Raw genomic sequence first — 72,089 nt, forward strand, 5'->3', positions numbered from 1 at the left:
TTGGCCAATTGTTCCATTATGTTAAATTTCAGGTTATCCTCTTCTCTGTGCTGGATGTTGTAGAGTCTGTACAGTAAGGGGCAAGAAAATTCATTGTAATAAGCAGCCCTGTTGTGGGGTATATTCCAAATTCACGGCTGGCTGGATCAGTTTTCTTCTTTGGAACAAGTTTCTTGTGCATGTGCATGCCTGGCTCTTAGCCTTTCACTAATGGGCCTCCATCACTTCTGGATCATCTGCTCTTATGGCCAAGCTCCGGCGGAATGCTTATATTGGTGCATACGAATCGCTCATGATTTTGTATTACCTCAGTTTTTTGGCCGATTGTTTCATTATGTTAAATTTCGGGTTATCCTCTTCTCTGTGCTGGATGTTGTAGAGTCTGTACAGTAAGGGGCAAGAAAATTCATTGTAATAAGCAGCCCTATTGTGGGGTATATTCCAAATTCATGGCTGGCTGGATCAGTTTTCTTCTTTGGAACAAGTTTCTTGTGCATGTGCATGCCTAGCTCTTAGCCTTTCACTAATGGGCCTCCATCACTTCTGGATCGTCTGCTCTTATGGCCAAGCTCCGGGGGGAATGCTTATATTGGTGCATACGAATCGCTCATGATTTTGTATTACCTCAGTTTTTTGGCCGATTGTTCCATTATGTTAAATTTCTGGTTATCCTCTTCTCTGTGCTGGACGTTGTAGAGTCTGTACAGTAAGGGGCAAGAAAATTCATTGTAATAAGCAGCCCTGTTGTGGGGTATATTCCAAATTCACGGCTGGCTGGATCAATTTTCTTCTTTGGAACAAGTTTCTTGTGCATGTGCATGCCTGGATCTTAGCCTTTCATTATTGATTATTATTGATTGTATATGCATCTGTAATTTTAATATTTATTTCATTTATTGGGTTGTATTTCAGATATTGCCCAAATGTTTATTCCCATCATGGAGCTTGGTTGTCCCGAGTTGTCTTTTGATATATGAGAATATGAACTTTTAAATCCCAATCATAATCTGTAGGACTGCAAAGAACCTTCAGGTATAGTCCTTATATTCTGTTCATAACTGGATTTTTAAACAAAATTCTTACTAACAAGTTATTCATACCTTAACATATCAATACAATTGATGCATGTAATTTTTTCAAACAAACAATCAAGTAAGAAATTTTGTTCCATTTATATTTTCAAAAAATAATAATGTGTTTATTGCATATAATTTGGTAATACAGAACAAAATGCTTTGAAAACTATACCATTTTCCATAACATATTGCATTTGGTGCTTAATACCAACTTATTTCAGAGGAAGCAAATTTAAAGTGTTTCTCCATGTGCCAAGCAGTAACTTCTGAAATTATCGTTCAGTGACAAGCTATGTTGACCTGCAAATAATGGAAGAGCCTCGCCATCTGCATCTTCCATTCTTGTTTGAATAATTAACTATTTTTTAAATTGATGGAATGGGTCTGCATAGAATGAAGGTTCATTTGTTAATAAATTCTGTAGCAATCTTGCTTCAATGGACTATAAGTAATGAGTTTGTAGGGCCCCCAAAAAACCAACAACAACAAACTTTTAAGTTTCAACTTCCCAAAAAAAAGAGAAATGTTATATATCTCTTGACCTGCATTATATTTGCATCTTGATTAGATTCTTATTTTTGTTTATGCAGTGGGAAATCGTGTACCAAATACACACGTACAGGGAGATGCAGTTGCTGCTTATATGCATGAAGTGGAGACCCAAACTAATGCACTGTTATCACCTTATCGGCGTTTGGGCAATGCACAAAAGGTCCTCGTGATATTACTTCTTCATTTGTAGAACAGAAATAATCCATATTAGGTTGAATTGTTGGTACTTAGTAGTTGTGCAATGCGAAAACAACCATTCTAACGTTACTTGCTTTGTAGATAGAAATAATCTTGATTAGCTTATATTATTAGTACTCAGCTGTTGAGCTCTGTATATTATTAGTGCTCAGTTGTTGAGCTCTGGAAATACAGGTCAACACGGTGCTTGAGGTTGTTCGACATCTCAAGTTATGAATCCATAAACTCGGTTATAGGACCATCTTCCAGCAATGGCATTATAAGATAACATCTTTTAAGATAGGAAGGTTTCCCATCTCAATGGAAGCTTTCTGGCACTTCTACAAATTCACATTCTTCCCAATGATAGCCTTTTCATTTGAAGACCTTGTTTGGCTCTCTTTCTCTGGAAGAGTGAGCAGGTTAGCAAGGCAATTTTGGTTTTAAAGAAAGGCAATTTCTTGTACCGAATAGGTTGTTTAGGAGTGTTCATCAATATGTAATGGTAAGGTATGTATGGGGAGGTTACAATACAATATGCCGCATTGAGGAATTTGTCAGAGTGAAATGAAATTAGGTCGTTCCTTCAATAGACAATGAAGTGAGAAACTTGAATGAACTACATAACTTCTCTGTAACACATTCTCTCAGACAACTGAGTGAGAGACATTAGAAAACCTTTGTGCTGATCTTGAATTAGGCTCAAAAGCACTGTTTTTGGTTTTTCTTGAAAGAAAAGATGAAAAGATTGAACTATAAAGATTGCAATCTATAAAAGTATATAACCTATTCACATCCAAATCTTTGAAAAGATATGATAAAAACAGGCACTATTCTTTCATAGATTTAATAATTTTTTCAGTCATGTTTACTTGTTAGAGAGGAGAGATAATCTAACCTCTGAAGACAATTCTACACCTGCTAGAGAATTCAGTGTCACTCATGTCTCGACACAATAGAAGAAAGGAATGATCCTTCCTTTCAGGCCATTGTCGATGGCTTTTGAGAACATAAACTATTATGTTAACATGCCACCGATATGTGTATCTATAAATCGTTCAATTGAATTGGTAATCTGCGAGTAGTTTGACATACCTAGGTTCTCTTCAATGGAATATCTGGAAATAATGTTTAGTTTCGTAACAGGAGATGAAAAGTGAAGGGTTGGGTCAAGACAGGCTACAGCTCCTTTCAAATGTAAGTGGATCCTTTAGACCAGGGGTACTTAGAGCCTTGATGGGAGTTAGTGGTGCTGGAAAAACTACCCTAATGGATGTCTTAGCACTTTCGCAGATTCAAATTCTTCCAAATGATAGCCTTTTCATTTGAAGACCTTGTTTGACTCTCCTTCTCTCGAAGAGGGAGCAAGTTAGCAGGGAAATGTTAGTTTCAAAGAAAGGCAATTTCCTGTACTGAACAGGTTGGTTAGGATCTTTCATCAATATTGCTTCCCCGTTGTGGAAGGTCAGGTCAGGGTAAGGTAAGGGTAAGGTATATCCCATAATGAAAATATATGTTCTTATATCCTTCCATGTCTTGGTGTCAACCCATACCTTGCCTTACCTTTAATGAGGATGTTTTGGAACTTGAATTTGAAAGGAAATCAAGGACACCAGTTCAAATCACAAAGCTAAATTCAAGAACTTCGTTTAACTACATCAAGATGCCTGCAAATGATGAAATCATAAGCCTCACTAGAAAATTTTGAACCTGAATTTGGAAGTCATGCGATGGTGGTAGGTAAAATGCCAAAGGCAGATTCAAGGACAATATTTAGAAGCAGTCCAGACATTCTTTATGTGGGGGAGTTAATGATCACATTGCCAAACATTTCCACTGTAGCCTCTGCAGAAGACTTTAAGGTGGATATTTTGGAACCTAAACCTGGATGTCAAGAAAGGATGGTAGGTGAAATGGAAAAGGTGGATTTAGGGACTTCATTTAAATGCTTGAAGATGATTGCATATGAAAAAATCAATAGAAGTGGGGAATCTCCAAGGGAAATGAATGACAAAAGGCCTACTCTATGTTTCTTTGCTTGGCTTAACAACAAATGAAGGGTTGCAAAGGGCTCGAACAAGTCAGGGAATAATTGCTAAATTTTCAGTTTTATTGGTTTGCTAAACTACAACTCTTTTTATAATCATAAAACTTATTTCCTTCAATTTTGTCCGATTCTTGGTTGTTTGGCCAGGCCATTCCAGAAATACCACAGATTAGCGAAGGATACAATCCAGCGACATGGGCATTGGAAGTGAGTTCCATAGCTGTTGAGGAAAAACTTGGTGTAGAGTTTGCTGAGATCTACAGAAAATTAGCACTCTATGAGTATGTCTAACATAATTGTAGGAATTTGTTTCAGAACTTTGAGCTTTTTTTATTGTGCATCTCTAATTTTGTTACCCTATCTTTAGTTACATAATTTCTCCCAAGAAACTGTAAATTTTTTTTAAGTGCTTGATTTAAATATGGCTGGCAATGATTTTCATTATGTTTGCACTGTCCGTCGTAGATTTAATTTTGATGCTTCTTGCAGGTTAGTCTGTTATCATCATTTTGTCAGAAGCTGGCATTTTCTTCTGTTGTGCTTATTGGTCATGATGATGGTGGATTGATGGCCTTAATGGCAGCTGAAAGGTTGTACAAATGACAAGATATTTCCAATGTGAGTTTCCAGGGTAGTTTGGTGACCTGTCACATAATTTTCAAAGACGAATATGGTATTTACTTATCAGCTTGTTACATAATAGAAATGATGGTAGGTGAAATGGAAAAGGTGGATTTAGGGACTTCATTTAAATGCTTGAAGATGATTGCATATGAAAAAATCAATAGAAGTGGGGAATCTCCAAGGGAAATGAATGACAAAATGCCTACTCTATGTTTCTTTGCTTGGATTAACAACAAATGAAGGGTTGCAAAGGGCTCAACAAGTCATGGAATAATTGCTAAATTTTCATTTTTATTGGTTTTCTAAACTACAGCTCTTTTTATAATCATAAAAATTATTTCCTTCAATTTTGTCTGATTCTTGGTTGTTTGGCCAGGCCGTTCCAGAAATACCACAGATTAGCGAAGGATACAATCCAGTGACATGGGCGTCGGAAGTGAGTTCCATAGCTGTTGAGGAAAAACTTGGTGTAGAGTTTGCTGAGATCTACAGAAAATTAGCACTCTATGAGTATGTCTAACATAATTGTAGGAATTTGTTTCAGAACTTTGAGCTTTTTTTATTGTGCATCTCTAATTTTGTTACCCTATCTTTAGTTACATAATTTCTCCCAAGAAACTGTAAATTTTTTTAAAGCCCTATTTGACAGTTATGTTGTTCTGTTTTCAGATGGAATCAAGACCTTATTCAAGAGCTAAGCACCCCTGCTCTTGGCTCGTAGAATCTGAGTTTTCCAACACAATATGCACGGTCCTTCAAGGTTCAGTGCGTGGCATGCCTTTGGAAGCAATAATTTCTCCCAAGAAACTGTAATTTTTTTAAAGCCCTATTTGACAATTATGTTGTTCTGTTTTCAGATGGAATCAAGCCCTTATTCAAGAGCTAAGCACCCCTGCTCCTGGCTCACAGGATCTGAGTTTTCCAACACAGTATGCACGGTCCTTCAAGGTTCAGTGCGTGGCATGCCTTTGGAAGCAACATTGGTCATATTGGAGGAATCCACACTATAATGTTGTGCGATTTTTCTTCACTACAGTCATTGCCCTACTGTTTGGGACCATCTTTTGGGACCTTGGAACAAAGAGGCTGGACACTCTCTTGACAGGCATAGCAGACTTATTTGCAAAACTGGTCCCGCCTCACTTTGACATTTTATTTTCTCTATCATTGATTAGTTTATTGTCTATTACATATTTGAGTCAACAGAGTGACTTAGCATATTGAGAAATCAAAGCATTATATGGGTAATATATCAAAGCATTATATGGTATTTGCATTCACATTTTTTATTTGATCGCGTGAGCTTAGATCTGTACTACAAAAAAACAATTTACCCATTGTCAATTTGGTCAACTGATTCAAACATTTCGATTTCTGGCACTTCTGCAGATTCACATTCTTCCCAATGATAGCCTTTTCATTTGAAGACCTTGTTTGACTCTCTTTCTCTGGAAGAGCGAGCAGGTTAGCAGGGCAATTTTGGTTTCAAAGAAAGGCAATTTCCTGTACCGAACAGGTTGTTCAGGAGTGTTCATCAATATGTAAGGGTAAGGTATGAATGGGGAGGTTACAATACAATATGCCACATTGAGGAATTTGTCAGAGTGAAATGCAATTAGGTCGTTCCTTCAATAGACAACGAAGTGAGAAACTTGAATGAACTACATAACTTCTCTGTAACACATTCTCTCAGACAATTGAGTGAGAGACATTAGAAAACCTTTGTGTTGATCTTGAATTAGGCTCAAAAGCATTGTTTTTGGTTTTTCTTGAAAGAAAAGATGAAAAGATTGAACTATAAAGATTGCAATCTATAAAAGTATATAACCTATTCACATCCAAATCTTTGAAAGTATATGATAAAAACAGGCACTATTCTTTCATAAATTTAATAATTTTTTCAGTCATGTTTGCTTGTTAGAGAGGAGAGATAATCTAACCTCTGAAGACAATTCTACACCTGGTAGAGAATTCAGTGTCACTCATGTCTCGAAAAAATAGAAGAAAGGAATGATCCTTCCTTTCAGGCCATTGTTGATGGCTTTTGAGAAGATAAACTATTATGTTAACATGCCACCGATATGTGTAGCTATAAATCGTTCAATTGAATTGGTAATCTGCGAGTAGCTTGACATACCTAGGTTCTCTTCAATGAATATCTGGAAATAATGTTTAGTTTTGTAACAGGAGATGAAAAGTGAAGGGTTGGGTCAAGACAGGCTACAACTCCTTTCCAATGTAAGTGGATCCTTTAGACCAGGGTTACATAGAACCTTGATGGGAGTTAGTGGCGCTGGAAAAACTACCCTAATGGATGTCTTAGCACTTTCACAGATTCAAATTCTTCCAAATGATAGCCTTTTCATTTGAAGACCTTGTTTGACTCTCTTTCTCTCGAAGAGGGAGCAAGTTAGCAGGGAAATGTTGGTTTCAAAGAAAGGCAATTTCCTGAACTGAACAGGTTGGTTAGGATCGTTCATCAATATTGCTTCCCCGTTGTGGAAGGTCAGGTCAGGGTAAGGTAAGGGTAAGGTATATCCCATAATGAAAATATATGTTCTTATATCCTTCCATGTCTTGGTGTCAACCCATACCTTGCCTTACCTTTAATGAGAATATTTTGGAACTTGAATCTGAAAAGAAATCAAGGACACTAATTGAAATCACAAAGCTAAATTCAAGAACTTCGTTTAACTACATCAAGATGCCTGCAAATGATGAAATCATCTGCAGTGATCAATTTGCAAGGGAAAGGAATGCGACCCCAAATTACAACGCACAAACATGGAGAGTAGAAACTAAGCAATCAGATGAAGCTATAAACATGAAAGGTGATGCAATCAAGAGAGAAAGGGCATGCCATAAGAGGGTTATTTCGAAGTTTGAATCACAAATACAACCAAGGAAGATTCCTAAACAACGAAATGAAGCTATAAACATGAACGGTTATGCAATTAAGAGAAAAAGGGCACGTCATAAGAGGGCTACTTCTAAGCTTGAATCTCAAATACAAGCAAGCAAGTCTGTTGAAGCACAAAACACAAGGTTGGAGATGACATCAAATAAATTAATGGCTAGACATTATTTACAAGCAGGAATTAATGACAATACAATCTGTGTTGCCAAATGCTTCTTCTGAAGCCTCTCTAGAAAATTTTGAACCTGAATTTGGAAGTCATGCGATGGTGGTAGGTCAAATTCCAAAGGCAGATTCAAGGACAATATTTAGAAGCAATCCAGACATTCTTTACGTGGGGGAGTTAACAATCACATTGCCAAACATTTCCACTGTAGCCTCTGCAGAAAACTTTAAGGTGGATATTTTGGAACCTAAACCTGGATGTCAAGAAAGGATGGTAGGTGAAATGGAAAAGGTGGATTTACATTCACTCCCTAAATCTCCATTCACCATATTCATAAATTATCATCTACCTTTTATCCATACCAACACTTCTACCTATCATCCATTTCATTCCAAGCCATATTCTTAACTGCTACAGGATCCTATAGAAGTATGCATCTACAGCTCTTCCGAATGAGAATTCCGGTTATATCTACAGAAGTGTCCACTTCTAGCATCGTACAGGAAACTTAGGGGGTTTATCAAACAGATTTTGTTCTAATTATAAATGGTCTACTAGAATTTTATGAAGAGACTATATTTGATGGTTTTTGTTAAGTGGCTTTGTTTTTATGAGATTATTCTTTTAGGAACTCTGATTCCTAGTTAAGAGGACATGTATTAGGTGAAGAATTTTGATTACAATGTTTCTTTAGTATTGATAGATTTGGTCAAGAATTTTGATAAATTTGAATAATGTTTTGATAAGATTAAATAAAGGTTTTTTTTAACAATTCTATGATACAATATACATAATTGGAGAAAATCTTAGGGTGATCATATTTACTTTAACGATAGACTTTATTGAATCTACATTATAAGATTTAAGATTTCAATAAAGTTTATAAGAATGATTAGTGTTTTGTTCAAAGATGTTTCTACTCATTTGGAAGTTAATGACAAGCTATTGATAATGTTTATCTTCAAAGTTCAATCAAACAATGTTGTCTTATTATTTTAGTGTTTTGTTTCATATGTTGAAGCTCCACATTATGTCACAAGAGATATATTTTTAGGGCCCAAGTTTATTCTTACCTAATGAACTATTTTATTTAAAATTGGGTTGTTTTGTTCCAATTTTTTGGGTCTCGACCTTTCTCGAGAAAGGCTCTTGGATACTTGTTAGATTGGAAAGTTCACTAGGTGAGGTGAACAAATATCTATTTCTTGGGTCAAATGTCGAAGACCTAAGTCATGGTCACTTTGCAGATGATCCCCCTTCCTCACAAGAAAGAGGACACTGAGTGTTTAAAAAATGTGATGAAAATCCTCAATATCTTTCATATATCCCTAGGGTTTGAAGATTACATGGACCAAAACTATGTCATATAAACAATGCTAACAAGATTCTAAATTAATTAATGTAAGTTGGTTGTAGATTCAATTTAGGTATATCTTTAAATTTCTAGGTATCCCTTTCTTTTTAGGCCCCAACAAAAGAGTTGTGGCAAGTTCTATTTCAATGAAAGGAACAAAATGTGACAAAATAGATTATGAAGCATATGTTCTCGGTAGTTAGACATCAAATTTATATGAATGTCCTGGCTTCCACACATGTTTATTATTCCCTATGCTAGTGTTCCAAGGCCTTGATTTATAGTATATTGGAAAAGGTTATGAGATATTTTACAATCTTAAGCCCAATGCATGCCTTGTCATATAACAATCACATTGCCCAAGATAAATCAACCTCTCAGATAAATTTTGTATCTTTTGGGTGAATTATGTTAGGGCATGTATAACTTGTCATGCATAGCTTCTCTTGAAATCTTCTACACACAACCTTAAATAACTAAGCTCGAAATATCGTCTATGTCAGTGTGATATGATCACATGATGTGTCACCATTGGCATACCACCTAACAACACTGCATTATGCAAATTGTTAGCAACACTATACTCAATGCAACCCCTATTACAAATCTTATAAATTTGTTCTGAAGCCAGCTCATAAATTACTGTGAATTGCATAGCCATTACGTTGCTTCATGTCATCTTATAAAATTTTAATATTCTATCAAAGAGGATATATTGAAATTCTAGGAAGATGCTATATTTGGTGGCGTTTTGACTAGAGGTTTTAATAAATATATTCCCAAGCCATATGATGGATTAGTTAATGTTTACAAATTTCAAGTGTGTAACCCTCGGTGATTTTTTTGTCAAAGTGGCTTTGTGTTTATGAGATTATTCTTTTAGGAACTTTGATTCCTAGTTCAAAGGAAATGTATTAGGTGAAGAATTTTGATTACAATGTTGTTTTAGTATTGATAGATTTTGTCAAGAATTTTGATAGATTTTGAATAACGTTTTGATAAGATTAAATAAAGTTGTTTTTTAACAATGCTAGGATACAATATACTTAATTGGAGAAAGTTTTAGGGTGATCATATTTACTTTAAGGATAGACTTTATTGAATCTAAAATATAAGATTTAAGATTTGAAGAAATTTTATAAGAATGATTAGTGTTTTGTTCAAAGATGTTTCTACTCATTTGGAAAGTTAATGACAAGTTATTGATAATGTTTATCTTCAAAGTTCAATCAAACAATGATGTCTTCTTATTTTAGTGTTTTGTTTGAGGAACCAATTGTGCCACTTATCATTGACTTCTTAAATGATATTTTCACTAACAAAGATTATGATGCCAATATTTAGAATGGGGATTTCACAATTGTGAGGAACTAATTGTGCCACTTATCATTGACTTCCTAAACAATATTCTCATGAAAAGGATTATGATGCAAATATTCAAACAACAATTAGAATGGAGAATTTTATAAGTGGGGAGAAATTTAAAACTATTATCCATTGCATTGTGAATTAAGATGATATGAGATTACTTTGTTATGAAATATTTGATTTAAATCATTTACTTATAAAGGTTTCAAAATTTTAATGAAGAGCATTTTCATAAATCCTTCACTTTGACCCTGAAACATAACATATGACTAAAAAGAAACACCAATAAATAAACAAAATTGCATAAAATTTTGACTTCTTTCTTCTATGCTATTGTTTCTTATGCCATTGCCTTAAAGCGTTTCCTTTGCAACATGTGGTGCAAATGCTAGTTATAACACTATTAAATTAATAATAATAATACAATAGATCATTACAATTACTAATATCCCTTGAACTATTAATATAAGTTCCTTTTAGATCACTAATAAATTGAAACCCTAACCATTAATAATAAGAATAACGCTATTACTATAACTAATATTACTTTTAATATATGTTAAATATTATTATAGATATTCCCTTTTAATGACTAATCTATATGATCTACTATATATAATAGAACAATAATTAATATTATTTGTGTTAATATTAAATCCATAATTTTACTAATATCCCTAGATCTATTAATACTTATTCCAATTAAATAGCCTTACTATTAAATTTATATTAATTAGTTACACAAGACATTAATAATAAGATTAATACTATAACATTATTATAATAATAATATATATTAATTATTAGTAGTTATTATTAAATCCTTTCGCTTAATAACAATTACTTTCCCTAGATATATTATTATATGTTAACAATTCAAGCAATTTTATTATATATATCCCTCGTTAACTCAAATATAGTTAACTTTTCACTTAAATAACATATGATAGATATTAAATTAATGTTTGTTTTAGCATAATAGTATTATATAATTAGACAACTTGAATAGTCAAATCTAGTCGTTCTTGGTCAATCTTAGCCGTTTTTCCAATATGATATAATATAGCCATTTTTCAGTATAACAGTTTTTCAGTCAAACCTAGCCGTTTGATGATCTGCTCTCCCTATTTAATATGCAGCTATGATCTGATTCTTCAACTTGTCCTGACGATGAACCACACTCTTTGGTTTGAAACGCGTCAACAAATGAAATATCATGTGATTTACGCTGAAAAGCTTTTTTTCATAAACTTGTTTTTTCTTTTTTATATTTTCCATTTTCATGAATTATAGTTTTCTTTCCATATTTTCAACTTAACATGACTTATTATTATATTAAAAAATATTTTAATAAATTTAATTATAAAGAGTTATATATATTAATAAAAAATAAAGTGTGCACACACAGATATATATATATATATATATATATATATATATATATATATATATATATATATATATATATATATATATAATATTAGTCGATCATATTTGTTAATTTTTATTCAATAAATGGTATTTTCTTATTTTATTTGTTGTTTTATTTTTGTAATAAAATATTTGTCTTTATTATTTTTTAGTTTAATTAAATTATATTTAAACTAAGCAACAACGACCATGTAGGTCTTTTTTTATTATAGAATTGAGACTTTTGTGATCCATGTCAAATGTTTGAAGATTCTTCGGCGAAAATCACATAGAGAAACTTTTGTCGACGCGTTTTGAACCAACCAGTGTGGTTCATCGTCAGGACAAGTTATTTATTCATGATTGATTTATTTATTTAATTTTTAAGTTTGACCATTTATTATTTGTATTTCTTTTTAAGTTTTTATAATTAATTGTTTTAATTATTTAAGTTTGACCCTACTATTATTTTTATTTTATTGATTATTTTAGTGTTTTGATTATTTAAGTTTGATCCAAATATTTTTATTTAAATTTGACCATTTACTATTTTTAAGTTATTATTATTATTTATTTAAGTTTGACCCAAATATTTTTATTTAAATTTGACCATTTACTATTTTTAAGTTATTATTATTATTTATTTAAGTTTGACCCAAATATTTTTATTTAAATTTGCACATTTATTATTTTTATTTATTTTTAAGTTATTATTATTATTATTTAAGTTTGACCCAAATATTAGTTTTATTTCATTATTTTATTTTTCTTTTGATTAATTATTTTCCTTAATGTGTAGTGTTTTCGATCCGTCTAACGTTTCAGATGGTTACTTATTAATAAATAATATTTATTTAGTCAAATCTAACTATAACCACTAAAAATAAACAAATTCTCTTCATCTATTTAACTTAATGCCAAGATCTAGTTCTTCATCTTGTTCGGGCGATGAACCACACTGGATGGTTCGAAATGCATCGACAAAACCCTGACGATGTGTTTTTTACCAAAAGTTTTCTTACTTTTCATAATAATAATAATAAAGAAATAAAATAATTAATAATAGTAATAATAATAATAATAAATAAATAAATGTATTATAAAAATAATAAAAAATAAGAACTCATTATTAAAAAAAACAACTAAACATAGGAAGACAAGGGAGGGGTCCAACACCTCCTAATAGTCTAACCATCATCTATATTTAGATTGATAGGTCTCCTTTCAATTTCCAAGGCTTTCCTAAACTTACGATGATGAAAATGATCAATTCTTGCAATGACCTTGTCCTCTTCGGTGCATATGTGATGTTTTGTCTTTTCTGAATGTTCTGCTAAAGCGGAGGAGTGAGACCTTCCATGTTTGATGTCGGTTGCGTGCTCATGAATCATCTGATTTATTGAGCGACCAGTTTCACCAATGTATAGAGTCCCACAGGAGCATGGGATGACGTAAACATCTTTCCCATCTTTAGGGTTCACAGGGTCCTTCATTGATCTAAGTGAGCTTTGAATAGTTTTTAGGAGCTTAAATGTCAAAGGAACCTTATGTTTCTTCATGATCCTTGAAATCTTGTTTGTGGTCCCCTGGATAAACAGAAGATGCACCCCTGAAAACCGATCATTAAGATCTTTTTTAATTCTAGGACCTTTTTCAGCCTTAAGGAAAGCTTTAAGACATCGACGCTTACTATAACCATTCTTATTAAAAACATTAAGGAGATGCATTTTTTTCGTCATTGAGGTAGTTTTCATCATAAACTCATAATGCCCAAGTGGGCTAAGGTGGGTAGAACACCTAGCTTATGAGTGGGGAAATGATGCGAATTAGCATGAAGATATTACTCAGTGTGAGTTTTCTTCTGAAAAACTTGGTGGGAGAAAAAAGCATCATCTATTTTTGAAATAAGAACATCGAGGAAAGACATGCTACCATCGATTTCACATTCAATAGTAAACTTTATGGAACTAGATTGATTATTAAGACGTTGGAAAAAGAGCTCCAACTTTTCTCGACCATGAGACCAAATGACACAAGTGTCATCCACAAATCTTTTCCAAAGCTTAGGTTGGAATAGAGCTGAGGACAAGGCATTGGATTCAAGTCCTCCATGAATAGATTAGCCGCTACGGGGGAATGGGGGGAACCCATGTCCACACCACAAATTTGTTCATAACATTCCCCTTCAAAATTAAAGAAAATAGAGGTAAGACATATTTCAACCAAATAAACTATATCTAGATCCATAATGCATTTGATGACTTTAATGGCCTCATTAATGGGGATATTAGTGTAAAAAAAACCACATCAAAACTCCCCAAATTATTATTAAGATCTCGCCTTATATCTTTAGGTGATTTTCATTTTTTTTTTACATATAAACTAATTTATATATTTAATTTAATAGTATAAATTAATTTATACTTATATATTTAATTTAATAACATTGATAATTATTATACCATCCAGAATGATCCAAGTGTCTCGTTCGAGAAGACCCAAACCTAAGATGATCTAAGATATGGTAAAAAGTTGAGATCTCCCCATAAAAAGGTTTAGGTTTGTCATTTTCTCCAAATACATTTCCTTTGTGGATGTAATGTGTATTACAATGATATTTGTGGATGTAATATGTATTACAAGGATGCTTGGGTTAGTTCCTGTAACTTTTTTCATTCATGGTAATAATTTTTTATTTTTATTTTTATAAGGAAATTTTATTATATATATATAATATTTAAATGGAGAATAATTTAATTATTTATATGTATATAAATAGTTAATAATTTAATATAACTAAATTCAATTTAAATTTCAATGGGATTCAAATTGAAGATTTTATAATAAATTTTGCTTTTAAATTGCAATTTTAAATTAATTGAAGAAATTTATTAGGTTTATTAATATATATTTTTTCTATGTGATTCACAGTCCTTAGAGATCAGTGCCTACTGTGTTCACAAAATATTTGTACCAGGAAGATCTATTTGAACATATCACTTCTTGTCAGCTCAACCACAGAGCCTAACCCCAAGGGTGCCGAGAAAATTAAACTTGTGACTTATCAATAGCAAATGTGCATCAACGACGAAGACTCGACCAATTGAGCTAACCCTGGAGGCTGTTGGACTTGCTAATACATATATAAATATTTTCAAGAAAAAGCAAGCATAAGGTAATCAAATGAATGTTTCTCCAAATTCCTAAATGGTATCCTTAGTAAACCAATTATATATATAAAATTAGTCGGAAGGGTTAACTTAATAGGTTGAACCATTCTCCCAAGACATGTTATTAATGGTGAGGTCACAAGTAACAAGTTCAAGATCTTATATGGGTTTAGCCCAAGTGGTTGAGAGAACTATCAGTGCTCCTATCCACCCTTGTTCCATTTCCATAAAGTGATATGTTGGTTTGTTGTGATAAAGCTAGAAGAGTAGACACCCCCATGTAAAATATCTTAATTCTTACCAAGTTATAAGTTTCGTACAAGAGATTGACGGACAAATTGTTAACACTAACCAAAATATATAATAACAACTAACCATCAACCAAACTTACCTTAACCATTTACCAATTCCTTGAGAGCTTAAAAAGAAATAACATGTTCTTGGGCAAATTCCTCAAAATTACCCAACCCATTATTATTATTATAATTAATAATTAAGTCATCTTCAATCCAAATGCTCTTTAAAAAAAAATCTAATTCAAATATTCCATGTGGTGAAAAATAATAAATAAATAAATCTAATAAATCTAATTCAAATATTCCATGTGGTGAAAAATAATAAATAAATAAATTTAATAAAACATTTCTTAAAAAAAATATTAACTCAGGATCATTTTTAAATTTAAATCTCTTTGACCAATTATAATTATTCCGGTTTCTCTTTCACTACAATATTTAAATGCCATTTAATGTGATTTTAAAAATTTAATCATCCCCTGAACCTCAAATGCCATTTACTGTGACTAGAAAAATTCAATCCATCCCATGGACCACTTATGGAGCAGACAATCGTGTGAATATAGTTTTCAAAATTGCTTTCATCATTAATTAGCGAAAAGGGAAACATCCCTTGTCCACCACAAACTCAAATCAACTTTAGATTCCACCATTTGGGTGTGGGAGTTTGAAACCATGCCTTGTGAAGTTAAAGCCCACCCTTGGATCTAAAGCATAAACTTTAAAAAATAAAAGAGAAAATCAATGAATTTCACCCAACCAAACCAAACCCCACCCTCCCAATTATGATTACTTGCCTTCTACAAAAGCCCACCAAAGAGTAGTGGGAAGGAATCTATACCCCAAATTTCCATGACCCCACCCGCTAGACCCCATAGCAGAATAATGGTAGCTTCGTGGCCTCTAAATTTGGCCCACACGACTTCTCTAGAAGTTGCTTCCACGCAAGCAATGTTCCCCTTCAAAAGTCTCAAAGGAAAGTGCAATTGACTAACTTCTCATAATGACCCACTATTAGCCGGTGGGCTGGGCGTGTTCAACTCAAGTACGTATTCACATGGTCACATGACTTATAATGCGTGAAAGAGATGCAACCCTAATAACAAAGAAAATTGTGCATTGAACATCCGTCGGCTAACCAAGTTAGTCCAACTTAGTCCCCACTCAACTGATAAGACCCCGGTTTAATTAAAAAACGCCACATACATAGTCAGAAAGCAAATATTGTCCAATAATTGATGGAACCATGATGCTAGTTTAATGGAGTATCCTGATTTACATAAAAACAATTCCACTTTTTGATAAATACATTTGCAACCATTAATGATCTTGACTAATCAACATAATAAAACTAATATTCTAGATAAAGTGAAATCCCAATATGAAAATTAATATTCTCAAATATTCTATAAAATCCTTACATGAATGGACAAGATCTATCATAAAATTCCTTCCCAAATTCAGAATTTAATAATGGTTTTTAAATATATTTGATATTTGTTAATAATGATTTTTAAATATATTTGATATTTGTAAAGCGTGGGGTTTGTAGAACTATGAGGCTAGTCTAAAGTTAGATGGAGCAATCTTGATTTATGTAGAAACCATTCCAAGGTTTCCATTCCACTTTTTGAAAAAGGAATTACTAATCAATATAATGGTGAATTCCAACTTTTTGAAAAATGCATTACTAATCAATATAATGGTTTAAAATTATTATTTTATAATTTTAAAAGAATAGAGAAATCTTATAAAATTAATATTTTATAATTTTTAAAGGAATAGAGAAACCTTATAAGATCTATCAGACAAATCTTCCGAACTTTAGAATTTTATAATAAATTGAAATTGGTAAAGTGTACCTGGTTTGTTAAAATCTTAGTTATAGAAATTTTAATTTATAATTTTGTGAACATTTTTTATTTTTAATTTAAATATTAAAATAAAAATATCAATATATCAAAAGGGAAAAAATATATTTGATTCGAAAATAAAACCATATTTGAATTTAAATTCTGGAAAAAACTAATATTTAAGTCATTTTAATTATATCCTATACACAATTTAATATAGAAATTGACAATAAAATTTTGCATAAATTTGTTGGGTTGATAATAATAAGAGATAGTTGAATCTATGTTTTCTATCTATTTGTAGATTTTGCTTAGTTTTTGCTTTTCAAAAGGAATAACAATAGTTAATTTTAAGTTGTTCATTAATTTTAAACTAGAAGAAATTAGAGAATTTTATTATGATATTTATTTCACAGAAATTTTATTGCGATATTTAAGTGTTTTAATTATTGTGAGGTGAGACAACATTTGACATTTATAAGTTAGGTGATCACCTAATTCAAATTAATTGCAAAAGATTTCTTATTTCAATTTAAGGTGGACTTTATTATGATATTTATTTCAGAGAAACTTCATTGCTTCAATCTCACTAATTATTGTGAGGTGAGACAACATTTTACACTTATAAGTTAGGTGATCACCTAATTCAAATTAATTGCCGAAGACTTCTTATTTTAATTTAAGGTCTTATTTCAATTTAAGGTGGATGAGGATCAGTTGATTTTTTATTTTTATTTTTTTTTAATTGAGGGCCTAGATTGATTCTCAAGAGAATATGCGTTTTATACTTGTAAGTTACGTGATCACGCAATTCATTAATTGCCCAATGCTATACTTGCCTAGATTGATTCTCAAGAGAATATGCATTTTATACTTATAAGTTACATGATCACCTAATTCATTAATTGTCGAATGCTATACTTGTAAGTTAAGAGATCATCCAATTCAAATTAATTGTCGAATGCTTCTTATTGCAACTTAATGTGGATGATGATCTGTTGAATTTTTATTTTATATTTTTAATTGAGGGCCTAAATTGATTCTGAAGAGAATATGCTCAGTACATGGTTAGCCTTATTGCTTATCAATTGGCTATAGTGTATTAAAGAGTTTGTTAGGTTGCATTGAGTTTTAATAAATTAAAAAAATTAGATTCGTGGCTCCGTGTCCACCAATTTCTTAGGGCTTTGAGATTATCCCAATTCTAATAAGTTCCTCACTATTATTTATAACATTCATTTATATATAAGCAAATTTTATTTAGCAAAATGGTCCATTACTTTTAATAAATTAAAAAAATTATATTCGTGCCACTTGGCTCCCCACCCACCAATCTCCTAGGTATTTGAGATTATTCCAATTCTAATAAGTTCCTCCATGATAAGTTTCTCATTATTATTTATAACGTTCATTTATAATTCTTTTTTTTCTTCTTAAATTAAACTTGACCCATAACCTTTTTATACATGGTTAATTAGGTAAACGTGTGCATTAGTAAGGCATTCTTTGTGTTGCAACATTTTTTTTGGTTATGTTTATGAAGCTTTCAGCTATATCAACCACATTAATATTTTTAATGTGGTTATACTAGTAGATATGACTACTCAACCACTAATCAACAAGCCCTTTATGTGAATAAATTGACCACCATTTGAAGCCATAAAACCCTAGTGGGTGCTTGCCATTATAACATCACTATGTTTACATCAATAAATGAACATCTCATGGCTATTGATTTCAAAATATAAAGGGTAGTCAATTATGTGTGGTGTAGTAATTTCAACATACAATATGATAGTTACTTTTGCATTATTGAACTTTAATTAGAAATTAATATTCAAATTTATGTAAGTGATACTTAATTATGTTGTCCAATTATTTCTAAAGAAAATACAATAGTTAATTTTGTATCATCTATATGGTCCGTTAAATTTTAAGAAAAATAATTTTGTATTATCTATTTCGTCCATTAAATTTTAAGAAAAAGATTTGTGTAAGTGATACGTATTTAAATTGCATAAAACTCTAAAACAATTCCTGTAACCACCCAAAGATATATCTGATCCCATGCTAGGATCAAGGATTTATAAAATTATATCTGATGCATGGGATCAGGGGTTTATAAAATTCCTTGTTCTTGCGGTAAATCTTATATTGGCCAAACTAGTCGTCTTTTCAAAGCTCGCATTAAGGAACATATAGTTGATACCAACCATTACGGTCTTTCAAAGCCTACCATCGTTGAACACTCTTGTAAGTCCAAACACTTGATTTGTTTTGATCAACCTAAAATCCTAGCCTTTGTTCCATTCTATAACTCTCATATTATCAGTGAAGCCCTCGAAATAGAGAAAAAACCTCATAATTTTAATAGGGAGGATGGTTACATGCTTAGCCAATCTTGGAAACATGTAATCTACCATCTCACCCCTTGATTCTTAGCCTTCCCTTGGTTACCTTCTCTACCCCTCCCTTGGTGTTATTCCCCTCTAAACCTTCCTATTCTTTTAATTAAAATCATTATAATTAATAATAAATCTTTTGATGATGATGATGGTGGTTAACATCCACTGAGACCAAATTGGTCTATCGGACCTATAATTTTCTTAGTTCTTAATTGTCTGGCTTCTCGTCTTTCTTGGCGAGATTGGTGCTATAGCTTTTTTTTTTTTTTTTTTCTCTATGGTCTTCCAACTTCCTTTATCTTGCATCTCCTTCATCTCTTATGGTTCTTGGGACATTGGTGTCTTAGCTTCGCGGTCTTTTGTGTTCGTGCTTTTGAAGATAGTCAGAGAAGAAGTTTGGTATGGGAGATTTGCTTTGCTGTTAAATGAAGATTTATTTTGTGCGGTATTCAAATCCTCATAACTGTTGATGCTTGAGGGGTTGTCGAGTTCACTTTTTCGCTGTTGGGTGGGGCTTTCCCCCTACTTGTCTTGATAGTTGTTCCTTTCTTGCCCGATTTCTTGCGATTCAAAGTTTTCTGGAGAGTATTCTTCCTTGATGACAGTGTAATGTTCTTTTTGTGCTCCTTCCCACCATGTAGATCTATGGTGATTCTTTCTAGCAAAATTTTTCTGGGAGGCTTTTGGGCAATTTTTGGCTAGATGGCCAGTCTCAAAGCATGATCGACATCTGAAAATGACACTTTCATAATTGAGTTTCTGGTTCCACACATAGTCTTTACTTGTTAGGTTTATTTCAGCTGGGAGTCCAGCGCTGAAGTCCATTTCCACACAGATGCGTGCATAGGTGGTTCTGGCATATTCCTCTGTTTCTGGGCAGTGGCAGTAGAATTTTCCAATTGCATTTCCAATGGCTTTTAGCGAGGAGAAATTCTAGAGATGCAAGCGTAGGTTTGGCAATCTCACCCAAACTGGTGCTGAGGTTATGACTGTTGTTGAGGGATCGAATGATAAGTTCCATGGCTTCATGAATAGGCCTAAGTTTTCCCAAAACCAAGGGGCGAAATCTAGAATGCATTGTCTGCTTTCAATTTATTCCTAAATTAAAATTTTGGTAATATTAACATATTCGTAATTTATTATCTTATTAATTTTAATTTTACTTTATTTATTTTTAATTTCAATTTTATTTTTATTTTGAATGGTTTAATTAATTATTATCTCTTTAATCTTTTAACTTCTTTATTTTAAATTAGTACTTATTTTAATCATCTTTCTTTAATCTTTAAATTTCATAGACAACTCCATTATAATTTTCTCTATTTTTTCATTTATTTAAAATTTGGTCCAAGTTTTTGTTATTTTTAATTAGGAATTTTATTTGAAGTTTGGTCAACAATTTTGTTAAATTTAATTATTAATTTTAAATCTCAACGTACCATTTTCTTTATTAATTAATTCTTATTTGAAATCTCCTTTTCAACTCTTTTTTTTAATAATTCATATTTTAACCTCTAATCCTTTTTAGATCTTATTTTCAATTAATAAACATTATTAATAATTTAAATTTAGATTTATTTTCCATCATTAACTTTTAACTAACTCTTATTATTTAATGCTAACATTTGGTAAAATAATTTCTAACTATTATTCCTAAATGATCTTATTAATTATATTTTTTGACATCTAATCCTAACAAAAAGCTATTTCATTTTTCGTATAGTAAGTTTTTCACATCACTTTACTAGCTCTCTAGTCCCTCTTTTAATCACTAAGTTCTATGGTCCCTGATTATGGAAAAACGAGACAGTTCTATTTTGAAAATCTTCAACAACAAGTCTAATCATTTACAAATAAACAATAATAGTTAATTTTACATCACATAAATCGTCTGTCTATTAAATTTTAACGAAAAAATGCGATAGATCTCAAAATAAAAAATAATAGCTAATTTTGTATCATCTATATCATCCATTAAATTTTAAAGAAAAGTAAGCTGCTTTAGATAAAACATATTAATAAACCTTTTTAATTCAATTTTAGCCAAACCATTCTCAAAAATACCAAAAACCATTAAAAATAGTAATTTAAATTACTGTAATTACAAAAAATACTTTACTCACCTCACTAACTATGATAGTACGACATACCACCAGCCATTATAGCGAATAAATTTTTGACAGGGATTGGTAAGGTGTGAAACATAAATGTCAGAGGTGAAAATATTAATGCAAATGCAAATAAATATAACATGGGATAGAGATATATTTACATAATATTATAAAAATAATGATGAGTAAGTCGAACACAATATGTAAAACATGATACCAAAATTAGTTATAATATAAAAGTGAGTAAAAGTTATGAAATCCACTGGGCTACTGCATTAGGAAGGCAACTTCCATATTGACCGAACAAAGGCAAGTGCCACCAGGAACAACTTTCACATTGAGAAAACTAAAACTTTTAATGTGGAAAAAGGTATTGGCGAGTGGCTACATGATATTGTTGGCAAAAGTAGCTTTATGGTTTATTCTAATCCATTTCACACATTTTCGTCTTGGAGTTTTTTTAATAATTAGTTTCATTAAATACGTTCAGCGCTGCTATGAAATCCATATACCTACTTCATGGCATTTAGAGCTCTCTGTACGAGGACACCCTGCCCGTTCAGTCGCTCGCTTGGAGAAGAGCGGGATCTGATTTGGGGAACGGATGATTGAAGGGCCAGGCGAAATATGATGAGGTGCTGGTTTCGAAACCATGGCAGTGAAACTCAGAGCAGAGAACGAGATGACATCTATTGATGACGTTACACGTTCAGTTACTTCTCTATCGACAGCAAGAACGGTAGGGTTTTGCTGTTTCTTTTAGAGTTAATCGATGCTTTAATCCATGAATTTAAGCCACAGCCGGGGCATTTGCCCTGTTCATTTAGGAAGGAGGCCACAGAGCCCGGATCCTTGAATCTGCCTGCACTGTGCGAATTGCAGATCAAGATGGTATTGGAAACATGGTTCAATCGCTTGGGAAATTCCGTGAGCAGTACCTTCAAAACGGCCATAAGGAAGGCCAGCTTCGACCCTTGGAAAAACAAGAATAGGCTGAAATCTGACAAGGTTTTGATCGGGGTTCTGGCCTTCGAGGTAGCGAATTTGATGTCGAAATTGATCCAGCTCTGGCACTCATTGTGTGAAGAGGAAATTGTTCGGATTCGAACCGAGGTCATAACGTTGGAAGGAGTGAGGAGAGTCGTGTCGAGTGACGATGGCTTTCTCCTAGGGCTTGCCTGTGCAGAGAAGCTGGACAACCTGACAGTCTTGGCCGGAGCCGTGGCTAGGCTGGGGAAGAAATGTCAAGACCCGGCCTTGCAAGGTTTTGAGCATGTTTATGAGGATTTGCTTTGTAATAACATTGATTTCAAGGGTCTTGTGTTTTCTCCGAAGGAAATAGAGAGTAAAATAAAGAAAATGGAGAAATATGCTTCCGCTACTACGAATCTTTACAGAGAGATGGAAGTTCTTGCTGATCTGGAGCAGACTTTGCGGAGAATGCAAAGCGGGGATGACGGAACTAGGCTTAAGGATGGCAGCTTGCTTTCAGTTCAGCAGAAGGTTTCTTGGCAACGGCAAGAGACGAAGTATTTACGAGAGATTTCGTTGTGGAATCGGTCCTTTGATGCAATAGTGGGTTTGTTGGCACAGACAGCGTTTACAATATATGGGAGAATCAGGTCTGTGTTTGGAGTTCCTCAATTAGATTCGTTTGCTGTGAATCAGTTGTCTACCAATTTGGATTCCTTTCCTCGCAGCCGTTCGGTATCAGCCTTGGCTTCAGGACCTTATCCGACTGAGAAAAAGGAGGTAAGGTTTTGTTCGGGACCTCTTGAGAGGGTTCCGATGGAATTGAACCCGGGTCGTAGATTGGGCCCTGTTTTGAACCGTCTGGGATCTAATAGGGTTTGGCAAGACAGGGATCGGCATACCATTGTAGGTAGCGTAAAATCTTTTGTGTCTGAAAATAAGGGGTTAATGACATGGGGATCTAGTAGTCCAGCCAGACCCTCTCAGCAATTTGTGACAAATGGAACTGATCAGTTGACAAGTCAAAATTCCTCCAATGTTGAGTCAACCGTTGGCTGTATGACGACTTCAGTCTCTGGGAACGCAGATAAGAGTGATTATCAAACACAAATGGCTGTGAATGGTTTTCACTCTGCTTCTACTTCTGGCAATGCCTTCCTTCCCCACAGTGGACAGCTGAAAACCAGTCCATTCAATGGCACAAAATGTAAATTACTGAATGCACCACCTTCAACACTTGGAGGTGCTGCTCTTGCCTTGCATTATGCCAATGTTATCATTGTCATTGAGAAGCTGGTGCAGTACCCGCACTTGATTGGTCCTGATGCTAGAGACGATCTTTATCAAATGTTACCAACTAGTCTCAGGACGGCACTCCGGGCAAGACTAAAGTCGTATGCAAAGAATATGGCTTCGACTAAGTACAATGGTGCTCTTGCAGCAAATTGGAATGACGCTTTGGGTAGGATACTGGAGTGGCTGGCTCCCCTGGCACACAACATGATAAGGTGGCAGACTGAACGCAATTTTGAGCAACAACACCTGGTCCCTAGGACCAACGTTCTTCTGCTTCAAACACTCTACTTTGCTAATCAGGTGAAGACAGAACTAGCAATCACAGAGCTTCTTGTTGGCTTAAACTACATCTGTAGATATGAGCAGGAAATCAGATCCAATGGTCATATGGAATGCGCAAACAGCCATGACTATGATGAATATTTAGAGTGGCAGTTGTGATCCTCTGATTTATCTTCCAGATTGTCAAAAGGAATGTGGGGGACTTTGAAGGTAGTCTTTCACATGGGGTTCAGATATTGTATGCCATCATGTAGTATTGGTAAGTTGACTGCTGCCAAGGGTTTTGACGCTCTCCAACCATGAAATGGTCGGAGTTCAGCATGTGGGCAACCGTTTCATCATCTGAAGGATCACATTTTATATCTTCTATTTCAAGGTAGTAGGAAAACTTTCATTGTACTCTTATCTCTGTTTTTCTCATTTGAAAGAGATGTTCAAAGCGAGTTATCTAACTCTTTTGTATTATGGAGTAACATAATATTTGTTCACCTCTTGATTTTCATCCAAGAGCAGTTATGTACAAGCAGGATAAGTTAGTTATCCTTATGTCAAATATACAATCTTAGATGATCAATTGCTATATTAGCTGTTTCTGGCAAACACTAGGGAAAAGAAACTGGGATACACATTACAGGTTGTAGCGTTGCTTGAGTATCTGGGGCATCTTTTGCAAAATATGCCTTGTAAATTGTTTTGAAAGGTCTTCTGTTGAGGTGCTGCTGAATAATGGATAACCACAAAATTAGTCTCTTGCAATCAGCTTCCTAGGGAGGCATCTAATTTGCTGGTTTGTATGGAGTTGTTTTGAACATGGGTTTCTCCTGTCAAAGTCTATTTTCTATTGTGTTTTTCGATAGGCCTGAGAAGATCCATGAAAGGATCAGCTGAATGCAGTTTAGTATTTTGTTTGCAATCAGCTGTAGACCAAATTGGCATCAATTAGTGCTTTTTATCCTTAGTGTGTATGTGATTTGCTTTCCTCGCACGGGACCAAATTTCTGCAAAACTACAGTGACATTTAATTAACCCCTGCATAAATTCTTCTTGTTTGTGCAAATATAATCAATTCAAATACCAGTGTTCTCTTCATGGGGATTTGGTAACGTGCAATTGCTTTAATGTGGTTCACTGTTATTTTTGCAGTGCTCAGAGAAGGTTGGATTTTTCAGGCAACCGTCTGCCGAGTGCTAGTAAATATCTTGTTGTGCCAGAGTACCAGCATGTTTTTTGATACTGTGTTTCGTAGTTCAATGCATATCAACATGAATACCACTCTTAAATTATATTCATAGTTCTAAGATGTACATAATGAATCATCATAAATACCCTTAGAACCAGGCAGGAGAGGGTTAGTCAATGGAGCTACAAGTCACATATACTATCTCATAATTCCTAAAGAAAACTCAACTTTTTCTTCTTGTGCCAGAGTACCAGCATGTTTTTTGATACTGTGTTTCGTAGTTCAATGCAGTTCAATGCAGATCAACATGAATACCACTCTAATGAATTATCATAAATACCTTTAGAACCAGGCAGGAGAGCGTCAGTCAATGGAGCTATAAGTCACATATACTATCTCATAACTCCTAAAGAAAACTCACTATCTCATAACTCCTAAAGAAAACTCAACTTTTTCTTGTTGTGCCAGAGTACCAGCATGTTTTTTGATACTGTGTTTCGTAGTTCAATGCAGATCAACATGAATACCACTTTTAATTTCAATGTAAATTATATTCATAGTTCTAAGATGTACATAATGAATCATCGTAAATACCTTTAGAACCAGGCAGTAATGAATCATCATAAATACCTTTAGAACCAGGCAGGAGAGGTGTCAGTCAATGGAGCTATAAGTCACATGTACTATCTCATAACTCGTAAAGAAAACTCAACTTCATCTTCATGCAAACACTGTTACCTCCTAAAGAAAACTCAACTTCATCTTCATGCAAACACTGTTACCTGGTTGCTACCTTAAATTTTTTGACATGCGCCTATGGTTGATTACCCTGTCCATGCTTTGACATAAAAATTTGAATATTAATTAGACAATGTTGGACTAGATTGGATCATTTATTTTATTGGGTATATATTTTAATATTGTTTGTTGGAAAAATTAGAGATATTATCTTGTAAGATCTATTGGACATGTTTGGACATGTTTTGGTAATTTGAGTTCAAAACTTTTTGAAGTTTTTATTTGAAACTTTGCATTGTAGTTTCCGGAGTGAAAGCTTTGTAAACGAAGTTGTTCTTCTTTGACATTGTTATTTGCAGATTGAGAGTTTTTTAACATAGTGAAGATCACTTCTAATGTAAAAGTTACGCCTTGAACTATGTTTCTTATTGAAATTACCATCATACTGAGTACATCGTACATTATTCATTTGTCGGATTATTGATTACCATGACAATGACATTGAGGTGTTACATAGAACTACTCATATTATGTGGATTTTTGAGAAGATTTTAAATGATTCCAAGCCCTAATATTAATTTGTGGATTTTTGAGAAGATTTTAAATGATTCCAAACCCTAATATAAATTAGTTTTATGTGGATTGTGGACTTTTGAGAAGATTTTAAATGATTGAAAAGCCTAATATTAATTAATTTTTATATATTTTATATCATATGTATATGTAGATCTTTGAGAAAATTTTAAATGATTCAAAACCTTCATATTAATTATAATTAACATTAATTATAAATATGAGTCCTATATCATATGTATAAATTTTAAATGATTCAAAACCTTCATATTAATTATAATTAACATTAATTATAAATATGAGTTCTATATCATATGTATATGTGGACTTTTGAGAAAATTTTAAATGATTCGAGTAATGCAAAAACAATAAGAATAAATATGAGTCCTATATCATATGTATAAATTTTAAATGATTCAAAACCTTCATATTAATTATAATTAACATTAATTATAAATATGAGTTCTATATCATATGTATATGTGGACTCTTGAGAAAATTTTAAATGATTCGAGTAATGCAAAAACAATAAGAATAGTAGGTAGACTTTTGCGAAAATTTTAAATGATTCAAAACCCTGATATTAATTAGAGGTTGAGTAATGCCAAAACAATAAGCTTATTCTTATATGACTATCAAATGATGTTAAATATGTAACTTATCCTATTGACCACTATGACATTGAATAAATGCTCGCTTTCGCCTTAACGTAATATGGAACTTATTCTTTCTTCTATGAGAAAAGAAGAGAGAAACATAATCTCATTTTGTAGTTGGTTTTTACTTTTGTTGAGTTTTCTCCAGGGACATCAGGTGTCCATGATACTACCATGATAATTTTATAGGTAGAAAGTGCATCGGATGTCCATGATAATTTTATAGGTAAATAGTGCATTGTTTACTTCTTTCATTCTAGTTTCAATTTAGTATGATAGTTCATGTCTTAAACCAATAAGATTAAATCTGAATTTAAAGCATATATCATATGAAATTTCATAATATGTTATAATAAATTTCCCTATTAGAATACTCTCAATGATTTAAAAGTAATAGGTATAATGGTTCAGGGTTATAATTAATATGATAATGATTTAAAGATATATTTATAATGATTTAAAGATTATAATTAGTATAAGTTTATGGGTCATAGAATAGATGGTGATAGGGCATTGTGTTAAGGCACTTTGTGGTGTATGGTCACTAGTTCGAAATTTTGTGGAAAATAATCTAGTCATATTAAAGGTTGGTGTGGCTTAGGCCAGGTGCAATCTACGAGTTGTTTTGACGGCTTAGATGTTCTTAGGTTGTAGCTATTCAAAGCACAAATTAAGCATGTTAGTCATCTCAAAGCTCATATAACTTGGTAAACAAAAAAATCACAATTAATATGATATTAACAATATATAATATATTAACATAAATATATTATACATTGTGTAAATATTAATAATATTGATATATTTCTGATATGCAAGTGTTAATAATTTCAATGTGTTATTTATTATGTAAATGTTAATGATACATGTTAAGGGAGAAGTGCAAGGGATTTTTTCAAATTTTTGCATGGGATTTTTGGTTAATTTATTTTAAATTAACATATACATATATATATATATATATATATATGAATGAAAATGATGAAAGTAATATCTCTTCAAAAAAATATATATATTTAATATGCTATTTCTTTCTAAATAATTATTTTGACATCTTAAAAACTATTATCTTATCAAAATAGCTTTTCTATGATTTTTAGTTTTTTAAATGTTTTTTTATAAATATCAGTGAATCTAGATTTTTTTTTTTAATTGTTTAATTTAGCAAAATCTTAGGGAGAAGGTTTGTGATTTTTTGCCCCAAGAAGTAGAATTAAGATATTCACGTGATTAGGAATAGTTTCTAACAATGAAGGAAAAGCATATGCCTTGTAGGAATATCTGCGCCCAACCTTACAATTGAATCTTAGTAATATTGTAATCATAGGAGACTTTGTCATACCATTTAGCACGTGGTAATGGGTTCCTCTCCCCCGTATTTAAAATTGGGCCTAATCTTCAAAAGAATCTGGTCTCTGTTGCAAAAAATGGAATCTTTTTTTGACTTATCTTATTCTTTGAATTAACAATAAGTTGGTTGATTTCCGTACTAATTAAGGAGCAACCTCGATTATTGATGTTATTCTAGTAAATGAGAGGGAGGACCTCTCAAAGTATTCCTTAGTATAATGGTTAAGAGCAAAAGGAATGGGGGGTGTATGATCCATGTGCACTGAGACATGTGAAAGCATGCATGATTGGGGTAAGATATTTCCTTCGAGGTATAGAATGGATGAAGGGGATGTAGTGTCCCTATCGCTAATGTTTGGATAGGTACAAGGGAATTTAACCCAACTTTGTGCTTGGGGAATACATAGTTTCAATGATTTATAGAGATGTACTTAATAGGTGCATAGGGAGGCATGTGGTTTGTGTGCCCTTGGATAGTGAAGGTGATGGATTGTTAGTAGTGGTGCTCCAATACCCTTGTGGGTGGGGAACTCTGATCTCATCTCTTCGATTAATTGTACTATTAAGTGTGTCTACCTTTATGAGATTAAGCAAGAGGGATGGCCTCTACCCAATGTGTGATAGGGAAAGTAGTAAAATACAATTGAAGTGTTAGGAGATATGATCTGTAGAATAAAGTTGGTGACTCAGAGGTGGATTTGGTGGTCAACGATGTTGATCCTCTTGTGTTGTTATCTATATTAGCATCGAATGTTAAGGTGTTTAACTATGAACTACGAACGAAACCCCATTCCAATTCAGGTCTGAGCATTGATAACAAAGTGGCAGGGGAAGGCCATTTTAGTGGATTAGTTTATTTTCCTTTTCCCTCCTTGAAGAATGAGGATATCACTAGCTTTGAGTGGAAGTAAAGAGCATCTCAAGAGAAAACTAGTGATCTAAAAACAAGATTGGGTACTTTCTTGGTCTAGCTGACTTTTATTCAATGGTGGAATGTAAATCAATTGGGACATTCGCTCAGTGGAAAGACTAGAGCTTGGGTTACAGATTGGAGGAGGTTGTTAGAATTTTTGGACTGATGAGGAAGAAGGATCTAGAAGTCAAGAAGGAGGAGATTCTACAACTTCAATTGTGGTAGAATGAATAGTCACGTGCTTGTCAACAACTATGGAGCTATTAGTGGACTATCAAATGTTGATGTGAATAGTTGAGGAGGAGATTCAATATCTAAAGCGCCGGATTGAGGAACTACAACATGAACCAAAACAAAGCCAACAACACTCACTCCCCTTCAATAATTGATCTCTTGAAATTAAACTTGTAATTATTAATTTGAATGTAGTTTTCCCTCACTAGTGGTTCCCATAAAGAAACATTCTTCTTAATCAAATTAATAACTAAATTTTGTTTAACTATAAAGATATGTAATATAATAATACATTATCAAATGTAACATTCTTCATAAGTGTTTTTTTATTAAGGAAAGATAGTCCCAAGTTACTATTTGACAATTTTTTTTTATTAGCTCAGATTTATTTTAACTCTGGATCTACCAAGTGTCAAGAGAGATCAAATTTCTTTTCACTCTAAAAGAGGTTTGCATCTCAAGAGATTTGATCCCTCTCGCCCTTTTGTATATCTGGAGTTAAGATGGATTTAGAATGGTTTAACATCCCTCTTTAAATAGACTATATTCCACATGAATACCATGGGTTGTAATAAATCTGGAATTCAAAAACCACTAGTAATAATTTATAAAGATTTAATAAAAATATATATATTTTTTTTGTTCGACCAAATTAAAAAGTTTGCAGGACATTACATTACATCTCTATCCTTCTAAGCTATAAAACCCTCTCAATGCAATAATAAACATTAAGGTCTTTTAAAGAAATATAACTTATCAAACTATGAAGTAAATTTGTAACAAACATTAATGTAAAAAAATAGAAGAAAGAAAGATAACTTTTTTTTTTGATAAGTAAGAGACGAACCTTCTATTACTCTGATTAAATTACATAATATGCAGAGTGCCCTAGACAGCAGGGGCGACAAAAAACCAGGGATCGAAGCTCAAAGAGGTTTCTACAAGTAGCTCAAAGTGGTTCCTCCTACATCCACTAGACAGACCCAGAGGCCACAATAAAAAGTCTACGAAACTGAATCCTCGCCGTTGAATACATAACCCCGATCCAACGGCCAACAATCAAAGGGACCCAAAAAGGGAACCACAATCGTGCAATAAGCATAACCAATTTTAGCCGTTGAAAGCAAAGTCCCGAAACAACGGCCAGCGGGGATATCGCATATACGAGAAGCATGGAGGTTAACCGCGCGATGAGAGTGGTTTTCTATCACCTCTTGTTGCCATGTGTTACCCCCTGAGTGGAATCGCATGCATCTTCCACAATACCAGATACCAACCATGTCTCGCGCGATATACCACATAAGCTTTCGGGGTTTTGTGTTCATGGTTTCGCAGAAAGCCCGGGGCCCATACAGAGACCCACAATGGACCCCACTGCCCCTTGCACACGGACCCGACCGCAACTCTAAACTGGGTCCAATAAACAGCAACAAGTCCGGAACTCTAAGGTGACAAGTACGACCCATCTCAGTCGTTGAATACATAATCCCGATCCAACAGTGATCAGGGATATCACACAGACGAGAAGCGTGGAGGTTAACCGCGCGATGAAAGCGGTTTTCTCTCACCTTTCGCTACCACGTGTTACCCACCTAGTGGAATCACATGCACCTACCAAAATACCAGATACCATCTGAGTCCCGCGCAAAATACCACTTATGGTATTAAGATCGTGGTTCTGCAAAAAAGCCAGAACATTCCCGTAGACCTTGTTGAGCCTTCCGCCTGGAGTCGCCAACATAAAGTCGCTGAGCCAAATATACCCAGGCAGTCTGTTCTGCATCATTTCCTAACTTGAAACCTTCATCATTCATCCAAAAGTTAACAAAATTGTGGAGAGCAACCATATCCCAAAATCGTAGACAAATTAGGTGATATCATCCTCACTCTTGTCTCCCGAATCCCTTCAATCAACATTGTTCATCCATAAATCCCAATATTTGGTTGCCAGTGTGAAACAGTCCTCTTGCAGTGTCCCTTCAGGTAACAACTCCCATGCATGCCGAGAATCCATGTCCTTATTGGCCACACCTTCATTTGCCAACCAATTTGCAAGCATATTTGCCTTCCTTCTAACATGAACAAATCTAATTGTTTTAAGAGTCTGCAAGTGAGAGTGGATACGGTGAAAAATTTGCAGTAGCTTCCAGTGCTTCGACACTTTATCTGGCGAAGTTCCATTGTCAATCTTCTTGGCTACTCTGATGATTAAATCCGAATTTGCTTCAATGATAACATTATGTAAATTTGCCTCCACCAGGATTTCCAAGCATTGATCTAAACCTAGAAGTTCAGCAATGTTATTGGTACTCTTTTCCAAGTTGTAAGGCCCTGATACCTATTATTAGAGTCTCAATCTATTATACACTAACAGATCTATTTTCTTATGGTTTAAAAAAAAAAACTTGCTGACCTTCTTACATAGATTTAAACATTTAACATCTTATCACTTTATCGTAAGCAACATAAATTAAGGTGAGCATTCCATTGATATCAACTTAACAAGAGTAATCCATGGAAAAATACCTGTTCTGGCGGTTGATGATGATACTTTTGTCTGATAGCTCCAGCTGAACGCTCCCTCTGGCCGACCCAACCGGATTTACCTCCCATCCAACTAGGAAATAAATTCCTAGCCCAGGAAACCTCCACAGGTTCCCTAGCCCTCCGTGCCCAAGTCCAACCAGATATAGTGTGTCCTCAAGAAGAATGTGCAAAACTAGATAATGATGCTTTCCTCCTCTCAAACCCAAGAAACCTCCACAGGTTTCCAAGGTCTCCCAAAATCATAACAAGGCCAAACAATCACAATCAACCCCCACAATCCTAAGCAAAACTCCCACTCCCCTTTTCTTTCTTCCCCCTTCCCTTTTTATACACTCTTTCCTCAACCACCTCTCATTAATGTCATTAACTCTCACCCATCCTTGGTTGACTTCTCTTCTAAGCTAGGAGTACATTTGGAATTGTGATATGAATATAAAATTGAGAATTTAATGGGAAAGGATCATGTCTTCTCCCAAGTAAATCTGAAAAGTACATTGGGAATGTGAAGTGTAATTACATGGAGAGGACCATGTCTTCCCTTAGTAAATGTGAGGGTACATTGGGGATTGTGAAATGAATAAATATATATTGATGATAAGATGGAGAGGACTATGTCTTCTCCCAAGTAAATGTGAGGGTACATTGGGGATTGTGAAATGAATAAATATATATTGATGATAAGATGGAGAGGACCATGTCTTCTCCTTAGTAAATGTGAGGGTACATTGGGGAATGTGAAATGTGCTTACATGGAGAGGACCATGTCTTCTCCTTAGTAAATGTGAGGGTACATTGGGGATTGTGAAATGAATAAATATATTTTGAATTAATGGAAAGAGACCACATCCTACACAATATTCAAATTGAGAAGGCAAGTGGGGAATTTGAATAATGGAAATCATAAATTTATTTTAGACCAATATTTCTCAATATTTTCAGATAATATTAACACAATTTGTAGGATAAGAAACAAGTGGGGCATTACATACACCCCTCCTTCAGAAAACTTCGTCCCGAAGTTAGAATGAAAAGATACAAGGAGTTTGAAAGCATAGCAAACCAGAGAGAGTTATAGCATTAAAATTCGATAAGTCAGACAATGGCATTACTTCCCATCAAGAGTCTCCAACTGATCTTTATCTTCCTATCCACCCTGGCCTACTTCCGTTCCCACCCTATCCGTCCTCTGTTGCCTTACCAGTGGCAAAGGCCATACTGACCACTGATAAAACCGACATGGTGGGAGCGTCGAATGCCTCGACCAAACTTTCCCCAGCAGGAATCTGGCAATCGTCATCACACGTCTAGGGGGAGCGTTCAGCTGTCCTCCCCACGATTCCAGGTTTCGGAGGATACACGGTGGGAAACACCTCCACCCCTCCTTCAGAGCACGGACCACACTACAGAGCTGGTTGGACTTGTCATCGAATAATCCAGTCAGGTCGTCTTGCCACCTGTCATTTGCATTTTTTTTTTTTTTCTTGTGTCATAAGAGTGCATATCAAGTAGATACCAATGAAGTAAAATAATGTACATTATACCTTCCTCATGAGATGTCTCATCCTTCCCTCTTGGCTATCACATAGTTCTCTTCCCCTGCGGGTTAGCCTCTCATTCGTGCATTTATATAACAACAAGACATATAATCATCACATTACTAAGTCTAGTATCCATGTGTCAATCTAAGAATTCTCGCTAAGTCATTCATTTAAATAAATCATATCCACTTGAGCTATATATGAACCAAAGTAATTCTGATAAGTTACGCACTAGATAGTCCATCACTAAGTGAGTCATACATGTAGTCCATACATCAACCATTTCTATCATTAATATCAAATCTATCAACTGATTCATATAAGTAGTTTTATGTGTCAACCAAATGCATCAATATTACATAATGTTCATAAATAAATAACATGGAAATAGGATCTTAAAATAGGTAGCTATCTAAGTCAAAATAGGCATCACAGATGCTCAAAAAGTGAGGGGTAGTCACGATGCATAGTCTCTGCATCCTCCCAGGTAGCAGATCCTGGGCTATACTTGTCCCACTGGACCTTAACTTGGTCCACTGTGCGACATCTGAGCTGTCGAACCCTACGGTCCAATATGCGTAATGGTTCTACCATTACGGTTCCCATGTCCGAGACCTGCAAGTCCTGCCAATCCAGTTTGTGAGATTCATCAGAAACATAATGTCGTAAAACAGATACATGAAAAACATCATGAGTTTTATGCAAATGGGGCGGCAGTACAAGACGATAGGCAACTGGTCCAATCTTCTCCTTGATCCTAAAAGGTCCTACGAACCGAGGTGACAATTTCGTCCCCTTCCCAAACCGGATGGTGCTTTTGTTGGGCCGGATACGAATAAAAACTTGGTCCCCTACCTCATAACTGCGATCAATCCTATGTGAATCAGCATAGCTCTTCTGTCTATCCTGTGCTTCCTTTAACCTTTGCCGAACCTGCTTTACCTGTTCCTCCATTTCTTGAACTAATTCTGGGCCAACTATCACTCGGTCCTCCAACTTTTCCCAACTCAACGGCGTCCTGCAAGGTCTTCCATATAGAGCTTGATAAGGAGGCATCCCGATTGAACTATGATAACTGTTATTATAGGCAAACTCTACCAATGGTAAGTACCTTTCCCACTGAGTCTGATTATCCATGACGTACATCCTAAGCATGTCCTCCAGAACCTGATTTACTCTTTCGGTCTGCCCATCTGTTTCTGGATGATATGCAGTGCTTAGGTTTAACTGAGTTCCCAGTGCTGACTGCAAACTTGTCCAAAACCTAGATGTAAATCGGGAGTCTCTATCAGAAATGATCTTTGTGGGCAATCTGTGCAGTCGGATAACTTCATTGACAAACACTCGCGCCACATCCGTAACATCATAAGTGTCCCTTACTGGGATGAAATGGGCACTTTTGGTCAATTTATCAACTATAACAAATATAGCATTGTGCCTCTGGGAAGTGAGTGGCAAACCCACCACAAAATCCATGGAAATTACTTCCCATTTAGATGTAGGGATGTCATGAGGTTGTAGGAGTCCTGCTGGATGGCGATGATTAGCCTTCACTCGCTGACATTCAAGACATTTGGCGACAAACTGGACTATGTCATGCTTCATGCCTGCCCAAAAGAAGAGTTTCCTTGCGTCTGCGTACATCTTCTTTACCCCAGGATGTGCACAATAGAGTGCTCTGTGAGACTCTCTGAGGATGGTTTCTCTTATACCCCCTTCCTTAGGTACGTACATTCTCCCTTGGAATCTCAATAGCCCATCTGATTCAAGGACATATCCTTCAAACTTTGGTTCTATCTGTTTCCCATTTTGGATAGCTGAGATGACTTTTAAATACCAACTATCTTCAAAGAATTTCTCCAATATCCGCTCCCTTAAATTTACCCTTAAGGCTACTAGGGAGAAAGTTCGTGGCCTCCTGCTTAATGCATCCGCCACTACATTCTCCTTTCCCTTGATGTATGAGATTTCAAAATCATACTCACTCATGAATTCGCTCCATCGCCTTTGTCTGGCGTTCAAATCCCTTTGAGTGAAGAGATGCTTCAGGCTTTGATGATCTGTTCTTAACTCAAATCTTCTCCCAATGAGGTAGTGTCTCCATAGCTTCAAGGCTAACATCACTGCTGCCAATTCTAAGTCGTGGGTAGCATATAACTCTTCATGCTTCTTCAATTTCCTAGAAGCGTAAGCTATTACTCCGCCTTCTTGCATCAATACTGCACCCAATCCCTGCGTCGACGCATCGGTGCAGACAATGAAGTCTTTTGTCATGTCTGGTACTTGAAGGATCGGTGCACTAGTTAGTAACCTCTTCAGCTCTGTGAATGCAGTGCCACATTCATTTGTCCATTCATACCTAACCCCCTTTCGCTGTAATGTGGTGATGGGTTTTGCAATCCTTGAAAACCCTTCCACAAACCTGCAATAATACCCAGCTAGCCCCATAAAGCTACGTACCTCATGGGCATTTTTTGGTACTGGCCAATCCATTATGGCCTTCACCTTTTCCGGGTCAACTGAAATCCCTTCTCCTGAAATGATGTGCCCAAGGTAATGGACTTTCTTCTGAAAGAAGGAACACTTTGACAATTTCCCATACAATTGATTTTCCCTTAAACAAGTCAATACTACCCTTAGGTGCTTTTCATGCTCCTTTTCATTCTTGGAATATATAAGAATGTCATCAAGGAAGACTTGCACGAATTGGTCCAAATACTTCCTGAACACACCATTCATGAGGCTCATGAATACTGCTGGTGCATTAGTTAAACCGAATGGAACAACTACGAACTCATAGTGCCCAAATCGAGTTCGAAATGCAGTTTTTGAGATGTCTTCCTCCTTTATCCTCAATTGGTGGTACCCAGATCGTAGATCGATTTTTGAGAAGACCGCTGCCCCCTTCATTTGATCAAATAAGTCATCTATTCGAGGTATTGGGTACCTATTCTTTATCGTGGCTCTGTTTAAGTCTCTATAATCTATGCATAGGCGCAGGGAACCATCCTTCTTCTTGACAAAAATTACTGGTGCTCCCCAAGGGGAAATACTAGGTCTGATCAATCCCAAGTCTAAGAGCTCTTTTAACTGCATCTGCAACTCACAAAGCTCTGGAGTTGTCATCCTATAGGGTGTCTTAGATATTGGTTCTGCACCTGGTTTCAGATCAATGGTGAAATCAATCTCTCTTACAGGAGGTAATCCAGGCAATTCCTCTGGAAAAACATCCTTGAATTCAGCCAAAACTGGATGTTGATCCAGGGAAGGTCCTTTCTGGTCACTTACAGTCTTGACCAAATACAGTTTGCAACCTTCTCTGAGACAACGTTTTACCTTCATCATAGATATGAATCGTAGGGACACTCCCCTCTTGATTCCACAAATCTCAATTGGCCTACCTTCATCATCTAAACATATCACCTTCTTCTTGAAACAGTCTACCAAAGCTCGATGAGCTTCAAGCCAGTCCATTCCAACAATTACATCATACGTTCCCAATTCTGTGACGTATGCCTTCAACTTAGTCATACACACCCCGAGGTTTACCTGACATTGGTCAACACTAGGCCCTACTGCTTGTTTTATTCCAGAAGCCATCTCAACTTGTTTAAAGTCATCGTGCTCATAGGTTGCCAGCCCACATTTTTCTAATGCAACTGGTGAAATGAAACTATCTGTAGCACCAGAGTCAAACAAAATTTTAACTTTTACTTTGTTTATCATACCTGAGGTTTCTACCACGGCAGACTGGTGTTCAACTTGCTGATTGTCAACTGCGGCATAGATTCGGTGGTGGCTACCTGCTCCCCCTATTGGTTCTTTTCCCTCTCTTCTGTTGTCACTGGTTCGAAACTCTGGGCAGTGCCGCTGGTAATGAGGTCCTCCGCATCCCCAACAAGTGATGCGTGGTGGACCTTGAACCGAATGATGTGGAGTTCTTTGGAAAGAGTTTCTTCCCCTGGAACCCCTACCCCCACTTGTTGTTCCTCGCCTATGACTTTGATTTGTACGCGCCCTTGAAATTGTGGGTGAAGCTGCACTAGAAACCATGGAAATTCCTACTGTTGGTGTTCTAGGTATAACCCTGTTTCCATATGGTGGTGGCCTCCGACTTCCCCCCCTTGGGAAGGTACGAGGGGCCTTCCCCATAAACCCTGTTTGACGTGGAAAGATGGCTCTGCCTTCACCCTTTAAATCTAGGTGTTCTTCGACATAACGAGCCTGTTCTACAGCTTCTGCAACTGAGGATGGTTTCCACATCTGTACCATTGCCCTAATCTTAGGTCTCAATCCATACATAAAACGATCCGCTTGGCGCTGATCAGTATCCATGTAGGAAACGTACTTGACTAATTCCATAAATCGAATTTCATATTCTTCTACAGTACGGCCTCCTTGTATCAGGGCATGGAAGGCTCCTACCTGTTGTTCTTCATAATATGCTGGTAGGTATTTCTTCCTAAACCTCTCCTCAAACAATTCCCAAGTAACTGTGTCTGGAGTGAGGTGCAGTTGACGCTCCAAGTTACCCCACCAATTCAGAGCACTATCTCTGAGTTGGAATATTGCTATTTTGGCTTTGGAATTGGAATTGTAACACCTTAGTGCGAAACACCTTCCCATCCCCTCTAACCAGGCTTCTGCACGCTCACTGGCACGACCTCCTGGAAATTCTGGGAGTTTAATCTTTTGGAGCTCTCTAGTAATGTCCTCAACTGGAGGTCTTCTATCATAGTCTCTAGATCCCTCGGGGTTCCCTAACCCTGATGAAGGGTGTTCCCCTTCCATTTCATTTGTTTGGCGTCCTCTTAAGGTTTCATTAATTGCTTCCAAGGAACGCAGGATGAGAGTCAATTCTGGTGAAGGTAATGGGTTATTTGAAGGAGGTCCTTGTGAAGACTCCCCGGGCCCTTGGTTCCTTCGCGTCCTCACCATTTTGATTTGTTCAAAATCTGTTCAATATCTAAGACTTATTAATCCATCCTAGGACTTGTCTCTCTTAGATGACTCACATACTGGCTTTCAAAAATACTCATATAAAATGAAATTTTGAACCATTCTTGTGTACTCACCAATAAACCATTAATCCTATTTACATATAAGCAAAAACTCTCAACAATATTTCTTTCTTAGACATAGATGTATCAAAACCATTCGAGGCACAATGAACATAATATTCACCTTTGAAGCTGAGTAGGGAAACCAACTCCAATAGTTGTTGAGATTTTAATTGGACAATCTTTTGATTTTAGTTCTTTGGCTCTTTGAGCATACACTCCTCCCCTTTTATATATATATAAAATAATAATATCAAATATCATTAATATTTTCCATTTAAATGTGAACATATAATGATACTAAATTGTTTGAGATAACTAAATAAAATATATTTCTTCCCTAAATATCCATAATATCCTTTAACTGTATATTATTACATCTAACTAATAATTAACTTTAAATTTCCTTTCTTTACTGCATATTTAATAATTCTACCCTATAGTTTTATAAATATCTAATTTGGCTTATAGGAAACCTCATATCTTATATAGTTTGAGATATTGTATTATATACCTTTGAACTATGAAGATGTCCGCAATAATGTTTTACATTGCTTCTACCCCAACCAAGTACTTGGCAATTTATTGTTTTGATCTCAAGCAAATGCGTAAACTTGCCCTGCAATCCATGAGACATATATAGGAAGCTACCACATCGGTTAGAGTTGGCAAGGAATTTTTAGTGTACTTTAGAAATGATTTTAGAATTACTTTGCTTTTATTTTACTATGAGTGGGCATTTGTGTGCTTGTTGTGGCTCCCACACTTTTTAAGTGTTTTTATTGGCGTGAAACAAACGCTGCTAAGTTGAAATGTGTAAGAAACATGGGCCTGCATTTTCAAATCATGAAATTCCCTTGAAATGTTTCAAGATGTTTGAAATGTGTTCCAGCACTTTCGGTGTAGAAACGAGAGGTGGGGTGTGGTGGCATTTATCAAAGTTAGGTAGCTAAATGCCTACGTGATAGACATAAAGGGAAGTTTCATGTTTTTATGCCAACTCCCGAAAGAACCACAACAAGTTTTGTGTATCTTTTGCATTACATTGCTCGAGATTACATGGCTGTTTAAAAAGAGGAAAAACACTTACTAGTGTAGTTTTATAAACCAATTAAGAATACAGATCTCAAGATACAGATCCAGATAGATTACATGGCTGTCTAAAAAGAGGAAAAACACTTACTAGTGTAGTTTTATAAACCAATTAAGAATACAGATCTCAAGATGCAGATCCAGATAGATTACATGGCTGTTTTAAAAAGAGGAAAAACACTTACTAGTGTAGTTTTATAAACCAATTAAGAATACAGATCTCAAGATACAGATCCAGATAGTGTCTCAAGATAGTGTCTTAGGAAAGTGCAGATACAGAATGCTTTTAAGTGAGCTAGATCTCTATGCTGACCATAAAATTCGTTTCAGACAAAATATTTGACATGGTTTCTGAAACTAGATTGATCGGCCATTTGGGACATGGACAAGATATTATGGGCAGTGATTGTTTGAGATCTCAAGATAGGTGTAGGAGCTTGTCTCAGAAGTATGTTCCAAAGACATTTGGAGAATTGGTTGGGCACAATTTAGCTGCCCAGGCTCTCATGAATGCTATAGTGAGAGGAAAGATTGCTCCAGTTTATGTGTTCCATGGTCCTCAAGGAACAGGTAAAACATCATGTGGTAGAATATTTTCAGCAGCCATGAACTGCCATTCTCTGGATCTGTCACATCCTTGTGGACTCTGTTGTTCATGTTTAACTCAAAGTCTTGGTCAGATTTTAGATGTAAAAGAAATTGGTGGCATTGGCTCCCGTCATTTGAGACTTTTCAGATAGCCCTTGACAACGTGGAGGGCATCGCTGAGACTTTATCGATTGTAAGCCATGACAGGTATTTTGAAAAAAAATGAATAATATAGTAGATGGAATAAGGTTTTGCCACGTAAAACAAATTTTTGCCCCCTTTTCCCTTCACTTGTTTGCTAATTTATTTCCAGGTGTGTCACCTAGAGATTGCCAAGGTAAGGATGATTCCTTGATTAAAAAGTGTAAGGAAATGCTGATCAGTATGTCAAACACCATGGTGCTTGGTGTGAGACCTGGGTACACTACAAAACAGCTTGATAATACCAAAGGGATATATTTAAACAGTGATTCACATATAGAATGACGATAAAGCTGCATATAACTTCACAAATTATATGACTACTCTTTCACTCAACATTCCTTCCATTGCAGATTTACAATAGTATGATTGCGTGGTAGGAATGAACAGGACAACAAAAGTGATTGACATAAAAGGGAATCCACTTTGAAAAATACATGCATGTGATTAAGAAGAATACAATTAAATGGGTGTCAGCCACTGAAGCTTAATTTATACAACTATTCACTAGATAAATATCAAAGCTCAGCTGCTAATACCTCTAACATGTTACGAGAGGATATATGACAGAAGGATAATAGTATTTTCATGACCGATGCTAAAGATGCACAAGAGATATCAAAACGGTTTAATACGGCTAATGGCAAGTCCCAAATATGTTAAATGGAAGTCAACCAAAAAAGTCTCGTATGCCTAGTTTCGTTCTTGTGTGCTCTGAAAACCAACAATCCACAGTGTAATATTATACAGTTGTCTCGTATGCTAGGTTGAATATAGAGGAATGTTATCCAGGTGGAAATAGTATTATCATACAATGAATTCCAAAATAGTTGCCTGCAATGTCCTATCTATATGTTTTTAATTCACGTTTCCTCCGTGCAAAAGAAATGGCTGCAGCTTTCAATTTATCCATCCTCTGACCATCTTGTAAAGCCTTTTAAAATACCCTTTCATTTTTTTTTGTTTTTGAGTGCAAAACACATGTTTCAGTCTAATTTCAGTTCTTGAGGGTGGGAGTTTTGGGATAACCTAGTGACAAAGCATTGCATTGGGTCTTCCGATTTCTCCAGATCCACAAAACCTAGATAATTTCTGAATCTTTCCTTCCGACTACATTCATAAGGATCCACCGGTCATTCAGTTCTTTGCAACCAGACTACAGAGCTTCAATATCGCCCAAACACAAAGTTGAGAATAAATACAAATTTCACAAACGTGCAAAAATAACCTCAAATATAGAAATTCCTTAGTAAATAAACATAACTGGAAAATCACAGAACCAGAAAACCAAATCAAGGAGCCAAAAGACATGACCGACAGGCGAAGGAGCTTAAAAGAGAAACAGAATATACATGCGGAATGTTGGAAGCAGATTCTGGACTATGAAAATTGCTACATCTACATGCTGGGTCGGTGAAATCAGAGAGTGTTAAAGAAATATTTGGACAAGTTCACTAGTTATGTCAACCGAAGAAATCCTGGCTGCAGACATTTCACCCGGCTAGACAAGAGAAAGAAATTAAAAGTAGTGGGTGATTTATAGAATAAACACGAGGGGATCAGTACAAGCAACTCCAACGAAATTCAAGTGAACAAACAGGAAAGGAAAAATGAAAAATCTGAAATGATGATAAATTTGAGTAAAATAATTACAAAAAGAAAGGCCAAGCAAGAATTTCAAACACGCGCAATCTAAAAAGCAAATGGAATAAGATAGAGAGATATAAGAATAGGCAGATGAAAAAGGAGAGTTGAAGGACAACCAAACATAGTGCTTTCAGTTCAAGTGAAAGACAAGTAGCAAAAACGTTGCTTCTAAGAAGGAACACAGAATTAAGCAACCAAGTCAGTCTAATAAGGCCTGCAGGTTCTGCGTGATCCCACCCAACCTATTCAAGATAGTTCCATTATCCATACATGACTAGAAGATGAAGAGGGCAGGAGCATGGACAAGGCAAGGTTATTTTCATAAAATAGATAGCCATCCCTGGGCGCATATATATGTTGGGATGGGGAAAGTGTGGGTGTCAATGAAAATCAGAGACTAAGAGAAGAAAGGTCAGTAGGAAGGACTATCCACTTTCCTTCATCAACGTATGCCAAGATTGCTTTCAAAATGTTTTGCAGCGGGATACCCAGTATCTATTATTTAGACTTGAAAACTTCTTGATTTCTGAAATTCTATAGTTACTGCCAAAAAAAATATGTGGAAGAGACAGTCGTTTAATTTTCAGAAGTTAATTTGATTGTGACTCGCTGGGAGAATTGGCATGGGATGCAGAGTCGCAGACCCATTGAGGTAAAATTCCATCTTCCTGCTTTCTCAGTCATATATGGTTTAAAAGGCATTACCCACGCCAAAAGGTTTCTCAATCCAGACGCTGGCTTCGGGATGCAAGTCCCTATGATGATGTGTCATGTTCAGTGCTATGTCCTACAGGCCGTCTTCGGCTTGCAGTTCGTCGTGGCAAGCTATGATACTACAGTGACATATCCCTGTGTTTGGAATTCGTCCCACATTAATAGTCCCCTCTCCTTCTGAGTGTGTGTTTAAAGTGTACAGTTGGTTGCCTTGTCAGACAGATTTGAGTTTGGAAAATGCACATTCGACTCGGTTCAAGTTATCAGCGAATTTGAACAAAACCTGAATCTTTAATTAAAAATAACCATGGGACGATGTGATCATTATCTGAAGTAACAATGCAAGTGAGTGAGCGTGGGAAATATAACCTGCGGGGATCTCCTCTATTGAATCCAAGGCTAGAATTAACGATCATTCCAACCCAAAATGCAATGAAAACCAGGAGAAAAATCAAATCGCGGAATTTTTGGTTCTCCTCGATCTTCTGCGACCGAATGTATTCATCTCTTCCTCCTACAATTGCACCCATTGGCCCGAATTCACTCTCTCACCCCATTCCTCCACTATATCGGACTGACTTAACCTTCCGATTTGCCTTACTTCGCTATGTATTATGTGTCCTAGCTCCCAAAAAAAACAGATAGATAGACTGTTCCGGAACAGTAAGCTGTCTCATGCACTAATGCAACAATAATCTCAACTCTAAAGAGTTGTCAAGCTTCTAATCTTGTAACTCCCCCTTCAAGCCCTCTTTCTAGCGGTCTTTGGGGTTTAGTGGGCTTTGGGTCCAGGTTTTGAACCAAAGCTCTGATACCATGTGTAAGGCCCTGATTCCTATTATTAGAGTCTCAATCTATTATACACTAACAAATCTATTTTCTTATGGTTTAAAAAAAAAAACTTGCTGACCTTCTTACATAGATTTAAACATTTAACATCTTATCACTTTATCGTAAGCAACATAAATTAAGGTGAGCATTCCATTGATATCAACTTAACAAGAGTAATCCATGGAAAAATACCTGTTCCGGCGGTTGATGATGATACCTTTGTCTGATAGCTCTAGCTGAATGCTCCTTTTGGCCGACCCAACCGGATTTACCTCCCAGCCAACTAGGAAATAAATTCCTAGCCCAGGAAACCTCCACAGGTTCCCTAGCCCTCCGTGCCCAAGTCCAACCAGATATAGTGTGTCCTCAAGAAGAATGTGCAAAACTAGATAATGATGCTTTCCTCCTCTCAAACCCAAGAAACCTCCACAGGTTTCCAAGGTCTCCCAAAATCATAACAAGGCCAAACAATCACAATCAACCCCCACAATCCTAAGCAAAACTCCCACTCCCCTTTTCTTCCTTCCCCCTTCCCTTTTTATACCCTCTTTCCTCAACCACCTCTCATTAATGTCATTAACTCTCACCCATCCTTGGTTGACTTCTCTTCTAAGCTAGGAGTACATTTGGAATTGTGATATGAATATAAAATTGAGAATTTAATGGGAAAGGATCATGTCTTCTCCCAAGTAAATCTGAAAAGTACATTGGGAATGTGAAGTGTAATTACATGGAGAGGACCATGTCTTCTCCTTAGTAAATGTGAGGGTACATTGGGGATTGTGAAATGAATAAATATATATTGATGATAAGATGGAGAGGACTATGTCTTCTCCCAAGTAAATGTGAGGGTACATTGGGGATTGTGAAATGAATAAATATATATTGATGATAAGATGGAGAGGACCATGTCTTCTCCTTAGTAAATGTGAGGGTACATTGGGGAATGTGAAATGTGCTTACATGGAGAGGACCATGTCTTCTCCTTAGTAAATGTGAGGGTACATTGGGGATTGTGAAATGAATAAATATATTTTGAATTAATGGAAAGAGACCACATCCTACACAATATTCAAATTGAGAAGGCAAGTGGGGAATTTGAATAATGGAAATCATAAATTTATTTTAGACCAATATTTCTCAATATTTTCAGATAATATTAACACAATTTGTAGGATAAGAAACAAGTGGGGCATTACACAAGTGGCCATGGAAGATGTATTTTTTGTGCCCGTGAGCATCTCTTAAAGCACCCCCAAAGCCAGCTTCCCCCAAATTGACCTTAGAAGCTCCATCAATGTTTACTTTGAAGAAGCCCTGAGGAGGGGGCTGCCATCTACTGGCCCCCGTGCTAATTGTTCTCACTTCCTTCCTTATTCCTTGAGGATTGATGGATTGAAAACCCAAATTAAGAATAATAATCTCCTCGTGAGGCAGAGGAGGATTCGTGGGAATTGACCTCGAAAGGCTCTTAACTGTTTCTTTAAGTTGAATTAGAATTTGATTGATTATATGCTGGGGTTCGCTAGCTTTATTTGTGAAGATCCGTCTGTTGCGTTCTTTCCAAACGTTCCAGATAACAAAGCCTAGTACTAGCATCCAAGCTTTGTTGATGATCTCAATCTCTGAGAAGTACTTCCTCCAGTTTTTCAGAGTGTTGGATATGCTGAGATTGTTCCTGTCGGTTTGTCGGAAGCTTGATGTCACCCAGTGCCATACCGTAGTAGAAAAAGAGCAGAGGTTGAGCAGGTGTTCAATCGTTTCCTCATGTGAGCCACATAGGTGACATTTGGAAGGGCCAATGAAACCTTTCTTTAGGAGGTTTTCCCAAGTTAGGATCTTCCTTTGATGCACAAGCCAGATAAATAGCTTTATTTTCATCCAGTGAGGAGTTTGCCAAAGTTCCTTCCAGACTTTATCAGCATTTACAAAGTTGAATCCTGTGATTGCTTGTTTTGCCTCTTTGAGGTTAAAGTTACCTTCGTTATTCTTCCCCCATCTTAATTGGTCGTGTGAGGAGGAAACCAGAATCCGTCTGTGCTTTAAGTCCATGGTGAGAGCCTCTGCCATGGCCTTCAAAGGATTCTCATCACTGTAACTTAGTTCCTTCCACTTCCTCCATTTTTCATTGTTCCTTCCTTGGTCCCAGAAATATTTTACCATTAATAGGCCTTTGCTATCTGTGTCTCTCTTGAGGGCTTCCAGGTCAATCCTGTTGAGGATGGGTTCCTGTTGTCAGCTGTCCTCCCAGAATCAAGCTCGGTCCCCTGCTCGGATTTCCAAAAAACAATGTTGCTGAACAATGCTTTTGTTCTCCCAAGCAAGGTTCCATATGTGTAATCCTATGATTTGTCTTGTCATTCTAATAAGATCCTTTTCCTGCGAGTGCTCGGCATACTTTTGTTTCCAAAGCTTGGCCCAGGGGGCATTCGGCTCCTTGATCCATTAACACCAAAGCTTAGCTCCCGAGAATTTATTGAGAGTTTCCGGATCATGCAGCCCCAAGCCACCATGGCTTTTGGGCTTGCAGATCTTGTCCCAAGCAACTAATGCCCACTTTTTTTTCTCTTCCCCTCTACCCCATAGAAAGTCCCTTTGAATGTTCCTTATCTGTTGCTTAATACCTTGAGGAGTAAGGATGGCTGCAAACATGAAAACGGGAATGGCTTGCAAGACCGCCTGTGTGAGCACAAGTCACCCTGCTAAGTTTAAAGATCTACATGTCCATTTTCTGATTTTTTCCTGAAGTTTATTTAAAATTGGTTCCCATATTTTCTTGCTGAGAGGTTTATCAGTAAGAGGAATACCAAGATATTTGGAAGGCAACTGATCCCTTTGAAAACCCATAATTCTAGTAATGTTTCTTTGTATAGCAATATTTGTGTTAAAGAAAAAAACTTTGGACTTATTTTGGCTTACCTCTGTGCCTGCTACCATAGCAAAGTCGTTTAAGATATCTTTGATTGCCCTTGCTTCCCTGACTATGGGTATGCCCTGCAGCATAGTATCATCCACAAATTGTTGATGAGTATTAGCCTCTCCATTGGGGTGAGCTTGATCCCCTAAATTCGATCTTCAACATTTGCCATTTTGATTACCCTGCCTAGCCCTTCCATCATGAGGACAAAGAGGAAATGGGAGAACGGATTGCCTTGTCTGAGCCCTCTGGAAGGTGTGAATGTGTTTGAAGGGGCTCCATTACGCAAAATGGAAAAGCTAGTCGTGGTGACTAGTGCCATAACCCATCTTACCCAATTTTGGTCAGAGCCATATGCTTTCAGAGTAGCTATGATATAAGACAGTTGAGTTTATCATAGGCTTTCGCAATGTCCAACTCAATAATCATGCCTGCTTGCTTGTTGATTTTGAGAGAGTGTAACAACTCATGTGCTTGGATAATGTTTTTGAGAATTTGTCGTCCTTCCACATAGCCTGTTTGCTCTTCCGAGATGAGGGAAGGTAGTAGGGGCTTGAGTCTATTGGCTACCACCTTGGAGATGATTTAATACACCACATTACATAAGGCTATGGGTCTAAATCCATCCGGAGTCATAGCATTTTCCTTTTTGGGGATTAAAGCTATGCAGGAAGCATTTAGTGCTTTCAGAACCTTTTTGTATTTTCTTGAGTCTTCCACAACTTCGATGATACCCTACTTGACTGTATCCTAGCAGGCTTTGAAGAAATCAACATTGAATCCATCCGGGCCTAGTGCTTTTCCACTTTGCATTTTCTTGATCACCTCACTGACCTCCTCTTCCGAGACTGGTCTATTGAGATTGTGGTTGTCCTCTCTAGTGACCAGCTTGGGGATATACTGGGTGAATTGATTAATGAACCTAGATCTATCCTCCATTGGCTCCTTTGCAATATTAGAGAAGTGTTGTACTAGATTTGATTCCATGTCCTTGTGAGAGAGAAGCTCAACACCCAGAGAATCCTTAATCTTTGTGATTCTATTATGTGCCCTATGGGCCATAGTGGATTTATGGAAGAACTTAGTATTTCTTTCTCCCTCTTTGATCCATTGAATCCTAGATTTCTGTCTCCAGAAAGTTTCCTCTTGTAAGCATCGATCCTCCCATTCTTCCTGCAAATAATTAGTTAGCTTTTTCCTCTCTTCATTGAAGCCTTCTGTGATATTGATCTGATTGATTTCATGGAGTTTCTGTTCAGTCTCAATTCTAGCCTTGAGGATATCGCCAAATTCCTTTTTGTTCCAAGCTTTAAGTTTGGATTTAATATATTTCAGTCTCTGCTGGAGCATGTACATTTTAGTGCCCTGAATATTCAGATCCTCTTTCCACCATTTGTCAATGTCACTGGTGAATTTGGGGTGTGAGCGCTAGGCATTCTCAAATCTGAAGGGCCTGTTCCTCGAAGTGCCCATAAAGGTAGCTTCTAGCTGAACTGGCCAATGATCCGAACCTCCAAAGGGTAGAATGGACGCTGTGATGGCTGGTCCTGTGAGGAGGAGATCCTCAGAGACAATAAATCTATCAAGTTTTGAAGCCACTTGAGAGGCCCCTCCCCTTTTGTTGTTCCACATGAAGGTTCCATTTATTGTCTCGGTGTCCACTAGTCCCATGTTCATGATGAAATCATGGAAGGCTTCAGAATCTCTGCCTCGCTGTCTAGTACCTCCCCCTTTTTTTTTTTTTTTTTTTTTTACTGAAAGAGATCTTATCATATTGAAATCACCTGCAACTATCCAAGGCATATTGGGATATCGTGCTCTTAGATTTTCCAGGGAGGTAAGAAGCTTGAGTTTATCTACTTGCTTCTGAGGTCCATAAACATTTGTTATCATATATGTTTCCTTATCACCTACCGGACTGCACACGGAAGATAGATAGTTCCTGGATGCTTCAGCATCCAAGATTCCAAATTTTTGTGGATCCCACAGCGTAAGAATCCTGCCCGCCGAGTTATTTGCCTTGACCTCTAAATAATCATACTTGATTAACCATTTATTATGAATTTCTCTTATTTTCTCCATTGAACATTTGGTCTCCTAAATAAAGACCATGTCTGGTTTTTCTTCTTTAATTCTATTACTCAGGTTCCTTTGTTTCCTTCTACTACCTAAACCTCTAATGTTCCATGTTTTAAGCTTCATTAAGAAAGGTTAGTAAAGGAATCGCTGGTAAGATCTTTCATCTTACTTGAGTTAATCCGTAGTTTTCCACATTTGTTTAGCAGTTCATTCTGTCTTTTCCTTCCTCATTTCCTTCTTGAGTTCTTCGGAGATTGTGCCTGTGAGTTCTCCATAGTTTTGACCCCACTTTGCTCCCGAATTTCATGGTTTCTCTTGACACCAGTTCCCTTCGATTGTGCCCTCCATAGAAAGAGCTGTTGAACTCGATCATAGTCTTTTTTTGGAAAGGAGTCCACTCCTTTGTTCCTGCCTTGTTCCAGAAATGGTTCTGGGTCCAGATTTTCCCTGTCTAAAATCTCCTGTAGTTCATGGTCCTCTGTTCTTGCCTCACTTGGAGTTATCTCATAGTGTTTATTGATCTCCATGTAGCTTGGTAGATCCTCCTTCTGCTGGTTGTTTACTGTGATATCCTCCATTTCAGCGTCCATTTCCTGCTCCTTGGATGCGTTCTCCCTGTCCTGGACTGTCTCCACATTCTCCTCTACTTCCTCTAAGATTTTGAAACTATTGTGTCTTGTATTTTGTCTTCACTGCGTTTCTTGTGTGGTCGTTTACCCCATTTCCCTTTGGCCCCAACCTTGGTAAAACCCTCATGATCTCTATCCAAAGGTGTTTTTCCATTGCCTTCCATATTGTTTGTTGGGAAGTCTCTAAACAGATGGCTGTGTTCATGACATTTGCGACACCTGAAAGGTATGTGCTCATAGTCCACCATTTGCACCCAATCTTCATCATATACCTCTAAAATCATTGATTTCAGAAGGGCTCTAGATAGATCCATTTCCACACATATTCGAGCAAAGGAGGTGTATTTACCTTTGAGAGTTGCCTCTGATATCTTCAGAAAATGCCCTAGCTTGCTGCCTAGTGAAAATAGTCTGATCCAAACCGGTACAGATGTAAATGTTTCACGTTCCGGGACAAAGTTCATCATCCATAGCCGCATGTAGAGTCCTGTCGCAGCATAGAAATAAGGCCCCCCTTCAAACACTCTGTCTTTGTCCTCTAGGTTTGCGAACACCACCATGAAGAAGCCCTTAGAACCCAGATGTAAATGTATTTCTCCCTTTGGCTTCTAATGGCTCCTAATCCAGATGTGTAAAACCCTCTCTGTTGGCCATAACCCCATGAACTGGCATATGATCGCATGTTTTTTCATATGGTCCCTGTGCACTTGAATCACAGGATCACTCAATACGACCCAGGGAATGATGCTCGATTTGGGTTTGCAAACTCCCGTAGTTCTTGTGGAAGTCATTTTTCCACTTCTGCCTCCCTTCTCCTTTTCTTTACTTGTTTCCTGTTGATTCCCTTCCTGATCCTGGGATTCATTTCTTCCGACTGTCTCCTTGCCTCTTGCTTTTGAAATCTTTCTCAATGGTTTTTTGAAATGCTTCCCTCCTGCTTCCTTGCCTCCTTCTGTGACTACCTGACTGTCGGAGGGAGCGACGCTCCCCCATGCGCGTCCCGCCATGGAACCCTAATGCAAAACCCTAGTGTCTACTTCCATCTTCGTTCAAGTTGCAGACCTCGTAGGTATGTTGCCAAGAAAGAAAGATAACTTACTAATTTGAACATTAATGTTTTAAGAAAAAGGATAATTTGTCAATTGAGTTGTCACACTATCAATTTCTGTTAATATAAACTAAATTTATTTTGTTATTTATTTATTCTCATTAAAATTTTCTTACTAGTTAATTTAAAAAAAATGTGTTTTATGTTATTGATGTCCATTTATTATTTCACAAACATAGTTTCAATAAATAATTTAGTGATTATTTTTTGTGTGTAAAAATTTTATGATAATGTAAATTGCACTTTGAGTTGTTAAGTGAAGGAGTGTTATTCTCTCCATCTAGGTTCAATTCCCATAAGTGACATATTTGAGCTTCTAATGAATATATTGATACAACGAACTTGATAATTGTGTTGACAATGTCTTTAGTTTTTGTGGAATCCACTTTAGCATGAATTCCATCCTTAAAATGAAGGGAAATACCCAAAGGATTTCCTCGAGATGTCTATTTTACGAAAAAAATTACATTTTTTTCATAGTAATAACTTGTATGTCAAGATCAATGCATTTAATCCTTTTTTAATTGGGTTTATTTGGTGTGGTTTGGGGAAATGATTGTTATCCTGTTCACCCAAGTTCAATTCCCACAAGTGACATGATGAACTTTGTTGCAATGCTTTTGACTCTTGTTCTTGAGTGAATAGTCCCTTGAGGACTAAAACATGTATATTTCTCATATGGAACATAAATATATTTCTCATAGAAAATAAATGGATTTAACCCTTAATTCTTGAGCAAGAAAACTTGCCATGTAATATTTTTATTCTTAAAAAGGGCTTCAAAAGTATTAAAAAATCTTTACATTTTCACTTCTTAAAGGCCTTTTCTTTTTGTTATACTATTTATTTTGTGATATTCTAGAGTTTCTTTCACTACTTAATGCTTTTCTTGTGCAATTGTTTCACATAATTTTGTAACATGCTTAAAGAAACTTCAATTCCCACAAATGACATATTTGAGCTCCAAATAAGTATATTGTTGTAATGGCCTTGAGCCAAGTTACAACAATATACTCACACACAAAAATGAGAGAAGGGAAATAGAACATATGTAGCGGGAGACCAACTAATTAACACTTTATTTATATATAGCATAACTCTTACAACAATTCCTTCCAACTTCTTTCTTCAATCTATTACATCAAATGAGTATTTATACTAGATGTATAAGTTATATAGTAATTATAAATGTCTAACTACCTTGTTCAACTGACTTGACTTGTGTGGTCAACCGACTTACATTCTGTCTTGGTTTGTGGACCTGACTTGTGTCGTCAATCGACTTATATTCAACTTGACAGTCACCAAGGTCCAACTATTAAGTCTAATCGACTGAGTTGACTATCCATTCCAACATCTCCCCCGACTCAATTCCTTTCTCATCCTGAGCAAGTTGGAGATGTGTACTACAATAATAAAATTTGAGTGAGGCATGATGGTACAAACACATATAATTTAAAAAGTCTTATGCTTATGCATGTTGAGATTCTTGAGTTCTTGGATATTCTTTTGATGTCGATGTTGGTACTATTGAAGTTGATGTTGATATTGCTGATGCTTGTGGAGATGTAGTATGTACTTCAAAAATAGTCTTAGGCCATGTCTATAAAGGTATAGCCTTGGGAAGTGGTTTGACCCCTTTCTGTGTCCTTTGTTGCCCTGTCCAATGAACCCCTTCTATCTATGTTTCCATAGACTCTGACTGTCGACTCGCTGTTCAAAAAATTCAACTTAGTTATTGTAGGAATACAAAATTGAAATCTTGATCGAAGTGGAGAGGTTGAAGTATATTTTCACCGAGGAGTCAATTCATGTGCAAAATCTATAGCATAAGTGCTTGGGGCCATCCCGCTACTTTCTTATGGATATGTGGCATAAGCCTTTGCAAATGTCCTTGTGATCATAAACTCGGTGGTAGAGTTTTACAATTATTTCAAATAAGATGGTTATTGGTAGCTTAAGTATATCACAATTTCTCATGTATCCTTCTCCAGGGATATCTCCATGGTATCCTCTGTTGAAATAGTTTAGAATCATATATGCACAATCATCTGTGATTTCAAAGACTTTTTCGCAAGATCCTTTTCTTTTTTTGCTTTTTAATGATCACTGTGTAAAATGTATTCATCTTTTACATAGACATGATCCTCAGTTTGTCCACTCCACAAATGATCACCCCTTAACTCACTCTCTTTGCAAGTCAAATCCACTAAGTAATTTTCTTTTTGAATACATTTTACTTGACATATAGTGATATTTTCTATTGGATCAATATCTATATCCTCTACGAGTTCTTCCTTCATAATCAATCCTATTGGTCATAATTCCATATCACATATGCACAATTATTTTGAATAAAATGGACAATTGCTTGTACAAATTTCCTTTTCGCATGAGTCAACCCTGTACATTTTTTTATCAGGTAACCAAGGTTTTTATTTTTAGGGTTTACAACCTCTTTCTTCCATCTGCCAAACTCATTAAGCAAGGGTGCACCAAGGTAATGTTTTATCTACGTTTCTTCGAGTACTATGGCATCTGATGATCTCTTCTTTACCCATTGGTTAAATTCCTTCACGTGCTTCTCCCACTGAGTTTCTTCCATTTTCCCTTATATGATGCTATGTAGTTAGAGTTCTAGCTTTGTCACCCATGTTTTTTCAAATATTTGCTTGGATCATGGTTCTACTAGGGTTTTTCCATCTGCACCTATCCTCTCATTCTTGACATCCTCTCGATTTCTTGTAGGTCATGAGTCAATTTCTGCATTTTGATTGCAACAATTAAACGATCAATATCGAATTTAGAAACTAATTTGTTTGATCAATCTAATGTGTATAATAATGAAACAAAGTCATACACCTTCTCGATATTTATAGCTTTATTTAGTGAGGAAGCAATATATTATTGTGTTGATGTGCTATTTTGGTGGGCTTTTGAATTTATGACTACGTTAAATGTTTCCTCGTGTGGAGGTGACGTGCAAGCACCCCTTTTTTGAATGTTGAGTGTGTCATATTAGAGATCAATTGAGATAATTATTGGGCTGATTTGGTCATTTTAGTTCTCAGTCAAATTATTTTTGCAAACTAGTCATTTATGATTTTCTGGTCAATTTTCCTTAGGAAGTTAAACTTTTTCATTCAATTGACTTTTGATTTCTTGTTGAGTTTCCACTGCTAGTCAATTGATTTTTTGTAGTCTATTCTTCCGACTCAATTAGTTTTATCTCTTTAGTTGATCTGTCGATGGTATCTTCATCAGTCAAATTTGGTTGACTAACTGCCTTTGCAAAAATTTGATAGAATTGCAACTGATCAAGAAATTTAATCTAAAATCAAGAGACACAATTCTACTCTACTGATCTGCATAATGAAATTCACAATTTAAAACAACATGCATAGACATGCAATAAGAAAAACCACAAATACACAGTGATTTCTAAGGGAACCCAACTGGGAAAACTCCCTCAAGCTTCTTTGCATTAATCATATGAATAGAGAATCTATAATAATTGATATCTCTGACTCTGAGCTAAACCTGCAAAAGAATAACCGTTCTCTCTGCTCAGTGAACAACTTTGTCCAATACTTAGCCAAAAATCAGCTCACCTAGCCTCCTATTTCCTTCCGAAATTCTTGAAAAAATTAACCCCTAGTTTTTAGGAATTTTCCTCCAATTGATTGTGAAATTCCCAAGGATTGATCATCTGATTGCATGCAACACCTATACACTCAAACTAGTTTACAACTGCTTGTTACACTACCTTGTCATCTCCACTTTAGCTGAGGAAATCAAATTCTCTACATGCACTAGTTATTTTAGGCTGATTGATCAGTTAACTAACAAATCTCTGAGCTAGATTGTTGTCCCACTGCACATCAGACCTTCAACTGACTCTAACAATAGTTAGAGGTCAGTTAACTGAATACAATTGAAAATAATTGAACTAGATTACTAAAATTTAGCAATCACACATGCATAACTAAACTCCAAGTCATCTAACTTGAATTTACCAAGCTAACTGAGTGACATGATCCATGTCACACTAGTTATGCCTCCAACTTGTCTTGCTGATGTGGAAATTCTATTTACTCAATTTGACTAAGGCTAAAGTCAAATCGAGCCTTTCTTGCTACATTTTTTCCACACTCCCTCTTAGCAAGAAAGGGATTTTCCACCACTCCTATCCTGCACCTGTGGAATTTGAATTTACCTCTTGACAATGCTTTTGTCAAGATGTCAACATCTTTCTCCTCAGTTGGAATGTATTGTAGCAACATAATTATCCTCTGAACACAGTCTCACAAATGATGATACCAGATATCAATGTGCTTGGACCTGTAATGAAATACGAGATTCTAAGAGATTTTAATGCAACTATGATTATCATAATATATCACTGTCGGATCCATCTCTTGACTGAATAGGCCCACAAGTATTTTCCTCATCCATATTACTTCACATGCTACTTGACTTGCAGACATGTATTTAGCCTCTACTAAGCTGAGTGCTACAAACCTCCACTTCCTACTGTACCAGGAAATAGTTGCGGACCCAACATTGAAGATAGAAACTGATGTACTTTTCCTATTGAATGGAATTCCTGCACAATATTCATCGGTGAAGCCTTGCAACTTCACTTCCTTTGTCTGTATGTACCGTAATCCATACCAGGTAGTGCCTCTGAGGTACCGTAACACATGCTTTGCTACCTTCCAATATAATTTGGTAGGCCTCACCATAGCTTGGCTGAGCTGGTTGACTACATAGCACATGTTGGGTTGTGTGCTCACAAGATACATCAGTGAACCCACAAGTTTCCTATAAATGGTAGCATCAAATTCCTCACCTAAAGAATCATAATACTTCCTCCAGTTTGTATCTAGAGTTGTGTCCATGCACTTACAATTATCCATGTGAAATCTTTGAAGTATCTCGGTAGCATACTTTCCTTGAGACACAAAAAATTAACCATCACCCTGCCATACTTCCAACTTGAAGAAGTAATGCATGAGGCCCATGTATTTCATCTCAAATTCCCTTGTAGGATCCTCTTTACAAGAGCGGATCAACTGCTCATCACCAGTGAATTTTAAATCATCGACATACAAAACAAGAATAAGCAACTTACCATCTACCACAATGTGATATAGGTTCTCATCTGCTTCACTTTTGGTGAATCACAATCCAATGAGATAAATTTCGATTTGAGTGTACTGTTCTTGGGATGCCTGTTTGAGACCATACAATTCTCTCTTGAGTCTGCACACATGCAACTCTCGATCATATGTCTCAAATCCTTGTGGCTGCTCTATGTAAATATCCTCCTCAACAACATCGTTGAGAAAGACGATGTTCACATCCATCTGGTGGATTTTCCACCCCATCTGTGCAACCAATGCTAGAATGGATCTAATTGAGGAATATCTTGCTATTGGTGTAAAATTTTCCTCATAGTCCACTCCCTCTATTTGAGAAAATCCTTTGGCCACAAATTTGGCCTTGCACTTCTCAGTGCTTTCGTCCGTTGCATGCTTCACTTTGTAGATCCATCTCGAACCAACCACTAATTTCCCTTCTGGTCTCCGAACCACCTCCCATACACTATTTATCATGATGGATTCATATTCTTCCAAAATGTCATCAACCCAAACTGGTTGAGAAACTGCTTCCTCAAATGAAGAAGGTTTTGTCTCAATAAGCTTTGTCATGAGAGACTTGTACCTAGTTTACCTATCAGGTGACCTCCTCTACCTGTGTTGTGATGTGGGGGCTCCCACATTCTACTGTGCATCATGCAACAATCTATCAACATCTCTAGTTCTCTTTCTTCACTCTCTGGAAGAATCTGATCGAGTGGGTGCCTCCACTCAACCTCCTATCTTCTCTTATGCATGTGGTTGCTCCACAACTTCCTGAAGCACATCTTGAGGCTCCTCCTTTGGAGCTAGAAGCTATTTCTCTGGTGGGATACTCATCTATTTTTCCAGAGAGCATCTCATAGCCTTGTTTTCATCGAAATTGACATCTCTCCTTACAAATGCCATCCTCAGTGAAGGAAATACACCCAATAATTGTGTGGAGTTTCAATGTATCCCACAAAAACTCCCAACTCTGTTGTAGGCTCAATATTTTTCCTCGAATCCTTGGAGACATGAAAATAAACTGAAGCTCCAAAAATTCTGAAATGAGACACATCAGGCAGTCTCCCAGAGAAAGCTTCCTCTGGTGTGATCATAGAAAGTATCCTATGAGGACTCCTTTTTTGCAAGTAGACTGCGGTGTTGCATGTTTCTTACCATAGATGTAATGGAAGCCCCTGATCAGGCAACATGGCCCTTGCTATTCCCACTATGCATATGTTCTTCCTTTCAGCTACCCCATTTTTCTGTGCGTTATGGGTTGTTGTCAGTTCCCTTCGAATACCTTCTTTCGCACATAAATCCTTGAAGGCATGAGAAAAAAGTTCACCTCCATTGTCGCTCATGAGAGCCTTCATCTTTTTCCCAGTGTCCTTCTCAACTAATGCCTTGAACTCAACAATTTTTTAGAAGACTTCATCCTTCTTAATTAAGAAGGTCCAATATTTTCTAGAGAAATCATCAATAAAATAACATAGTACTTATGTCTTGTTGTGGAGGTTGTAGAAAAGGGCCCACAAACATAAGAGTGGACTCAACAAAATATTCCATTTTCTCTTCTTTCTTGGTCATGGAAAGTGAATTTGACATATTTCACCAATGTGAAACCCTTGTAGACATCCTGCTAGTCAAGGGAGCCTTTAGGGGGATCGATGGTAAATTGCTGCATGATTTTTAAGGCACCATGTTGTAGATGCCTGTTGGGTCCCTATAATACTAGTGATTACCCCATTACTATTGTATTTGTACCCTTTATTAATATTTTTGTGCCCCTATTATCCCCATATTGTTATTACTGTGCCCCATAGAATCCCTCTATTATTATTTTTGTGGCTTTATATTATTAGTGTTAGGTCGGCTGGGTTATATTGTGACTCCTTAGACTCCTATATATGGAAAGGAGGTTTTGTCATTTGTATCATCCAAGAATTGTTCATTTATGTAATGTAAAGGAGGCTTCCCCCTAGAAGAGGCTAAATTTTAAGGCGTTGATCTATCTTTTCTATCTTTTTCTTGCGCTGGTTTCATAACATTTGGTTTCAGAGCTTTGGATTCTAGGGTTTTGCTGCTCCAAACAGGTCATCGTGGCATTTTTGCTATAACTTTTTTTCTGTGACGTTTCAGAAGCTAAAGAAAAACACATTTGAGAAGAAATCGCGTTGAATCTTGGGTCCAAATTTCAGAGCTTTCCGTGCTATATTTGCGGAGATATGATCTGAGGAAGTTGGCCTTTTTGCAGACTCCTGAATTACATTCCAAACAGGTGACCTGGGGAAAATCGTCATAACTTTCTCTCTGAGCATCGGATTGAAATTTCGTAAGAAGGTACAAAAAGAGGACGGATTCTAGTTTCTTCCATATATTTTTCAGAGCAAAAGGTCGAAACAGTGACCCGTGGCACGTCGTACAAGTTCACTCTACTGAACTAGTCTATAATCAGGTCACTGTGGGATATTTCGCATAACCCTTCCTTGGAGAATCCAATTTGGATCACACTGGTGGCATTGGAAAGAGGACATAGAGGGCTACCGTAGGTCGCAATTTCAGAACTAGATGAGCCGAAATTACAGAGATACATCAGAGGCAATATTGAGCTCCTACAAAGAGAAAAAAGGTGTGTAGATTTTTTAAATTTTTGCTTAAGCTTGGTTTGAAAAATTATTTTGAAGGAATTCAAAGGGCATAGTAGAACATTAGTATCGGTAACTGATGCCCCGAGGAAAGAAAATGCAAACACCTAGTAAGCAATCTGAAATCTCTAGCATGACTCATGAAGAAGAGGAAGAAATGCTACGAGAAATATCAAAATTACAAGACCAAGTGTAACAAATTTCACGCTCACAAAAGCTAACAGAAGCTAAGATATATGGCGTGGAATCTAAGATAAAGGGCGTGGAAGCCAAGATTGATGATTTGAAGATAGATTTGAAGGAAAATTTGACAAATTATTTTACAAGAAATACTTACTAATGGTGCAAGGGGAGTAAAGGAAACTCATGGTGCAAACAAAGGAAATGTTAATCATGATTTCATAGACTCTAATGTTGGATCGAAGACGCACCATATTCCAAAAATCGATATGAGGAAGTTTGATGGCAAGGATCCCGCAACATGGATATTACAGATGGAGCAATTTTTCGATCTCAATAATGTGCAAAACACACAAAAGGTACGTATGGCAACTTTATATTTGGAACCAAATCAGTTTGTATGGTATCAATGTCTTTGCTCTCGTAAAAAATTTATCACTTGGGCAATTTTTACGGAAGAATTGATAGCACATTATGAGGATACAAAAGGCAACACTTTTTTTAGCCAATTAATAAGTCTCAAACAAAAGGGTTCAATAATGGAGCTCATTGAGGAGTTCCAAAAATTGAACATAAGGGTAAAAGATATTCCAGAGGAGCATAGGATTGATGTGTTCATAGGGTCTTTAAAGGATAATATCCAACATGATGTTCGCCTTTGGGAACTTGATTCATTAGAGAAGGCATTCAAGTTAGCAAGAAAAATGGAAAGCAAAATTATGGCAACCAGGAAGCATACCACTCACAACTATAAAGACGGAAGTGTTGTTGCCGCTAGTCTTCCACAACCTATAAGGTTGACACCACAACAATTGGAAGAAAAAAGAGCAAAAGGGCTTTGTTACAGTTGTGATAGCAAATACACTAAAGGTCATAAGTGTGTTGAGAAGAAATTATTCTACATAGATTGTGAAGAGGAAGAAAAAAAGGAGCAAGAAAGGTCAAAAGAAGAGGATATACTCCAGGAACAAAGCCTAGATGAAGAACAAATGAATCCGACCATATCTTGTAATGCATTGGCGAGAATTACCACTCCTCAAACCATCAAGATAGAAGGACAAATCAAGAAGAAAAAGGTAATAGTGTTGATTGATTAAGGAAGTACCCACAATTTTATTCATTGTAAGGTAGCAAAAGAATTGAATTGCTTCTTATATCCAGCACCAGAGTGTCAAGTGATGGTTTCAAATGGAGGAACAATAAATTGCTCCGGAAAGTGCCATAATATCAAGCTATACATGGGAGAATATGTATTGACTAGCCCAATGCTTTCCATTCCAATGGGAGGTGCTGATGTTGTATTAGGAGTCCAATGGCTACAATCCTTGGGTACAATAGCTTTTAATTTTCAAGATCTTTTCATGAAATTTTCTGTGAAAGTAAAGGAAGTTGAATTAAGGGGTATTGCAGGGAAACCAGGAAAGATAATAAGCTCTAACGGTATGAAAAAGCTTCTAAAAAAGGAACAAAAAGGTGTAATTGCACAATTATGTTCGCTAGATGTTTCCACATTGGAATCATCTATTTCTCCAGATCTCCAAAAAGTCTTGGACAATCATTCCAAGGTATTTGAGACTCCCAAAGGTCTCCCACCTATTCGTGATCATGATCATGCTATTCATCTGATTCCAGGAAGTGTTCCTCCAAACATCAGGCCGTACAGATATCCCTATGCCCAAAAGAGTGAAATTGAACGTATGATTGCAGAAATGCTAGAGGTTGGTATAATTCAACCGAGTCAAAGTTCTTTCTCTGCTCCAGTAGTATTGATGCACAAGAAGGATGGATCATGGCACATGTGTCCAAATTATAGGGAGCTCAACAAGCTCACTATTAAAGATAAGTTTCCCATTCTTGTCATTGATGAATTACTGGATGAATTGCATGGATCAATTTACTTCACCAAGTAGGATCTTCGTTCAGGATATCATCAAATCAGAATGAAGACTGAAGACATTCCAAAAACAACATTTAGAACTCATGAGGGTCATTATGAATTTTTGGTCATGCCTTTTGGCCTTACCAATGCACCTTCAACATTTCAAGGTTTGATGAATTAAATTTTCAAACCATTCCTTAGAAAATTTGTGTTAGTATTTTTTGACGATATACTAATCTACAACAAGTCTTGGAAGGATCATGTTGAACATGTTGAGAGGGTGCTACAACTATTGGAGGAGAAACAATTATACGCAAAAATATCCAAATGTTTCTTTGGAGTACAAGAGGTGGAATACCTGGGTCATATTGTATCTCATGAAAGAGTTAAGGTAGACCCTAGCAAAATTAAAGCCATTAAGGAATGGAAAATCCCCACATCCATAAAGCATCTGCGAGGATTTCTTGGGTTGACAGGGTATTATCGCAAGTTTGCTAAGAATTATGGGAAAATAGCAACACCTCTAACAACATTATTGAAGAAAGATGCATTTTCATGGACTCCAGAAGCAACAAAGGCCTTCAAACATCTTAAAGAGGCAATGTGCCAAGCACCTGTCTTAGCTACACCAGACTTCACAAAAACCTTTATTGTGGAATGTGATGCTTCAGGAAATGGAATTGGTGCTGTTTTAATGCAAGATGAAAGACTCATTGCTTTTGAAAGTCGTCCAATCAAGGGAAAGTTTTTACACAAAGCTATTTATGAGAAGGAAATGTTGGCAATACTCCATGCACTTAAGAAATGGCGACCCTACCTAATGGGAAGAAACTTCAAGGTAAAAATGGATCATGATAGCCTTAAATACTTTTTAGAACAAAGATTATCCTCTGAAGAGCAACAAAAGTGGGTCACAAAGATGTTGGGTTACGACTTTGAAATCATTTACAAAAAAGGGAAGCAAAATGTGGTGGCATATGCACTCTCAAGAAAGGATGAGGATGTGGAAGCATTGCTGTGTGCCATTTCTATTATCCAACCAGATTGGATAAACGAAGCAAGGGAGGAATGGAAGAATGACGAAGAAGTGTGGGCACTTATTCGAAAGCTACAACAAGATTCCAGTACGTCGTATACATTTAGCCGGAAAAATGATTCGTTATGGTACAAAGATCGCTTATACTTCTGTAAGAATTCCCAGCTAAAACAAAAGATTCTTATGGAATTGCACACTTCTCCCTTAGGAGGGCACTCAAGATTTTTAAAAACTTACCACAGGGTTAAGAAGGAATTTTTTTGGGATGGCCTTAAATCAGATATTCAAAAGTTTGTGGCGGAATGTTTGGTTTGCCAACAAAATAAAGTTGAAACAATTAAGCCACCGGGTCTATTACAACCTTTTCCATTCCAAGCCAACGTTGGGAGGAGGTTTCAATGGATTTTATCACAGGTTTACCCAAGTCTGAGAGAAAGAGTGTCATCATGGTGGTAGTTGACAGACTTACCAAGTAGCACACTTTTATGCATTATCACATCCATTTAAAGCCAGTACAGTTTCTACTACATTTATGGAAACAATTCAAAAGCTACATGGAAACCCAAAGATTATTGTAAGCGACAGAGATCCCATTTTCACTAGAAATTTTTGGACAGAATTATTTTCTTGTCTTGGCACTCAGTTAGCTCATAGCTCATCTTATCATCCTCAATCTGATGGGCAAACTGAGATAGTAAACAAATGTTTGGAAGGATATCTTCGTTGCTTTGTATCTGATAAACAGACACAATGGGTCAAATGGTTTCCTCTGGCTGAATGGTGGTATAACACTTCCTTCCATACAGCAACAACAATGACCCCATTTATGGCACTTTATGGGTATCAGCCACCATCCATCACATCATATTAAGAGAAAATTTTAAGGTTCAAGCAGTGGAACATTACATCGAACATCAAGAACAAGTCCTCCAACTCTTAAACGATAACCTCGTGTTGGCACATAATAGAATGAAACAACATGTAGATCAACATCGCAGCGAAAGAAGTTTTCATGTAGGTGATTGGGTATTCCTACGGCTACAACCGTATAAGCAAATGTCCCTCAAGCAAGCTAAGATGGATAATCAATTATCACCAAAGTATTATGGTCCATACAAGGTGTTGCAAAAGATTGGTACTATGGCATACAATTTGGAGCTTCTTGCAACGTCTCGATTGCACCCAGTTTTCCATGTTTCATGTTTAAAGAAGGTTATAGGTGATAAGCTTCTAGTTCAAACAATATTGCTAGAACTTTATGAGGAAGGAAAAATTATATTGGAAACTGAAGCAGTCACAGAAACAAGAACTCGACAGTTACGAAATCGATCAATTTCAGAGTATCTTATCAAGTGGAAGAATTTATCTGCTGAAGATTCCACATGGGAGGATGAGAATTTTATACAGAAGCATCCAGAACTACTCAAGCGTTGAGGACAACACCTTTTTGAAGGAGAGGGGCATGCTGGGTCCCTATAATACTAGTGATTACCCCATTACTATTGTAGTTGTACCCCTTATTAATATTGTTGTGCCCTTATTGTCCCCATATTGTTATTACTGTGCCCCATAGAATCCCTCTATTATTATTTTTGTGGCTTTATATTATTAGTGTTAGGTCGGCTGGGTTATATTGTGACTCCTTAGACTCCTATATATGGAAAGGAGGTTTTGTCATTTGTATCATCCAAGAATTGTTCATTTATGTAATGTAAAGGAGGTTTCCCCCTCGAAGAGGATGAATTTTAAAGCGTTGATCCATCTTTTCTATCTTTTTCTTGAGTTGGTTTCATAACAATGCCCCAATATCATATGCCAAAGTTCTCCAACATCGCGACTCGACACTTTTTCAGCCCTATTTCTTAATGTAATGCAATCTCCTACCTCAATTTTTTAAAGGTTCTTCACTCGAACCCCGATCTCCCTCACTTGCTCGGTAGTTATGTGTCTCAGTAAGGATTCCCCTTTACTAAAAATAACATCATAGCCACAATCCTCCAATACTGCTACAGAGATCGTGTTCTTCTTCAGCCCAGGTACAAACATAACATCTTGGAGGTGAAGAGGAGAAGCTTTCTCCCTCTCAAAGGTGATAGTACCAATTCCTGTAGCATTGTACCTCCCATCATCACCCATTTCGATATGCATCTAGAGGCCCTTCTCCTCTAGGCTACTAAAAAAGTACTTGCACCCTGTCATATGGAACGAGGTACCAAAATCAAGGTACCACACACTCCCCATAATAGTGTTGGCCATGCATGCTATTAGGGTGAAGTCTAATTCGAATTGTGAAGCCAATGCTTCACTTGCTGCTCCTCCTGAAGGATTCTTGGTAGACTTATTGTGCAGACATTTTGTTGCATAGTTCCTGAACTCGTGGCAGTGAAAGAATTTTATCTTGCTCATGTCTTTCTTCTTGCCATTATTTTGGATGGAATCAGGTTTTCTCTAGGTCTTCTTCTCTTTGCCCTTCTTCCCCTTTCCAACCAATGCAAATTTTTCTTCATCCTCAACTTTGGATAGTATTCCATCCCATTTATTTCTCTTGAACTCTTCTTGAACCAAATCAAACCACATCCTTTCCCAATTCGGTAATTTTTCCTTTCCATTCACAAAGTCCTAGTAGTTGTGCCAGGATTTTGGAAGGCCTAGAAGAGCTAGGCTCACCAGATCATCTTTTGCAACATTCACACCAACCCTTCCAAGCTCATCACAAACTTGTGTAAATCTAGAGAGATACTGCAGAATAATATCATTCTTCTGCATCTTAATGTTTCAAAGTTTGTCTTTCAGGGCCAATTTTCTACGATCACTACTATTTTTTAATAGCTCAATCAGTTCCTTCCACATAGAAAATTGTTTCACTTTGCCATGGATATTTGAGAGCACATGGTCTTGCACACCTTCCAGAATAATTCTCATGGTCTTTGAAGCATCCTTCTTCCATTGGGCTAATTATTGTGCATCTTACTGTGGAGGTTTTGCAATATCATTTTTCACATATTATAACACACCATTGTCATTGAGCATTGCTTCCATTTGATCCTTCTAAGCTATGAAATTCGAGCTACCCTCCATGGAATACTTTAATCTCAGACCATTGAAAGACATTCTCTAGATCCTGAAGAAAAAACTGTTGCAAGAAGGTTGTAAGTTCGAAATTCTCGACAGAAAAGTTTGAAATATTGGTTCTAATGTGAATTTTGAGGCTCTAATACCAAGTAGAAATTCGATAGAATTGCAACTTCTCAAGAAATTTAATCTAGACACCATTCTACTCCACTGATATGCAAAATGGAATTCACAATTTAAAACAACATGCATGGACATGCAATAAGAAAAACAACAAATAAATAGTGATTTCTAGGGGAACCCAACTAGGAAAAACCCCTCAAGCCTCTTTGCATTATTCAAATGAATAAAGACTCTATTACAATTGCTAGCTCTAGCTCTGAAGTCAACCTGTAAAATAATAATTATTCTCTCTGCTCAATGAACATCTTTGGCCAACAATAGCCAAATATTAGCTCACCCAGCCTCCTATTTCTTTACACAATTCCTGAGGAAATTATCTTCTATTTTTTAGGAATATTATAGCCAATCAAGAATAACATGCATAATGGTGAAAACCTCTTCGAGGTGCATTAGACATGTGCTCAACTGAAAACCACTTTAGTGGTAGTTGAGTGTCTTTTCACACTTTCCAAAACTTTGTTTATTATTTATGTAAAACTAGTTAACAATAAAATCGGTTAGAAGAAGTTGTAGAGAAACTTCCAAAAAATGCCTTATAGTCGATCACAACCACAAATTAAGAATTACATATAGTAGTTATTCAAACAAGATATGGAGAATGACTCGAGTCCCCAAAAGACAACAAAGATAAAATTAGGAAGTAAAACAAAATTGGTAGAGCATACACTTTTGATAAGTCAAGTGCAATTGAGGGAAAAATATTTGTGCCAATAATTGAATAAGAAGGCAAAGGAAGAAATAAAAGAGAGAATTAAGTCATTTGGAACCAACTAAAACAAAAGAATATCATCCAAGTTCAAAAGAAAGAAAAAGTTGTTTAAAAACTGTAGCAAGAAAGGCTCAATTTGACTTTAGCCTTAGTCAAATCGAGTAAATCAAGTTTCCACATGAGCATGACAACTTGGAGGTAATTAACTAGTGTGACATCTTATCATCCAGTTAGCTTAGTAAATTCGAGTTAAAGGGCTTGGAGTTCAATTATGCATGTGTGATTGTTAAATTTTAGTAATCCGGTTCAGTTATTTTCAGTTGTATTCAGTTAACTGACCTCTAATTATTGTTAGAGTCAATTGAAGGTCAATTGTGCAGTGGGACACCAATCTAACTCAGAGATCTATTAGTTAACTCATCAATCAACCTAAAATAGATAGTGCGTGCAAAGAATTCGAGTTCCTCAATTGAAGTGGAGATTACAAGGTAATGTAACAAGCAATTGTAAACTAGTTTGAGTGTATAGGTGTTGAATGCAATGAAATGATCAATCCTTGGGAATTGCACAATCAATTAGAGGAAATTTTTTTTTAGTTCGACGTCATTGATGACTTTGTCAAATAGATTCCCTCCTAGTGTATTTAATTTGATAACACTAGTTTGTCGGATATATTCCATGATAAAAATCTTAACCACACAATTTCCAACTTTGAAGGCTTCCCTTTTATTTTGTTGTCATATAGAAGCATCAAATTTCCTTACTTTATATCTTCTTTTTTAATATGTTAATTGTGCCATGCCTTTTGTTGCCATTTTTAGATATTATAATGATGCAATGTTATCTATATTTCTTCATCCAATTGATTCAGTTAGTGAATTCTTCGTTTCCTACCTCTATTGATATCATATCTAAGGATGAAGATACTTGTGCAGTGCTAGTCTAGAAGTGTAGTGGGACCATTGCCTCCTAGCCATACACTAGCTTGAAAGGTGTATAACCAATCACTCTTTTGTATGTTGTTCTATACATCCATAATATTGTTGGAAATTTATCATCCTAGTTGTAACATATCCCATGCTATCCCTAGCCCCAACCAAGAGTATAAGGAGGTTGTTATTAAGCTGACCTGAACTCCAAAGTCCTGTTTTGGAAATGGGGTCTAATTTTTTTTGCTCTTTTACAACTATCTCATAACATAAAAAGGATAACATCATTGTGTTCATCTCATTGAGACCTTTCCAACAATACAAAGTTTGATGTAATATGGATTTTGGATCAAAGATATGGCCGATTAAAGTCTTGGCCAATTAAGCAATATGACATCATTAGGCTTGTCGCGTGGTGCCCACATGGTAGCCACTTGGCCACTATTGACCTGTTCATACTTGTTAGGCCTCTTTACAAGGTCCAACATATAATGGATGTAATTAATATACATATACAAATGTATAACACACTCGTGTGGCCCTTCTATGGCGATAAAACCACTGGCATGGCATAATTTCCTAGGTTATCGACTCTCTCATATGTAGGACCAATCCAAATAATGAATGGGCACACATATAAGTTTACAAGATAAGTGCATGCAGGCCCTCTATGGACACATCACCCTGGGAATACCATCACAACGGGTTTTAATACTCCTCCCCACTGAATGTACTAGGGACAAAGTTCTGTGCTACATGGCAATAAACATTCAATATTAAGGCTTAGCCTCCCCCTTTGCCCAATAAGAAAACACATTTCCACCACACAACACTCGAGCCCCGCACGCCAAGTCACCCCTAGGGATTAAATCTGGGCGTTCTACTATGTTCTTCGTCCAAAATCTCCAGGGTCTAGGGTCAGGGGTGACGTCATCCCTTGTCACATCCCCCAAGTTGTGTGCCATGTAACTATGGATCCCACTGCATAAGTATTTGTTAATGGCCAAAAATGACCTCATCAACATGTTAGGGGGATCACTCGGTCAAAGCCCCAACTAGGCCCTTATCCATTTGATGCAGTGGTTCTAAGTAGTTCAATTGGGTCTAGTTACCCCCTCTCTCTCGTCATTGACTCATGATATTTATATTACTTTCCAAACAAGGAGAAAGATATTAGAATTACCTCATGCAGAGCTCTTGCAAGAAAGAAACCCTTAAGCTGATTTTAGGGCTCAACTAAGCCACACTACAATTTTCCCTTGGTGTAAGGGGACTTCTATAATGAAACTAATTAATCTAACTCTAAATCTAATCTAAATGCAGTGCTAAAAGCAAAGGAAACTAGCCTAACTCAATATCTAGGAGATAACTCCAAATAACAAGTGCAAAACTTTAAACGAATTGGGGATTTAACACACTTTTAATAATGAATTCCCAGTTGTTGAAGAAGTTCTAACAACTAATATTATAAGTTCATGCATGTTATGTTTGGAGATATATCAATAATGAATGATTAACAATTAAAACTGGGAAAAAGTTCACACGATTTCAATAGTAGTTAAATCAATTTTAGATAGCAAATTTATGAGTAAATAGTTACTCAGAAATTTGATTTAAGCACTTGAGAAAAAGAGAAAATTAACAACAAATCTATGATACTAATGAACTAGATAGCTAATCCAAAAGACATTCATCTTCACATCAAACAACAATGCTCAATATGAAAATTATTTCATACATATTTGTTATCAAAAGATAAAATTCGCATTTTCAATAAAAATATTTCAAATACAAATTGTTAAATCTCTCCGTTTCCCAATTCAATCTCCAACCATTCTCCCAAAAGCTTCAACTCTATTAATCAAAGGACAAAGTTGTAATAATAAAAACTCTACTCTATAACAAGACTTGAATCCTGAGAGAAAAATCCCCAAACTACTCATATCTGAGTATCCTCTTTCTCCTACAACTAAAAATTCCTTACAAAAGTGCTTTAGAGCATTCAAAATGTAGAGAAAAGGAACCATTCACTCCTTCTCAAGACTCATATTAATAATTTACAAAAATCTGCCCAAAATGGAGAGTTGTTGGAAGTGGTTAAGATCCATCTATTTTGGAGCTGCAGATCCTCCTTCTTCCTCCTTGGTGGTACAATAGTAATGCACCAAAATGATTTTGCTTCATCCTCTTCAATAAATCTTCTACAAAACCAATCAAAATTGAGATAAAAAGAATTAATTTAACATAATAAAATCAAAGTGCCAAAAATGGGAAAACAAAATATCCAACTAAATTCTAATTAAATGAATAAAATAAATGAGAATTGTGCCTCCCTATACTCTTTGGCGTAAGAGGACAAACTCGAATGAATTTGCTACAACCAATGAAAATTCAAAAACAAATTTATAAATTGGTTTTTTGGGTGCAAATTTGGAGCCTCAACTTCTGCTAATTGTTTGGAATATTAGATGTACATATTTTGTTGAGATAATTTTTCCATATTGTTTTCCTCGATTCTATCTTTGCAATGAGCAATCTTGGGCTTCATTTGGACAAGTAGAGCTCAAGATATGCCTCTCCAAAATTTAGATATCAAAACTACTAATTAACTGTAAAATGCATGCCCACGCAAAATTTAAACTTTTTTAATTAAAAATTCTAATTTTAACTATATTAATAAATTTTAATAAACAAATAATTAAAATTAAATAATTACTGATTACAATTATTATTATACAAATTATTCAATAAAATCTACTTTAAAAATTATTTATATAAATTAAAGTAAAGAATTAAAATAAAATTAATATTATTATCTCTGTCGCCCCGACGGGATTACACATTGGGCTGACCAACCATGAGTTGGTCAATAATGTTAAATAATTTTTAATTTCTTAAAGTAAAACTTTATAAATTCTTTTTTTTTATCTATTGTAATTTTTTTCATCACTTATTATCTGTATGCTATTCGCTGTAATTTTAAACATCTTATAGCTGCATGTTTGGTAATCCGTGCTTCTACAGTAACAGTAATGTCAGGTTTCTGTGTACTTGCAATGAACGGCTGTATAAAGCGATACATTTTTTTTTTACTTTGTTATTTTATTTTATTAATTTTAATGGCTGTATAAAGTTATATTTTTTATTTTATTAAGTGTAATAGCTGTATAAATGATATTTTTTCCGAGTATAAAAAAAGGCATAAAGCGATATATTCGTGAATAAAATTGGTCTTCGTTTAAATAAAGTTAATAACATAGGAATGTGTTGACATTATTAATTATAAATATTATTGGTTTTATATTTTATTTATTTTTAATTATTTAAATATAAAAATATATTTCAAATTTAGAAATTCATAATTTTATTTTTACAAATTTTACTTCGGTTTTAAATTTAGTTAAAATGATATTATTTTAATTTTACCAATGATATATATTTTTTCCAATCTCTCTTATAATTTCATGTAATTTATATAAGCCAATAATTAAAATTAAATTATGATAATGAAAAATGTTAAATAATTTAATGAATGTGATGAAAATAGTGAAAAATGTTTTTAACTATTAATAATTGCTTTATATTCAATATATTACATGTAAGTAAATATCACCTAATAATTAAAACCATATTATAATGATAAAATAATTAAGTAATTTAATAAATGTAATAAAACCATTTACTATTAGTTTCAAGGCATTCACGATTGCTTTATCTTCAATATGATATATTTAAGGATAACTTTGTTAAATATAGAAATGTATAATTGGATAATAAAATCTCATATTGCTTGATTTCAAAACTCATTGGTTTTAAAACAATTAAGCCTTAGCCACATATATAGTAACACATCTATTTTATAATCTTAATAAAAGTATTTGTTCCAATTATTATTATATATCTTAAGCCATGGGCATGTGTAATGCTAATACCTAAAAAGACAGAACACATTTATATATATATATATATACACACACACATTAAACAATGAATGCACATTGTTAAATGTTAAAAATATTAAACTTAATTAATTGTTGTATTTTTTGATAAATTATCGTTAGATTATTGTAAAGATAAATTTTGTGTCATTGCCTGGACCATTATTCATTATATATTTTTTGTTTTATTTCCCCTTTTCTGCTAACTCACTGGCATAGAGGATTTTGTTTTCTCAAATCACTCATAGTCCATATTACAAACTTAACAATAACTTGAATTCAATAAGCGACACTTGTTTACAAGTTAAATTAATTAAATTAACTATATATAAATTAATTATATTATATTACATAGATTATAATTTAAAAATTATATTAAAAAAAAATTGAAATGACTTTCTGTGCGGCTTAGTTTAAATAAAATATTTTGATGTCATGATGTGTTGTAAAAAGTGCTCTTAACAATAATAAAATTGTAAAATGAATTATATGAATATTTGTTTAGTCTTATTTCTTTATTGATATTTTTAATGTAATTAAATATTTTATAGTAAGCAATTATATATATATATATATATATATATATATACCCCACAAAAAACATAACATCATGCCCAGAATTATGTGTAGGATTGAATGTCTACACTATGTGTATTGCAAGGTTACTGTCGTCAACTTACACATGACAGAGATTAGACGAGAATTTGTTGCAATTATTAATCAACGAGGAGTCTCTGCCATGGAGTTAGCTTTGAAAATATATTTTTTTCCCCTTTTACAACACAACTAAAATTTTGTAAGTGTGGAAATTATTGCCAAAGGCTTCTTATTTCAACTTAAGGTGGATGAGCATTTGTTGACTTTATTTTTTATTTTTTTTTAATTCACGTCCTAGATTGATTCTCAAGGGAATATGCTCAGCATATGCTTCGTCTCAATGCTTATCGACTACTGTAGTGTGCTACAAAGTTTGTTAGGTTGGATTAACTTTTAATAAATTAAAAAAAATAGATTTGTGCCAAGTGGGCTCCCTACTAGGGATTTTACCTAACTTTTAATAAATTTAAAAAATTAGATTTGTGCCAAGTGGGCCCTCTGCTAGGGATTTTGAAAGCATACCTAATTTTAGAAAATTTGTCTTATATCTTGGTTGTAAAGGATAGAAACTCTTCAACACTTATGTTTTTTATCATGTGATTCTTAAGGGTTAAGTAAAATCAAAGTTAATAATAATATTTTTGTTGCAATAGTTTTTTTTGTTATATATTTATCAATGGTAGATACAAATGAAGCCTTAGCCACATTAATATTTTTAATGTGGTTGTACTAGTTTTATTTTCTTTTAAAAATACCTTAATTGTGTATAAGTGGAAATGAGATGATATTTATTTTTATGATAAGGATATAATTATTTTTTTATTAATGTGATTTAATATTTAATATTTTAATAAATAGACTTTTAACTAAATTTTATTATACTAAAATGCAATAAATGTCAAATTAAAATTATTTTGAATTATTAATATATTTTAATTTCACAATCAATAAGTTTGTTATTATAACTCTTTTATATATGAGTATTTTGTTGAATTAGTTATTAGTAAATTTCCAAATCAATAACATTATGTTGTGTGGGTGGTTAGTATTATGGTTTGGTAATTATTTTATGTTTACAAGGCCTTGATTAATTGATAGGATTCATTATTGAGTGAAAGTTT

General features: G+C 35.5%; 1 protein-coding gene and 1 long non-coding RNA gene across 2 annotated transcripts; both read left to right on the plus strand.

The window, feature by feature from the left end:
* The first annotated feature begins 4,858 nt into the window (after positions 1-4,858).
* LOC149218353 (uncharacterized) lies at positions 4,859-5,795 on the plus strand. The gene is made up of 3 exons (XR_016248622.1): positions 4,859-4,986; positions 5,146-5,236; positions 5,334-5,795. It is a non-coding gene; the product is annotated as an uncharacterized LOC149218353 (long non-coding RNA).
* A 16,146-nt stretch (positions 5,796-21,941) lies between these two features.
* LOC149218354 (uncharacterized) lies at positions 21,942-25,153 on the plus strand. Its single transcript, XM_089383913.1, has one exon. The coding sequence runs from the start codon at positions 22,415-22,417 to the stop codon at positions 24,233-24,235; it is 1,821 nt and encodes a 606-aa protein (XP_089240039.1). The 5' UTR covers positions 21,942-22,414; the 3' UTR covers positions 24,236-25,153.
* The last annotated feature ends 46,936 nt before the right edge of the window (positions 25,154-72,089 follow it).

This window comes from Pinus tabuliformis, chromosome Q (assembly GCF_031772625.1).
Source record: "Pinus tabuliformis cultivar Carrire ecotype Pingquan chromosome Q, CPIR1, whole genome shotgun sequence".
Classification (NCBI taxonomy): domain Eukaryota; kingdom Viridiplantae; phylum Streptophyta; class Pinopsida; order Pinales; family Pinaceae; genus Pinus; species Pinus tabuliformis.

Excerpts from the sequence above, each read along its gene's own strand:
- LOC149218354 (XM_089383913.1), top strand. The coding sequence starts at position 22,415 with ATGGTATTGGAAACATGGTTCAATCGCTTGGGAAATTCCGTGAGCAGT.